The sequence below is a fragment of the Stigmatopora argus genome, chromosome 17 (genome assembly GCF_051989625.1).
Source record: "Stigmatopora argus isolate UIUO_Sarg chromosome 17, RoL_Sarg_1.0, whole genome shotgun sequence".
NCBI lineage: Eukaryota > Metazoa > Chordata > Actinopteri > Syngnathiformes > Syngnathidae > Stigmatopora > Stigmatopora argus.
This window is the reverse complement of record NC_135403.1, coordinates 2,015,013-2,075,960: the sequence shown is the minus strand read 5'-3', so window position 1 is coordinate 2,075,960 and position 60,948 is coordinate 2,015,013. Positions and strand designations below refer to the sequence as shown.

Here is a 60,948-nt window from a genome sequence, read left to right as displayed (position 1 = left end):
GCTGGCCACCAGTTCAGGGTGTTCCCCACCTCTGGCCCGGAGACAGCTGGGATTGGCTCCAGCACCCCCGCGACCCTAATGGGGATAAAGCGGTTCAGAAAATGAGATGAGATGAGAGATCTGACCAAGGAATTAATTTTGTAGTTGGACACATACATTGATGTGAATATGCGTAGCTGGTAAATAGTTTTAATTGAAACATTTTTTTCTAAAAACTGCTTTGACCAACACCAATTCAGGGTGTCCCTCGCCTTGAGCCCGAAGTCAGCTGCGATAGGCTCGGGCACCTCCCGTGACCCTAGTGAGAACAAAGCGGTTCAGAAAATGAATGAATGAATGAACGCAGAGGGGATTCACGTTAGGGTCCCTCAGCCTCGGTTTAAAACTTGTATGGTATATTCTTATGTTTTCGGGACTAATGACCAACGTCTCCCTTTGGGCACATTGACAACCAGAAAAATGACAAACTGGGAGGTGCGAAGATTTCCTATGTGCGGGGTAAGCAAGGACACACATACCCACTAATATAGAGATAATTAATGAGCTCTTTTTTTTCTATTCTACTAAGAGAGCTGGAGATAAGGCGTTCATGTAGAAGCGGAAAATACATTTTTAATGATGGTTGTTATCTTTTATCAGCCTACATAAAAGGGTTGGGAATTTAAAAGACTGGTGGAGCGCATAATTTAAATGTTCCATTAATATAAACAGTCAGTTCAATAAGTATTTGAACACCCTGCCATATCACAAGTTCTCCCACTTTGAAATAATGGAGGGGTCAGAAATTTTCATTGTAGGTGCTGATAGTGTTTTTATTTTGCTCTGAAGGACTTTGTGTGATAATTGAAAAAACATAGACAAGACATTATTGAAGCTTTAATGCTCCATTCTCTTTATTCGCAAGGGACAATATCAAGACAACCTCTCATGATCTGACCTCTCTAAAACGATCATGCTCAGCCAAATGGTTGTTTTCAGCACATGAAAAACACACTGTAGCAAGATTTACTCAAATTGTGCACTGCAATCAAAGAAAATATCGTAGACTGAAAGTTTTTGGTTATATAGTGACAGTGGCGGGCCATCAGGGCCTTCAAGGCCTTCTCTGCTGGCCCAAGAAATATCTGAATCATATATTATATTTTGTCCATCAATACTTAAATTACTTAACTAATTCCAAATTGTCTGTTAGCTTCCTTTCCCCCTGGTTTCACTGCTTCCAGATGTGTGTTTTCATATTGAAGCATTTAACCAATCACATTTCAGCCATTATTTGTTGCCAGGGTCAGAAATCTGCCTCAAAGCCTTCACAATCAGTTCTGCGGGCTCTGCCGCTTTAAACAAGCGTCGATAAGATTGTTGCTTTAACCAATCAGATTTCGAGTTGGCAACACCACAATGTATTGTCGCGGGCGTAGGGGTACGTCATTGCCTTGTCGCAGGCGGAGGGATACGTCATCGCTTTCACCAACTATGAGGCTAGTCATTAGCCAGAGCTACCAAACTGTATTTGGAGCGGGCTGCACAAGCAAATATATTGTTGTGTTGATTTAAAACCATTTTCAAGACGGACTACGCCAGAAAAACGACAGGACGGGCTCGACTTTCAGCATTAGCTTCGATGGCGATATAAAAGAAGGTAGAAAGAAAGGAGGGTGGATATTGTGGACAGTTAAAAAGGATTTTTGGTGAGTAAAATATGGTTATATTCCTAAATAATATTTCAAATGTGGGCCAAGTTCTGATATCTGAAAAGCTCCAGTGTTTGTATTTAATCACTAAATGCTGCTAGGAAGTGGATTTTACCCCATTTTAGTGCAATTTTTGCCGTTTCGCCATTGACGTCCATCGATGTCCTTTCCTGGGGAAATCACCTCCCTGGCCCGGTTGTAATGTCTGAAAAGCTCCAGTATTTGTATTTAATCAATAAATGCTGTTAGGAAGTGGATTTTACCCCATTTTAGTACAATTTTTGCCGTTTCGCCATTGACGTCCATCGCTGTCTTTTCCCGGGGAAATCACCTCGCTGGCCCGGTTGTAATGTTTGAAAAGCTCCAGTATTTGTATTTAATCAATTTTACCCCATTTTAGTGCAATTTTTGCCGTTTCGTGTATGGACGTATATGGACGTATCGACGTTCTTCGCTGTCTCTTTCCCGGGGAAATTATACTCCGGGCCCTGTTCTGATGTCTAAAAAGCTCCGGTATTTGTATTTAATCAATAAATGCTGTTTTCGGCTGGATTTTACCCCATTTTCGGGCAATGTTTGCTGGTACGCCATTGACGTTCATCGCTGTCTTTTCCCGGTAAAATCACCCCCCTGGTCTGGTTGTAATGTCTGAAAAGCTCCAGTATTTGTATTTAATCATTAAATACTGCTAGGAAGTGGATTTTACCCCATTTTTGTGCATTGATTTGTTGATTATTTTTTATGTGTCGCAGCTGTAGCTGCAGTAGAGGTTTTATAGCCATAAAATATTTTTTAAGGGTTGGATTTATTCTTTGAAGGCGCTATGAGAAAATGCACGGACCGCCACTGTATAGTGTAAATTCATTCCTTTCAAGTATTTTGATTAATTAGACTGATTCAACACAATAAATGGTACGTTTTGATTAAAATTACCATCCTCAGCCAAATCGTGCTTTTCAGCGCATGAAGAGCACAGTTTGGCCATAGTCACTTAAATTGTGCACTGCAAACAAACAGAATATCAGAGAGTGAAGTTTTCTATGTATACCCACCAAAAGCACGTCGAAGGCGGCGAAGGGACAGAAAACAGAAGCGTGGATGCCGGGCGGGCCTTGCTGCTAAGCTGAAACAACAACCACACCGAGCACCGCTTCCTAGTATCTTTTTGACCAACGCCCGATCCATCACCCACAAAATGGATGAGTTGGAACTTCGTATTGCTACCAACAGCTTTGTTAGAAACTGTAATATTATTATCATCACAGAAACGTGGCTACACCCGCATATCCCCGACGCTGCGGTATCGCTAGCTAGCCGAACGCTTTTTCGGAACGACCGTTCAAAAGTATTAACAGGCAAAAGCAAGAGAGGAGGACTGTGCATGTATATACATAATGAATGGTGTTGTGATAGTAGGATCATTGACACTCACTGTTTCCCGGATTTAGAGTTATTGGCAATACGGTGCAGGCCCTATTATCTACCGAGAGAGCTAACCGTCGTCATAGTAACGGCTATCTATATACCTCCGAATGCTAACGTTAACACAGCACTTAACCTCCTGCTAACGGCTGTAAACAAACAACAGCTTGACCACCCCGATGGCGTTTTTATTGTCGCTGGTGATTTCAACAAGGCGTGTTTAAAGACTGTTTTACCTAAGTTTATTCAATACGTAAATTGTAATACTAGAGGAGACAAAACTCTTGACCATGTCTATTCTAACATCAAACATGCTTATAAAGTCTGCCTATCTCTCACCCCCGCTTACACTCCACTCCGGAGGCAAACAACGCCACAAATAAAGATAATAAAAACTTGGCCCGACGACGCACTCTCTCAGCTGCAGGACTGTTTTTCCCGCACCAACTGGAAACTTTTTGTACACGACAACCTCCAGGACTACACGGACTCTGTACTTTCTTACATAAAAAACTGCATTGACAACGTCACTATAGATAAACGAATAAGGGTTTTTCCTAACCAAAAACCCTGGATGACCAATGAGACACAGGCACTCTATATTTTAGGGGACAAGATAAAATATAGAGCTGCCAGAGCTGAGCTGAAAAGAGGCATTACAAAGGCCAAGGCAGCATATACCAAAAAAATTGAGGAGCACTTCACAGAAAATAACCCAAAGAAGATGTGGCAAGGAATACGACATATTACCAACTACAATAACAATAATATGTCTGTTAATGCAGATGCCTCACTAGCGGAGAAATTGAACCGTTTCTTTGCCCGCTTTGAGACTGACAAATCAGACCCAGTCTCAACACCCCCACCACCACCCTGCAGCAATACACTGACGTTCCGGGAACAGGAAGTGAGACTGGTAATGCGGTCTGTGAACACCAGGAAGGCTGCTGGCCCAGACGGAGTACCTGGGAAGGTGCTCAAAGCCTGTGCTGACCAGCTGGCTGGAGTCTTCACAAACATTTTCAATTGTTCCCTGCAACAATCCATCATTCCATCTTGTCTGAAATCTGCCACCATCATCCCTGTCCCTAAAAAGCCAACCATTGGCAGCATGAATGATTATAGGCCTGTTGCCCTCACGCCTGTGATCATGAAGTGCTTTGAAAAGTTGGTAGCCCGCCATATCAGGAATACAATCTCTCCCTCAATTGACCCTCACCAGTTTGCTTATAGAGCAAACAGGTCCACTGATGATGCTATTTCCATTGCTCTTCATACAGCACTGAGCCACCTGGAACACCCTGGGAACTACGTGAGGATGTTCTTCATTGACTATAGCTCAGCCTTCAACACCATAAAACCGGACATTCTGACTGACAAACTCTCCCACCTTGGACTATCCTCTTCAATCTGCTGCTGGATAAAGAACTTCTTGACCAACCGACCACAGACTGTTAGACTTGGTCCCCACCTCTCTTCCTCCATTACACTAAGCACTGGCTCCCCTCAAGGCTGTGTACTGAGTCCTCTTCTTTACTCCCTCCCTGTACACATACGACTGTACACCCACCCACCAGTCTAACGCCATCATCAAATTCGCTGACGACACCACTGTGGTCGGACTCATCTCAGGAGGGGATGAGTCGGCTTACAGAGATGAGGTCAACAATTTGTCTTCGTGGTGCTCAGTGAACAATCTCACACTGAACACCACGAAAACTAAAGAAATAATCCTGGACTTTCGCAAACACGGCACAGATCTGGCCCCACTCCTCATAAATGGAGTATGTGTAGACAGGGTCCAGTCCTTTAAATTCCTGGGGGTCCACGTCATGGATAAGCTCTCATGGTCTATAAACATCACGGCAGTGGTGAAGAAGGCTCAGAAACGACTCCATTTCCTCAGGGTACTTAGGAAGAACAACTTGGGCACCAATCTTCTGATAACCTTCTATAGAACCACTGTAGAGAGCATCCTGGCGTACGACATCACAGTGTGGTACGCTGGAAGCACGGCGGCAGACAAAAAGGCCATGCAGAAAGTGATTAACACTGCCCAGAGGATTGTCGGCTGCTCTCTGCCCTCACTGGAAGACATTGCCAGCCCTCGTTATCTCAGCAGAGCCAAGAACATCATAGGGGACCTTTACCACCCTGGTCACAATCTGTTCCAGCTGCTGCCCTCTGGCAGACGCTATAGGTCCCACAAAGCACGGACAAATAGGCTTAAGGACAGTTTTTTCCCCACATCCATCAGAAATCTAAACTTGCGCTAACATAACACACATTCCCTTCTGCGGTAATATGAACAGATGTTTGGGTGGTGATCTGCCTCCTACTAGCTGACTGAAGTAAGGTAAGTGGAAGACAGTGAGAGGTAAGCGAGAGGTAAGCGACCTGTATCCAGAATGCCAAATTACAAGTCCGTAACTTACACTTATTTAGGTCTTTTGCCAATTTCGTCACACGCAGTTTCTGCAGGAAACAGTTGACATACTCAACTGACACTGATTTCATGACCGATTGTATCCAATTCGATCCTTTACGTATTTGCATTCATATTTTATTGTTCCATATATGTAATGTAATTAAAAATGATGTTTGATATTTGAGTTTCATAAATCAAGTGAACATCTGTCATAATGTCAAAACCGAAGTGTAAGTGCTGTGAATAACAATTGTTTAAAGATTTTTTATTCCCAAAATGATTTTCTCCATTTTTTTGTAATTGAGTCTATTGTTTTTTTGTCGCAATTTTTCCTACTTTGGAGAATATGCATTCGCAAGGCACAGAAGATGCTGGTGTGCATAGGAACTGGTTCGCTACTCATGGAGGTCCTCCATCTTTGACCGCAACATGCGCCAAGCAATGAATGCGTCAATAACTCGATACGAGTACTCGTTTTGCGCCTCCATCCTATTGATAGATGCGTTTCTTTATTAAAAACAACAACAACAAAAACAGTTTGGGACGCGACTGCTGGGTCAACAGTTCCGCCAATGGTCACGTGACTTCTTAAAGCGGTACGCGCACAGACACAAGGTTGGCCGTGTGAACTCGGTGACGCACCGGCGCATCTGCGTCGCTGGAACCATCACTACTCTCCAATAAAGTAGCTGGCGGTATTGCACTACACTTGAGATGTCATCTACCTTTAAAACCCGAAGAAGAACGACCAAAGTGTTTTGTTGACTTTCTTTTGCTGTCATGACTTTACAATTAGGATCCGTTTTTTTGATAATATTATTTATGTTCTTTATTATACGGTTACACGTAGTTCTCAGGAATGGACGTAACTATAAACCAGGAAAAAAAGGTCGCATTACTCTTCTTGTCGTCGCGGGATCAGGTAAACGTGATACAGAACTTATGGGAATTGTCGTGCTGTGTCGGGTATTTAGCGCTATGAGGAGGATTTATGCTTGAAATGTTCCATTTAGCTAGCAATAGATGGGGAGTTGAATTTTTTTTCACCCTTTCAGAGGCTTAGATTATTTTTTGTATTTGTGTGTTTCTTAATCGTGTCTCCTCGGAAAAGTTAAACATGATTTTTCCAACAAATAGTCTCAACAATCGCTTGAAATTTCTGGTTGCCAAGATTTACGTAGTCGTAGAGACTACGATTTCGTAAGATATGATTATAAAATGGATTTATAAAAATAACAATTTCACGCCAGTAGATCCACTTTAAAGCCCAATTTACCCAATGTTTTATTTTTATTTACTTAATTGGTTGGTTGTCAAGTATTTTGCCCTCTCCATCAAGAAAACAAGTCGATGTCCACACCACGTCATTTATTGGAAAATTTCTAGCCCCGCCAAGTGGGGTCTTATGCACATTTCACCAGCATGACTGACCTTTTACATTGTTTAACTTGTTATACTATCCCTTGACTTCCATGTAAAGCATCCTACCCCTTAGTTCAGGGGTCTGGAACCCATGGCTTGCGAGCCAAATATCGTATTTTCACACCTGTAGGACGCACTGCCTGAAAGGGCATTGTCTCAGTTGCGGGTGTATTTTCTGTTTTTTGTCAATAGAAAAGGCGCTTCGTTTCGAAGGAGGCCCTGCTATGGTTGTGCTAGCATGACATACACGTTAGCATGCATGCTAACGTATGTTTTTAAAATGGCAACAGGAAACTGAGTTTAAGTTTGCTTTATTGACGCAATGAGTATTCACGAGAATATAAGTCAAAGTATTCACACATCTACAAATCTGTCAGTCCTCATCTTCTGTATCTGACATAAAGAGTTTATCCAAGTTCCACCAACAATGCTGGGTTTCATCTAATTGTCAGAGTTGTTGCCGTGGGGTTTCGTCATATTGATTCCAGCTTTGATGAAAGCTTAAACTACAGTGCTCACCGGCACTTTGGCCCAGGCATCAACATTCATTCTCTGAACCGCTTTATCCTCATTAGGGTTGCCGGGGGTGCTGGAGCCTAGAGGCCAGAGGTGGGGGGACACCCTGAATCGGCGTCCAGCCGATCGCAGGGCACAAGGAGATGGACAACCATGCACACTCACACCCATACCTACACCTGTCAATGTAGAGTGTCCAATCAGCCTACCATGCATGTTTTTGGAATCTGGGAGGAAACAGGAGTACCCGGAGGAAACCCACGCAGGCCCGTGGAGAACATGCAAACTCCACACAGGTGGACCGACCTGGATTTGAAGCCAGGACCCCAGAGCTGTGAGGCCGACACGCTAACCATTCAGTCGCCAGGCCTCCAGGCATCAACAATCCATTCCAAATCGTCACGTAACTAATGCGACACTGCCTGCCTGTCTTTGTGTGGAGGGTTAAAAGCAGTAGGAGCGTACGGAAGTCAACTGCCTTGCCACCAGTCTGGGATGTTTTGAATGGATTTACCGAAATGCTTGGAATACGCGGGGAGACTATTTTTAGGTTGAACGTCCACTGGGTTGATCGCAAAAAGTTCTGTGTCCGCAAGAAATGACACCAGTTAGTCAAGCGGTCAGGGTCAAACAAAATTTTGAGTATAGTGCATAAACAAGGCGCACAGACTGAATGGGCGCCGCCCCGTCCATTTTAGAGAAAGTGGTACGGCTTATATGCGCATAAAAACACCTCAATTTCTTAATTGAGTGTGACTTACACAACGTTGGAAAAAGCAACAATCATGGAAAAAAGGGGCAAAATGTAGTCACTGTGGACATACATGAGCATGTAGAAAAGCGACCGCTGCGGTCTCTGCTCCACATCTTATGTGGCGCAAGGGGATTTGTAGGAGTTGGTGGCTATTTTTGTGTTACAGCTGTTGTTCGAGTGCTGATCACACTAGTTTCACAAGTGTGGCAGACGGTAGGAGCAAGAAATTCCCCACAGCCAAAATGTGTGTCCTCGAATGTGCTATTGTTACGTCCTCTTAGAGTTTCTACAAAACCGCCTAATCACCTGCATAGTAAACAGTCACATGTCTTTTTCTACAGTAGCATTTGCTAATGGTGTCGTAATATCTAAACGATACATGAAACTATTGTACTTGAGTCCCATTTTTTCCCCATAGGAACAAACCTAAATTATGTGCCAGTGGTGGAATTAAGTATCATAGTAGAGGTACCGTATTTTCATGACTATATGGCGCATCACATTTAAAGCCGCAGTGTCAGTAACGAGTGCTATTTCTGTATTTGACACGCACAAAAGACGCATCGCATTTTAAGGTGCACCCACTAGATGGTGATGCACTAAAGGGAATGCCAACAAAAGTCAGATCGTTCAGCCAAACTTTATTAATAGATTACAAATCAGCTTTCTGACAACTCCATTCACTCCAACATGAATAAACAACAGTTTTTTTTATTTTCTCCGAGGTTAAAGTATTAGTATTTTCGTGACACAGCAATAGCATAATAACTCATGTTGAACAGGTGTGCATCTCACCAAAGTCGTCATTAATCGAGTCAGTAATTTCTGCCTTCATGAAAGCTCGGACCACAGCTGAAACTTCCAGTGGGAATGACAACGAACATAGAATTAATGTGCTCGATCAACCAACATGCAACGCCGTTTTATATATCTCAGCATTCTCTGGCGCACCGGAAATAGAGTCTGGGGCTGCTTGCCGTAGTTGCCAGAGCTGTTGCGGTTCGATATTTATCCATATAATATATATATATATATATATATATATATATATATATATATATATATATATATATATATATATATATATGTATATATGTATGTATATGTGTATGTATGTATATGTATGTGTATGTATATGTATGTGTATGTATGTATGTGTATGTATGTATGTATGTATGTGTATGTATGTATGTATGTATGTGTATGTATGTGTATGTATGTATGTGTATGTATGTATGTGTATGTATGTATGTGTGTGTGTGTGTCTGTGTGTGTGTGTGTGTGTGTCTGTGTGTCTGTGTGTGTGTGTGTCTGTGTGTGTGTGTGTGTGTCTGTGTGTGTGTGTGTCTGTGTGTGTGTGTGTCTGTGTGTGTGTGTGTGTCTGTGTGTGTGTGTGTGTCTGTGTGTCTGTGTGTGTGTGTGTCTGTGTGTGTCTGTGTGTGTGTGTGTCTGTGTGTGTCTGTGTGTGTGTGTGTCTGTGTGTGTGCGTGTCTGTGTGTGTGCGTGTCTGTGTGTGTGCCTGTGTGTGTGTGTGTCTGTGTGTCTGTGTGTCTGTGTGTATATATATATATGCTCTGTTGACGCCAACATCTAGCGGCAGGATTTCTTTTGTAAATCCAGCCGGAATGACGGCGAGCACCAAATTAGTGTGGTCGCCGTCATACTGGGTGTATTGACAAAAGAACTATATATCCCAGCAGTCACTGCGCAGTACTTTTTCTACGGGGAAAATAGTAGAGTCGGGGGCTGCTTGCCGTAGTTGTGAGAGCTGTAGAGGATGGTGTACCCTATCGACTGATTTATTTTATCGTGATAACAATTTTAGTATTGGTCCATATATAAAGTGCACTGGATTATAAGGCGCCCTGTCTATATTGGAGAAAATGTAAGACTTTTAAGTGCGCCTTATAGTCGTGAAAATACGGTATGTATTTATTTTAGGGCACGAGCGGTCCCTGGCATGAACCAAAAGTAAATCACAGTCACCAAACATTGGGAAACATTCTATTTGTGTCGTTTTAGAAATTTTATTTAAGGCTGAAGTGATTGAAAGGACATTAATGTGTAGGTGATGTCCCGATAGTTTGCCTTCTATGATTGATTTGATATCTGGGAGAAAGCATATTAAACTGAATTAATATTTATTATCAAATAGAATGCTGTGTGAGACTATTATACTTCATCTAATGCACAAGGACAAACCAAATATATTGATTATTATTTTGCAGGATCTACATTTTTAATACCAAATAATTAGCATTGCAAACAAGCTCTTTCACTGTCTTCATCATAGCATAGACTCCTGCTATATTTTAAATAATATTGACAATTTACTTTTATGTTTTACTGGAACATAACTAAAGCAGAATCGGGTCATTTTACCACTCAATACCAAGTAGCAACACTAAACATGGGTGCAAATAACAGATTGTAATATTTTGTATTGTTTTGATTGTATTTTTTTTAACATTTATCATTGTTACTTGTATACTGTGGAAATTATTTTTCTTAGTTACTTGAACGAGCAATCTGAACTAAAACCACTTTTCAGTTTACAATTTGAATTATTTTATTTCATGTATGGTGCTCTGCTTAATTCTGTAAACGATCACGGATGTTTGTCAATGCTACACTATGTTAAGATGTTTGAAATAAAAATTTGCTCTGATATATTTTTCAGGTTAATGCTTGACATGACTAATCCTTTCTACAACTTTTTAGCAAATAGTTAAGGTCATCAGGTGTCATTGGTCTACATCAGGGGTCCCCAAACCGGTCCTCGAAGGCCGGTGTGGGTGCAGGTTTTTGTTCCAACCGTTCTAGCATAAACAGTTTGAACAATGAGATTTCAGCAGAAATCCACTGATTGCACTTGTAGGAGACCAGATTGGTGAAAAGGTGTCCTCTTTATGGGTTGGAATGAAAACCCGCACCCACTGCGGCCCTTTGTGGAATAGTTTGGAGGCCACTGGTCTACAAGATAACATGTTCAAAGTTTATTGGAACACAGGTAAGCATCTCCACATTTTGGTTAATGGCAGATGGGAAGCAAAAATCAGGTACACACTGCTACCTCCTGTACAAGAGTGCGTACCAACTACACTAATCCCTAGTTTTTCGCAGATAATGTACACCAGACATGGCCGCGATAATAAAAAAAACACGACGTAGGATCACCCCTATTATTGCTACATACCATACTACGTTTTCGCCCAATTACGAAAATACAAGTACCCAAGTATAATTATCAAGAAGTGTGTTTATTAAATATCACAGTTACAGGCATATGAAAAGACTCTAATGTATTGATAAATATAATCATTAGAGAAAACAAATTATTATGCCAGCTTCACGGCCGTATCTACGGCGTAAATCCTTCATAATGCTAGTTCATTTTTGTATTCTCTGAGTCGCAGGGTGTCTTTAGTCCACACGAGAATTTCCACATCGGAAGATGCAAGGTTTGGGCGGTGCACAATGGCACATGCATGCCACCATTTGGCCATTTGAAGCAACTGTTCTTTAAACTATTGCGCGTGATGCGAAAGATCCGTGACCTGGTCCATCATCTCCTGGTCAAGCAAAAGCGGCAACGTGCAGTACGACAATCTGGGCGGAGAGACCAGCCGGTACAATTTGGACCTCTTCACCTCATGAGAATTTATTTTTATTTATTCCTAGCATACAAATCGCCACAACACGTGTGCATCTCCAGAGGGGAAATGGGTTCACTTCCCGTGTCTCACTTTTAACCGCATGGCGGACCCTATTACCATTAACAAGTTTCCTATCAGTTGACGTATGTACAAAGGAACGCCATTTATGCCGCAATGGAGTGCTACGCCTTTACATATCAAGGAACAACAATATTTAGGAGGCATTTTCAACTGGGTTTTTCATCTGTCGTCTGGTTACGAGTTTCGGTGTAGATTAGGCATTTTTCTGATTTTTTTTTTTATAGCTCAGAAAAAAGTGCGATGTAGTGAAGCCGTGAAAGTTGTGTCACTACGTAAAGAATGATCACAGTATTCCTCCACCTTGGTTATCAAACTGTTGACAACAATCGCTCATCAAATTCCTTGGCAACATATTAAATTATTGATAGCCTTACTTGAGATGCTTGATCATTGTTGTTTTCTGTTGATATGATGGAAGAAGCCAAGTGCCTGAAACCTTGTTTGTTTTCAGGTGGTCACACTACCGAAATCCTAAGATTGATGAAGAGACTTTCATGTTCTTACACACCTCGACTCTATGTTATTGCGGATACAGACAGGATGAGTGAAGAGAGAATCAGAACATTTGAGAAATCCAAACTTCTGGACTCTGACCCACAGGTACATAGATTACATTAATTGAACTGTATTTTTATAAAACTAAAAATATTGCTTAGCATTCTTTTTTTTTTTCAAAGGAACATGCAGGTTCACCATAAATGACTAAAATTATTGCTGAAAGAATCTAACAATTTTCTTTAATGGGTTAGATTGTTGATAGGTTTATTAATAGGTATACTTAAATAAAAACAGAGAGACATCGTTGACATGTTCCAGCTACTAAACTTGCAAGTGAGAATGGTCCTGGCTCGTCCTCGCCTCTGGAATATTCTGAAGAAACGGCATCCTCCTCTGTCCATTTAGTCGCGCATAATCAAAACATCTAAGGCATGGGTCTCAAACCGGTCCTCAAAGGGCCGCAGTGGGTGCAGGTTTTCATTCCAACTCAACAAGAGGATACCTTTTGCAAGTGTAATCAGTTAATTAAAGTCAGGTGCTGCTTATTTTAGAAGACACCTGATTGGTTAAAATGTTAGCACTGGATCAGTTGGAACAAAGACCACCCACTGCGGCCCTCGCCGGAATCTGTTTGACACCCCTGATCTAAGGTAATCTGATTCAAACAATTGCATAAGCTAACCGAATAACACCATTAAGGTCAAAAAACAACTGCCACAACAATTTCGTATCAGGTCGGAAACCAATAACACCTGCGTAAGAATTTGCACAAGTACCGTATTTTCACGACTATAAGGCGCGCATAAAAGTAAAAAAAATTCTCCAAAATAGACAGGGCGCCGTATAATCCAGTGCGCTTTATATATGGACCAATACTAAAATTGTTATCACGATAAAACAAAATAAATCAGTCAATAGGACAACTACGGAAACCAGCCCCCGACTCTACTATTTTCCCGTAGATAAAGTACTGCACAGTGACTGCTGGGATATAGAGTTCTTAATACACCCAGTTCTTCAATACAGTTAGTATGATGGCAACCACACTAATTTGGTGCTGGCCGTCATTTCGGCTGTATTTACAAAAGAAATCCTGCCGCTAAATGTTGGCGTCAACAGAGCATTCAAAGCTAGACTGTGAACTATGTATATATATATTTATATATACAGACACTCCCCTACTTACGAACGAGTTAGGTTCCGAGCGATTGTTCATAAGTTGAATTTGTTTGTAAGTTGATTCAGTGCTATATTTTGTATTATAATTTATGTTTAAGGCCTATATAAGTATATTGAAGGTATATATAAGTGCATTTGTATGTTTAAGGCTTGTATAAGTAACACACATTGGTTTGTACTGAAAAAAACATTTAATAACATGGAGAGAATACATACAGTACTGTATACATACATTAGAGAGGGAGAGAGAGATTTACTAGAAACTGGCCGAAAGAAGCTATCTAATGACGATTGCAGTTTTCTTTTTTTCATCATAAATGATGCGGTAGCACTGTATGGCATCATTCAATTGATTTGCAAACTTTGTGCAACGTTCAATATTTGGGTCCTGCTGCTCGATCTTTCTGTTTATAAATGGTACTGACGGTCGAACGATTCAATGCCCGTGAAACGCTCACCACTCTCACGCGCATCAAGCTTCGTTGTTATTGCCACTCGTTTCAAATGAAATGGCTTGCCACTTCCTTGCAACTCCCTCAATAGAAGCCTTTAGCTTTTTACCAACCATATTCAATAATGGATGCATGAGATATTTAATGATACAAATGAAAAAGGTTCTTTGCACAATGGAGATACATTCACGCACTTCCGCATTGCAACGAAGAAGAAGGTAGATGCTGGGTGAGCTGAGCTCTCACAGCGCCAGGCGTCGGTATTATTGGCGGAAAGAAGTACTACTCTGAAAAAGTCGCGAAATACAAAATTGGACTTACGAACATTTTTGGACTTAAACGCAATTTGCAGACATGTTCGTATGTACCGTTGTTCGTAAGTTGAATGTTCGTAAGTAGGGGAGCGTCTGTATATATACAACTAACTACGCCAAGCAGCCCGACTCTACTATTTTCCCGTAGATAAAGTACTGCGCAGTGACTGCTGGGATATAGAGTTCTTAATACACCCAGTTCTTCAATACAGTTAGTATGATGGCGACCATACTAATTTGGTGCTGGCCGTCATTTCGGCTGTATTTACAAAAGAAATCCTGCCGCTAAATGTTGGTGTCAACAGAGCATTCAAAGCTAGACTGTGAACTATGTATATATATTATAAATAATAACTCGGAGCTTGCCATCATTCCCGGAGGCTTAAGAACTACAACCGCGGGACCCAGCGTTTTGGAAGACTCATTTGGGCAATTGTTTAATTCGGACACAGAAAATGAGGACTTTGATGGATTTGTGGGTGATGATGACGTGAGTAAGTTGTAAAATGTCTAAATAAAGTACAACCGAACTCAGTTTTGCTTCCGTTGCCTTTTTAAAGCGTGTTTTTAGCGTGTGGGTGTTGCACGCAAGAACTATATTTCCCAGCAGTCACTGCGCACCGGAACCCGGAAATAAGCTGCTTCCGGTAGCCAGCGCTATTGCGTTTCGATGTTCATCCATATATAATATATAATATATATGCGTCTAATGAAATGGTGCGTGCTTTTTGCGTCTAAAATACAGAAATAGCACTCGTTACTCACACTGCGGCGTAAAATACGATGCGCCAAATAGTCGTGAAAATACGGTAAGCATACAAGGTGACGGGAGCGGATGGGAAACCAAAACAACTGCATAAGAATTAGAACAAATAAGCATAATAATTCCATTTATGGTAAAACCCGAGCGACAGTATTTTTAAACTATGCGAGTATTTTCGGAAGTTGATTCGATTATCGCCATCTGCCGGAATCCAAGTCAAAGCAATTTAAGAGTCCCTCGTAGATCTTCATTGCGAACTCAGATCAACAGTCCTCGGCCTGGAACATGGTGTCCTGTCCGAGTCAATAGTCCTGAAAACAATTAAATGTCCTCGAAGCCAGCTGCCTCGAAGCATCTCAACCGCTATGCGATCCTGGAACGCCATCAGACTAGTGGCTGCCAGTTGTTCCTTTATTGCCACAAATCCCTTTTCAGTATAATTTCCAAGTTTTTGGACATTGTAATACAGGTAATTTATCCTATCCACATTTTTGTTTAGGGTAATTAAAAGAAAAATAGACTCCCAACCTGCTGCGACCTGATTAGCCAACTTATACTCATCTGGTACGCCCCGGGGGATGCCAATCGCATCAATGTATGTTGGAGCTCCCTCTCTCCATACCGATCGACGCCGTCGGGAGGTACCCGCCATCATACTGGTTTTCTGAGCAGCCAATTGTATCTCCTCCACTGTAGATGGAAAAACAGACACTGGTAAGAGCAGTGAGACCAAGGCACAAAGTCCTGCCGCGTTTCGGCAGGAGTCGTATAATTTATTTCCACCACACCACCACCATAGGTCAGAACGTGGTATCAAGGGTGCAGTCATTTTTAGGACGTGGGCACACCGCGTCTCATTTATCGCCTCCAGCTTCAGACCATGCCCTGTAAGGTTTAAGCAGGTAAAATGATCAAAGGCAACATGTGTTGAAAAGTTAGCTTTGTCCTTTGCTGCTCTTGGAACAGGGTATACATTATTCAATTTCTCACAATTTGGCTTACACCTTTTATCATTATCTCCTTTACACAATCAGGGGTAATTTGCGCGGGTACTACTCGTAAGAGAGGTGGGGGCCCCATACATGTTGTGCAGGTTTGATTTATAGTAGTAGCTGCATTTTCCATCAATAATAACCAATTATTTCCCGTTTGGGAAATCCCTGTTGCAGAAATGAATTCATCATCCCTGGTCATCTCAGATTTCAATTTTACTATGGTGGATCCGGGTGTTTCCGTCTCTGACGGTTTTCTCACAGCCTCCGTAGGCATGGTCATTGCTGTTGAGACACAAATGTAAAATTTGTAAAAAGGGTCTTCTCCACCCGACCATGGACTTAGGAAAAACATCAGACAAGGATCTTTCCCACAAGTTAATTTGTCAGTCTGAATAATGATTTGTGATCCTCCCCCCCGCCCCCCCCCCCCGTATGGGTTAATTTCATCAGAGGCCTGATGGCTTTTACGCACGAGTGTGTCATACAAGTTTACCAATATTGACCAGTTTCTGCAACAAGGCTTCCCCAATTTCCGATTAGGGCTGTTATGTACCACACATTCTCTATAACATCCACATGCATCCCAATCCCTTGTATCTCTCGCTGATCCCAGCTGTCCTGGAGAGCGACCTTGGCGTAAGCGTTTGTCTTCGTTGAAAGCGATCAACACATATATATATATATATATATATATATATATATATATTGTTTAATATAGTTACACATTTAGGATGAGCAAATATATTGATTAATATAGTAAGCATGTATATTATAAGGCTTTATATTCATTGCAAACACATTTATAATAATGATTATTCCATCATTTGGGGGCTCATCCGGGATATAAAGCCTTATAATATACATGCTTACTATATTAATCAATATATTTGCTCATCCTAAATGTGTAACTATATTAAACAATATATATATATATATATATATGTGTTGATCGCTTTCAACGAAGACAAACGCTTACGCCAAGGTCACTCTCCAGGACAGCTGGGATCAGCGAGAGATACAAGTACGCAAAGACATAAAACAATAAACTCAGTTCTTGCTCCGAGGACTGAGTACTGGAAGATACACCTCAACCTTTTCCCCAGAAATTATTATGCTTACTGGTGCAAATAATAATGCCGTTGTTTTGCTTATTGTGCAAATTCTTACGCAGGTGTTCCGATAAAAACAGATTGTTGTGACAGTGTTTTTATAACCTTCATGATGTTATTCGGTTGAGCTTATACAATTGTTCAAAACAGCAGAGACAGTTGTTTTTGCGTATGCAATTGTTTAAATCAGATTACCTTTGAATGTTTTGGTTATGTGCCGCTAAATGGACCGAAGAGTATTCCGCTCGTCAGAATGCACTGGGGACTAAGACGGCGTCACATTGCATCTCCTTCGAAGTTGTAAGCAGAATTTGTTGAAAGATGTTTTTCCTTTTTTAATTAAATATTACTAATAATGATTTAAAAGGTTTGAATCATTATTCCAACAGGGTCGTTCACCCATACATCAGTGACCCGTAAATTTTAACCACAGGTGTAAACCACCATCCCCAGTGGGGCTTCTTGGTAGTTCACCCAATTTTGCTGCCCGGTCAGCAATAATCATTCCAGAAGGAACTAGGTAATTAATGTACTAGATTCGCGTGCCACACATCTACAAATAGAAATTTGTTTTGGAAGTTGAATTGCCACCGCTCATTGCCCCAGTCAGTCAGCATGAGGACTGCCATGCGAGTGGCTGTGATTATCTATCTGTTCGCCAATAATGCAATAACGGAAAAGTTGTGACACATTGAAATACACACACACTCCTTAAGTATTTTAACCGTTTGTAAAAAAACTTTACCTCCATGTTTTGAATTAAGTTACACCCCCTTTCAATGCTATCAGTTTAGCCGTTTGTACGCAGAATTGAGGCGGCAATAGTTTCACCTCTAAAATTTGTTTTCTGTAGTCGTCAATGTATCTCGCATTCTGTTCGAATTTTGCCCATTCCATTTTATTCCTAGACAACCCATCTACTTAAAGCATTACTCAAAGGTTGATACTTCATAATTTGGAGATGCTATTTTTGAACATAAGAATTATTTCATCACTTGTTTCATACCATGAAAGGCCCCACCAGAATTTGGGCACCCAGTGCCAAATTCATGCGCCAACGCATTTTGTCTAAACCCAAAGCGACAAACAATCTGTTTCTTTAGCCAGATTTTGGAACTTGGAGAATTGTTCCTTTCCCCCTTATCTAAGCTTGTTATTGCCAATCGTTATCACTGTAATATTTAGGTGTATTAACCCCATAATTGCAATGCTGTAAGTTTTGGCTAAAGTTCTCTTAATTTGTATGCCCCTAAAGCAGGGGTCTCAAACTTGCGGCCCGCGGGCCAACTGCGGCCCTCGGGACGATAATTTGCGGCCCCCGTCTAAATATGAAAGATCGATTTTTTTTTTTTTTTTTGATTTTTTATTTTTTTTTTATTTTTTTTACCCCTTTCCCCATGATGGCGCCGTTTAAGTGGCAGCCAGTGGCAGTAGCTCTGTCCACTCATGTTTTTCTTGTTTTACAGCATGTTTTACATGAAAAATTAGAGGGAACATTGACATGCACCTGCTTGTGGCAGGTGTGATACTGGTGTGCCGATAGTGAGCAATGATGATGTCGTGACCGGATGATTCGCCTAAAGACGTTTCGCCGACGGACGTTTGACAGACGGACAGGTCGTACTAGTATTTGTTAGTTTAATGATTAAATACAAATACTAGTATTTGTATTTAATCATTAAACGCTATTTTCAGCTGGATTTGACCGAATTTGAGAGCATTTTGAGCCGTTTGGCGAATGGACGTCTATAGACGTTTTTTTGCCTCCATCGCGATATCATCCAGTATTTGTATTTAATCATTAAATGCTGTTTTAGGATGGATTTGACCCGATTGCTGTCATTTTACGGCTCGGTTCTGCTACATCTGCCTGCCCAAGAGTGCTTATTCCCGGACTGCCATTGATGGTAGACGAACATTGATTTTTACTATAATTTGGACAACACCGGCGGCAGGCCGGATTAAAAATCCTAACGGGCCGTATATGGCCCGCGGGCCGAGGTTGAAAAACTTGTACACACACGATCCGGCGGGGCGAGCGTTCGAATCCCGTTTCGGCGAAACCTCCGTTCGGCCGAATGAACGTTCGGTGGAACGTCCATTCGGCGACCTGCCCGTCTGTCAAACGTCCGTCGGCGAAACGTCTTTAGGCGAATCATCCGAGTACCGATGATGTCGCTCACACTGGTACTCAGTGCGCTCAGGGAGGTTGTCTTTCTGCTCAGACCAACAAAAAAATTGAGGGAACTTTGGTTCGGAGCTGAATGAACCAATCACGGTGAGGTATACGGCTCTGGAGGGCGGGACATCGGCCGGGCTGTCCAGTGCCTCGCTCACTCACTCATTCATTCCTCCAATCAGCTGGGCGGAGGAGAAGCCGTGAGGCCGATCACTCCGCTCGGCGCGCACACTCCTCCGCTGCTCTCAGCATAGAACTGAATGAGGCGCTATGATCCGTGATCCAGCCTGTGTCAGTGTCTGTAGCCATCTCCGCGATTGAAACGGAGAGCGAAAGTGCACATGCGCCACAAACCCGCGCGACTGAATGTGAAAGATCAACCCGAGACTCATTCCAAGTGGAAAAACATATTACAGAGCCCCAGAGATGTCTCTTTCAAAGCCTGCCGTGAAGAGAAAGGTCGGTGATGAGCACAGACAGTTTCAAGAAAAGTGGGGAGTGCAATATTTCTTTGTTGAACACAGGGGCACCCCGACGTGTCTCATTTACACTGAAAAAGTTGCGGTGCACAAGGAATACAATTTGAAACGTAATTGTACTACGAGACATGCTGAGGAGTACGAAAAATACCAGGGAGATGAGAGAGCCAACCAGGTTGCCAGTCTTAAAACACGTCTTCTGAGGCAACAGGATCTCTTCAAGAAGGCTACCAAAGACAGTAATGCAGCAGTCAAAGCTAGCTACGCCGTTTGTGAGTTGATTGATCCTGTGCTAAGTGATCCCAAATGGCTCATGGACTTGGCTTTTCTTGTTGATATCACACATGATCTTAATGTACTGAACAAGAAGCTACAAGGCCAGGGGCAACTTGTCAGTGCTGCCTATGACAACGTGAGAGCATTCTGCACTAAACTTGTGTTATGGAAAGCCCAGCTCTCTCAGACAAACCTTTGCCATTTCCCAGCATGCAAGGCTCTCGTGGATGCAGGCACACCATTCAGTGGTGAGAAGTATGCTGAGGCCATTTCGAAGCTACAGGAGGAATTTGATCACAGATTTGCAGACTTCAAGACACACAAAGCCACATTTCAAATTTTTGCGGACCCCTTCTCCTTTGATGTGCAAGATGCCCCTCCTGAGCTTCAAATGGAGCTCATTGACCTGCAGTGCAACTCTGCACTCAAAGCCAAGTTCAGGGAGGTGAGTGGAGAAGCAGACAAGCTTGGGCAATTTTTGAGAGAGTTGACCCCCAGCTTCCCTGAACTTTCCCGAAGGTTCAAGCGGACCATGTGCCTTTTTGGGAGCACATACTTGTGTGAGAAGCTCTTCTCCACCTTGAACTTCAATAAGTCCAAGTACAGGTCCAGACTTACTGATGAGCATCTTCAAGCTCTACTGAGGGTCTCCACTGCTTCCTCCCTCAAGCCAAATGTGACTATGTGAGAAGAAGCGCTGCCAGGTCTCTAGCAGCAAGGAGTAGGCAAGAGAAGCCGTGTTCAGAATATTTCATGTTCAATGTTCCATTCAAGTTCAGAAAGTTAAAGGTTAAAGAGCTGTTAATACAGACATTTGAAACGGAATAAAAATAATTCATTTTCTCTACTTAGCCAGCCAGTGTATATCTACTGTATGCTCATTAGTATTATTTGGTTTTGTATTACTGATTGATTTATTTTTTATTCATCTTTAAGTTAATTTATTTAATTCATTATTTTTTGTTAAAAAATAAAGATATTTGATAACGTTGGAATGTTTTATCAGTGCTTTTCTTGTGGAAATCCGGATGCGGCCCAGTCTCACCCAGACTCGGCCTCTAGCGGCCCCCAGGTAAATTGAGTTCAAGACCCCTGCCCTAAAGCAATAGACGGCAACGTCATTTGGTTGTATCAATTGATCAATGCTTATCCAATCCGTAATATCCTAATAGTCATCAATATGACCTATGCGCAAGCATATTTCCCCCGCTCAGGACAAGCAGGGAATGTCTTCCATGCACTTTAAAAACACTCCATGTTTCTTCAGTCCTAGGGAAACTATGCCTATCCTAAATCAATTATTTTATCTACCCAGGCCAGGTACAATTTACCTAGAAGTGTATTTATTAAATATTACAGTTACATGCATATGAAAAGACTATAATGTATTAAAATCTAAATATAATCTATAACTACAAAATGGAAATACTTTAAGTAGTGTTCTCACAGTGAAAATAGTTCCTCTGCGCTTTATTTAAATAATAAAAGACAGGTTATTGCAGATTTAGTCCAAGTCCTCTTAGGCAGATTCGAGAGGCATTTTTCTTTTACAAATATTGCTGTTGTTGTCCTGACACTGTCAAGACGATTGCCACATTCAATGGCAGCGACATCATCATTCTCCTTCCGAGTGTCTCCATGTAGTGTGTTGACGTTTTTTTCCCCCCTACAAGATCATCAGGCGGCAGCCGGTGGCAGTAGCTCTGTCCACTCGTATTTGTTTTTCGTGTTTTACAGCCTTTCTATCTTTTTTTTATGACATTTTAATATTTCTTAATAAATTCAATTTTACTTTACTTTGTATTTTATATTTTAATGTTTTTACAACTTTCTTTGTTCTGTTAGCCTGGCTTCTTTCTGCTACTTCTTTTTTGGAACCATTCAGCCATCCCTACGCTGTCATACACGTGATTAGCTGTGAACAATACGCAGCAGAAGGGGCAACACCTCGATGACACTGGAAATCCGGAGCTGGACAAAAGTGCCAGGAGAAGAAGCGACGCTTCAGACCAATCATTCCATCTATCATTATGGGGAAAGTGAGATCCCTCCCCGATAAGACGGAAGAGCTGTCGGTGTTTACCAGGCCGGAAACGGAGTTGAGGGGTTTTACCCTGTTACTGTTGATTCTTCAGCTCCAGACTACTGAGGGACTGTGCGTATAAGCTTGGAAGAGTGTCTCTGCATATTTTCAACCTCGGTCTCAGTCTGCAGAGGTTCCCCATCTTGTGGAAGACTTCCTGTGTGTGGTTCCAGTTTTTGATACTGCTACCAAGATGGCGCCGCTCCAGTGGCAGCCGGTAGCGGTAGCTCCGTCTGCTCTTGCTCGTTTTGTTTTTGCTGCATTTCTATCTTTTTAAATTTCTTAATGCTTTCCCATATACTTTGTTTTGCTTTGTACTTTGTGCCTTTTGCATTGTTCTTCGGCGACCTTTGCGACTCGACCCCACCCTCCAGACTACTGAGGGACTGCGGTAACCTCAGTCTCAGTCTGCAGAAGGTCCCCACCTTGTGGACGTCCTGTGTGTGACTCCAATATTTTTACCTTGTTCTACAATGTCTTATGTCTTGTCTGTCTTTCTCCTGCAACCAAGACATTTCCCTAACCTAGCCTATCATCATGCTGGCTTCACGTCCGAATCGATGGTGTAAATCCATCATAATGCTGGTTAATTCTTTTATTACTTGGAGTCTGTTTTTTTTTTCGTTCACTCGAGAATTTGCAGTTTCGCACCTCGGAAGATGCAAGCTTCGGCGGTGAACAACAGCACGTGCGTGCCGTGCCGTGCCGGTGGCCAAGGGAAGCGGCAGCGCTTCGGGTACAAAAATGGTGCAATGTTCAGCACGGCAACCCAGCCGCTGCAACTCTGACCTCTTCACCTCCCTTACGAGAATTGTTTTAAATTTATTTGCAGCATACAGATCACCAGAACACGCTTGCATCTCCAGAGCAGAAGTGCGTTCGCTTCCTGTGTCCATTTTAACAGCTCGGCGAAGCCCATTAACATTAAAATAGTCCCTACCTGTGATTTATCTACAAAAGAATGTAGATTCATTTATGCCTTAATTGTGTGCTACACATTTAGCATATCAAGGAACATCGGTGCTCGGATGATTCGCTGAAAGAAGTTTCGCCGACGGACGTTTGACAGAGGGACAGGTCGCCGAATGGACGTTCCACCGAACGGTCAATCGGCCAAACGGAGCTTCCGCAGAGCGGAAGTTTCGCCGGCGCGCTAGCCCCGCCCCCGGATCGTGTGTGTACAAGTTTTTCAACCTCGGCCCGCGGGGCATTCACGGCTGTTACAGATAACATTCATTTAGGAATAACAAGGACATGTATTGCCTGCCCCCCCGCAATAATAAGGGCATGTACTGCCCCCCACTGGGCATATTTCTAAATACAAGTACACGGCATATAATGACAGCACTCATGTTAATTTCATCCTAAAACGGCATTTAATGATCAAATACAAATACTGGAACTCTTTGGACATTAGAACCGAGCCCAGGGAAGTGAATTCCTTGGTAAAATGTCGCGATGACGTCGCGATAAGGCAAAAAAACGTATGTATATATATATATATATATACACACGACCATTCGCCAAACGGCTCAAAATGCGTTTAATGATTAAATACAAATACTATTATTTGTATATACAATACTAGTATTGTATTTTATACTAGTATTTTATTTAAAAGAAGACAAAGGAAATTCACATATTCTTCGTGTATACAGACTAGATGTCCAATGCGCGTTGTGAGACAACGGAGCTCGACGTCGTCGCTTGTCGGCCATTTTAAGAACAGAGCCATTCGCCAAACGGCTCAAAATGCTCTCAAATTCCGTCAAATCCAGCCGAAAACAGCGTTTAATGATTAAATACAAATACTAGTATTTGTAGTTAATCATTAAACGCATTTTGAGCCGTTTGGCGAAAGGTCGTATATAGACGTTTTTTCGGATACGCTCGGGGGGAAAAAAACCCGCCGATGTATGTGGTGCTCACACTTAGAAAAAAATATGGTGCTCAGGATTCCAGCAAAGCATGTGTCACCCCTGTCCGCCTACAGAGCACTGTGCTCGGTGAAAAACCCCCTCCAATGTGTGTGGGGCTCAAATTTGAAAAATTTCTGGAGCTCCAGAAATTCAGCGGGGCGTCGTCCAACCCAGTCCGCTCAGGGTGCACTATTCTTGGATAGGCTCGGGGGAACCCCCGCCGATTTTTAAAGTGCTCAAACTCGGGAAATATATGGAGCTCAATAATGAAACTCAGCATGTGTCATTAAAATCCGCCCACGAAGCACTGTTCCCGGGGAGAAACCCCTCCGATGACCATAGGGATATGATTTACATACTCGGCGGGCCGGATTAAAAATCCTAACGGGCCTAATATGGCCCGCGGGCCGAGGTTGCAAAACTTGTACACACACGATCCAGGGGCGGGGCGAGCGCGCCGGCGAAACCTCCGCTCGGTGGAAGCTCCGTTTGGCCGATTGACCGTTTGGTGGAACGTCCATTCGGCGACCTGTCCCTCTGTCAAACGTCCGTCGGCGAAACGTCTTTCAGCGAATCATCCGGCCACGGGGAACATCAATATTTAGGAAACATTTTCAATGGCGACTCAAAAAAAATTGGCAAAATTCACTCGCAACAAAAGAGGAAATGGCAAGACGCAATGCATTGCACTGTACATATGATATTTGGCGCACCCAAATTCCCTCTATTGTACATACCTTCAGCGCTGAGAGATGAAGCCGTGCCCTGTGACCTCCGCCATGTTTCAACGCCATTTTTCCTCTGTCTTCCGGTTGCGAGTTTCAGCGCAGATTTAGACATTTTTATGAACTTTTCTTTCTAATATCCCTCAGAAAAAAATCTGCGAGGTAGTTAAGCCACGAAAGTTGAAGCTGCATAGTGAGGAAGGATCACAGTACATGTTTTCACACCTATACAAATATACAAGTACACAATTATCAAGAATTGTATTTTTTAAATATCACAGTTACAGGTATATGAAAAGACTATAATGTATTAGTATCTCAGAGCTCCCAACCACCCCGGCCGGAATTTACGGGGTTTTCCTGGAAATTCAACGCAAAATCTGGGACCCCGGACAGCCTCCCTAAAGACCGGAAACCCCCAAAAATTGTCACTCCATTTAAAAAAAAAAAAAAAAAAATTAAGCAACCATTGCAGAAAAGTACCAAATTTCCAATTTCCATGCCTCGAAATTCACACAATCGCTACAACTTCCTCCATTTTAATTCAGCTGCACTGTAAACCGGAAGAATTCGGTAACATGAGTGCATTGTGAAACATCTGACTTTCAAGTTCTGACGAATGATTAGTCTCATAAGACTTCAGCGTGGCAATCGATTCAGAATTGATTGCATAGGTAGCCTCTTTCGCGTTAACATTTTCATTTTCTTCATAAAAGAAGTATTATTAAGGCTGACTAAACTACCAGTCTTCTGTTTTGAAACAAATCCGATTTTTTCCGGGGTTGTTCTAAAGGAAGTAGGTGTACACTGCACTGGTAAATCAATGATAATGAAGCTTTCAATTCAATTCAGTATACCTCCTCGGAATAAGTGCAAAATGTATTGCAATTTGGATGAAACTTTTAAGAAATCCAGACACTCGCAGAACTTTATTGCTTCTTATTTGACGAAATGTCCAATGTTGACGCCATCTCCAAAAGGAACGACATTTGCACACTGCGCAACACTCACGGCCACCTCGTGGTGTAGAGGTTCACTCGCCTGACTTTGGTGCAGGCAGGTGCGGGCTCAATTCATGCTGGTGGCGGTATCATTGTGAGTACATATGGTCGTTTTTCTCTCTGTGTGCCCTCACACATTGAAACAATACAGCAACTAAGAAGTAAAAACAAGGAGTAAAAGAAGCCATTAAAGAAACTACCAAATTTTTCAATTTTGCAAGATTGTTAAAAGCGATGCAAATTTTGTATAAATGAGTAATCAATAGTGCCTATGAAAGACTTCAACAGTATATGACATTCACATTTAAATAGACAGTATTTTAAAGCGCAACATCAATATGAGAAAAAATAAACCATGAAAAACAAACTCTTCAGCCAGATCCACAATCGGGCAAACTGCTTCTTATCAGACGCAAACATCTGCGAAAAAACACAAAGATCCTCCATCCCCTGGAGCCTTAAGAATAAAAGTAAACAAATAATTAAAAATGCAAAAAATGAAATCAAAACATACCTATCTCTGTTAACTGCATTCTAACAGTGTCATACCCTAATTTTATACCGTATTTTCACGACTATTCTGCGCATCGTATTTTAAGCTGCAATGTCAGTAACGAGTGCTATTTCTGTATTTAGACACACAAAGCACGCACCGTTTCATTAGACGCATATATATTATATATGGATGAACATCGAAACGCAATAGCGCTGGCTACCGGAAGCAGCCTATTTCCGGGTTCCGGTGCGCAGTGACTGCTGGGAAATATAGTTCTTGCACGCTACACCCACACGCTAAAAACACGTTTTAAAAAGGCAATGGAAGCAAAACTGAGTTCGGTTGTACTTTATTTAGACATTTTACAACTCACTCATGTCATCATCACCCACAAATCCCTCAAAGTCCTCATTTTCTGTGTCTGAATTAAACAATTGCCTAAACAAGCCTTCCAAAAAGCCGGGTCCCCTCTCTTCGTTCTCAGAGTCACCGTCATTTCCATGTGGCTCCTTAGAAATGATGCCGGCTTTGGCAAAAGCTCGAACAACCGTGCAAGCAGACACGTTCGCCCAGGCAGCCACAATTCATTCACAAATAGTAGCTAGCGTAACTAGTATTCCAAGGCTGTCTTCCATGTTTCGCAACTGTGTTGATGCCGATCGCCAGGCCACAATTCGTTCACAAATAGTAGCTAGCTAGTAGCTAAGGTAACTAGTATTCCAAGGCTGTCTTCCATGCTTCACAACTGTGTTGATGCCGATCGCCAGGCCACAATTCGTTCACAAATAGTAGCTAGCTAGTAGCTAGCCTAACTAGTATTCCAAGGCTGTCTTCCATGCTTCGCAACTGTGTTTATGCCGATCGGCAGGCCACAATTTGTTCACAAATAGTAGCTAGCTAGTAGCTAGCGTAACTAGTATTCCAAGGCTGTCTTCCATGCTTCGCAACTGTGTTGATGCCGATCGGCAGGCCACAATCCATTGGGTGTATTGACAAAAAAAAACTACATATCCCAGCAGTCACTGCGCAGTACTTTATCTACGGGAAAATAGTAGAGTCAGGGGCTGCCTGCCATAGTTGTCCTATCGACGGATGTATTTTATTTTATCGTGATAACAATTTTAGTATTGGTCCATCGATAAAGCGCACTGGATTATAAGGCGCCCTGTCTATTTTGGAGAAAATTTCAGACTTTTATGTGCGCCTTATAGTCGTGAAAATACGGTAGTTATTTTCCTACCCATTCAATTTAATTCTCAATAGATTTACCGTATTTTCACACCGCTTATAACCCTCAAAAACTCTCAATACACAAAGAAACAGCATATTAGAGCTACAGTGGGGCAAATAAATATTTAGTCAACCACCAAGTTATCCTCCTTGCAAAGATTAGAGAGGCCTGTAATTGTCAACGTGGGTAAACCTCAACCGAGAGAGACAGAATATGGAGAAAAAAACTAAAAATCACAGTTTGATTTTTAAAGAATTTATTTGCAAATCATGGTGGAAAATAAGTATTTGGTCAATACCAAAAGTTCATCTCAATATTTTATGTACCCTTTGTTGGCAATAACGCAGGCAAAACGTTTTCTGTAACTCTTCACAAGCTTTTCACACACTGTTGCTGGTATTTTGGCCCTTTCCTCCATACAGATCTCACAGATCTGGAGACTGACTAAGCCACTCCAGGACCTTCAAATGCTTCTTACGAAGTTTGGGATCATTATCATGCTGATAGACCCAGCCAAGTCTTATCTTCAATGTCCTTGCTGATGGAAGGAGAGTTTAACTCAAAATCTCTCAATGCATGGCCCCATTCATTCTTTCCTTTACACAGATATGTCGACCTTGTCGCTTTGCAGAAAACCAATCCTGTGATATTTCCACCCCCATGCTTCACAGTGGGTATGGTGTTCTTCGGATGCAATTTCAGTATTCTTTCTCTTCCAAACACGAGAACCTGTGTTTCTACCAAAAAGTTCTATTTTGGTTTCATCTGACCATAACAGATTCTCCCAGTCCTCTTCTGGATCATCCAAATGCTCTCTAGCAAACTGCAGACGGGCCTGGATATGTACTTGCTTCAGCAGCAGGACACAACTGGCAGTGCAGGATTTGAGTCCCTGGCGGCATATTGTGTTACTGATAGTAGCCTTTGTTACTGTGGTCCCAGTAATTCACTAGGACCCCTTGTGTGGTTTTGGGATTTTTGCTCACCGTTCTTGTTATCATTTTGACGCCACGGGGTGAGATCTTGCATGTAGCCCCAGATCGAGGGAGATTATCAGTGGTCTTGTATGTCTTCCATTTTCTAATAGTTGCTCCCACAGTTGATTTCTTTACACCAGGCGTTTTACCTATTGCAGATTCAGTCTTCCCAGCCTGGAGCAGGTCTACAATTTTGTCGCTGGTGTCCTTCGACAGCTCTTTGGTCTTGGCCATAGTGGAGTTTGGAGTGTGAGAGACTGAGGTTGTGGACAGGTGTCTTCTATACCGATAATAATAATAATAATCGGACATAGGCCCTATCGTCATCATCAACAACAAAAAGCCTACTTGTCATCACACCCAGAAACTGCGTATGACGAAATTGGTGGTGCTTCTCCATAAGCTGCGTTTACTCGGCAAAAGACTTAAATAAGTGATAGTTACGGACTTGTAATTTGGCATTCTGCTGTTATGAATACAGGTCACTTACCTCTCACTGTCTTTCACTTACCTTCAGTCAGCTAGTAGGAGGCAGATCACCACCCAAACATCTTTTCATATTACCTCAGAAGGGAATGTGTGTTGTGTTACCGCAAATTTAGAGTTCTGATGGATGTGGGGAAAAAACTGTCCTTAAGCCTATTTGTCCCTACTTTGTGGGACCTATAGCGTCTGCCAGAGGGCAGCAGCTGGAACAGATTGTGACCAGGGTGGTAAGGGTCCCCTATGATGTTCCTGGCTCTGCTGAGGTAACGAGGGCTGGCAATGTCTTCCAGTGAGGGCAGAGAGCAGCCGACAATCCTCTGGGCAGTGTTAATCACTTTCTGCATGGCCTTTTTGTCTGCCGCCGTGCTTCCAGCGTACCACACTGTGATGCAGTACGCCAGGATGCTCTCTACAGTGGTTCTATAGAAGGGTATCAGAAGCTTGGTGCCCAAGTTGTTCTTCCTAAGTACCCTGAGGAAATGGAGTCGTTTCTGAGCCTTCTTCACTACTGCCGTGATGTTTGTAGACCATGAGAGCTTATCCGTGATGTGGACCCCCAGGAATTTAAAGGACTGGACCCTGTCTACACATACTCCAGTTATGGGGAGTGGGGCCAGATCTGTGCCGTGTTTGTGAAAGTCCAGGATTATTTCTTTAGTTTTCGTGGTGTTCAGTGTGAGATTGTTCACCGAGCACCACGAAGACAGTTTGTTGACCTCATCTCTGTAGGCCGACTCATCCCCTCCTGAGATGAGTCCGACCACAGTGGTGTCATCAGCGAATTTGATGATGGCGTTAGACTGGTGGGTAGGTGTACAGTCGTATGTGTACAGGGAGTACAGAAGAGGACTCAGTACACAGCCTTGAGGGGAGCCAGTGCTCAGTGTAATGGAGGAAGAGAGGTGGGGACCAAGTCTAACAGTTTGTGGTCGGTTGGTCAAGAAGTTGTTTATCCAGCAGCAGATTGAAGAGGATAGTCCAAGGTGGGAGAGTTTGTCAGTCAGAATGTCCGGTTTTATGGTGTTGAAGGCTGAGCTATAGTCAATGAAAAGCATCCTCACATAGCTCAGTGCTCTGTGTAGAGCTACAGCGATGGCGTCCTCAGTGGACCTGTTTGCTCTATAAGCAAACTGGTGAGGGTCAACTGAGGGAGGGATCGTATCCCTGATGTAGCGGGCGACCAACTTTTCAAAGCACTTCATGATTACAGGCATAAGTGCAACAGGCCTGTAATCATTCAGGCTCTCAATGGTTGGCTTTTTGGGGACAGGGATAATGGTGGCAGATTTCAGACAGGATGGAATGATGGATTGTTGCAGGGAACAATTGAATTTTTTTGTGACTCCAGCCAGCTGGTCAGCACAGGCTTTGAGCACCTTCCCAGGTACTCCGTCTGGGCCAGCAGCCTTCCTGGTGTTCACAGACCGCATTACCAGTCTCACTTCCTGTTCCCGGAACTTCAGTGTATTGCTGCAGGGTGGTGGTGGGGGTGTTGAGACTGGGTCTGATTTGTCAGTCTCAAAGTGGGCAAAGAAACGGTTCAATTCCACCGCTAGTGAGGCATCTGTGTTAACAGACATATTATTGTTATTGTAGTTGGTAATATGTCGTCTTCCTTGCCACATCTTCTTTGGGTTATTTTCTGTGAAGTGCAAATGAGATAATGAGTTAATGAGATAATGATAATGAGTTAAAACAGATGCTTTTAATACAGGTAATGAGTGGAGACTTTGTTAGACCTCGTTAGAAGAAGTTAGACCTCTTTGACAGCCAGAAATCTTGCTTGTTTGTAGGTGACCAAATACTTATTTTTCACTCTAATTAGGAAATAAATTCTTTAAAAATCAAACAATGTTATTTTCTGGGGGGTTTCCACATTCTGTCTCTCATGGTTGAGGTTTTACCCATGTTGACAATTACAGGCCTCTAATCTTTTTAAGTAGGAGAACTTGCACAATTGGTGGTTGACTAAATACTTATTTGCCCCACTGTATACAGAGGCAATACGTGACGTGAATGACAACACAATGCGGGTGCGAACGCTTGGAAAATGGACTGAGGCCATGGATCGAACACAATTTAACAGCTTTGCTAATGGATGGCCAACATAGTAGTTCGGGCAGGCAGCGTCGCATGAGTTACGTGACGATTTGGAATGAATTGTCGATGCCGATATAACAGCGAGGAGAATCAAAGGCCTGGGAGTAATGCATGTCGCGAGTTACAATGGATTGTGGATGACTGGGCTCAAATGTCGGCCAGCACTGAGCTTCGCCAAAGCTGGAATCAAGTTGCCGGAAAAGACAACTCTGACTGACAGTGGAGCCCAGCATGTTGAACGCTGAACTCTTTATATCAGAGTGTACCTTTTACCTCAATAAAGCATTATCAAACTTAGTCTTTCTTTAAAAAATACGCTAGCGGATAGCATAACATATGCTAGCGGCTACCATAACATAGGTACGCTAGCGGCTATCATAACATACGCTAGCCTAGTGTCATGCTAGCGCCTTTTCTGAAGAAGCGCCCAATGTATTGACAAAAACAAAAATATACCCGCAAATGAGACTGCGACATATCAGACGGTGAGTTTTATAGGTGTGAAAATACTGTAGTTGTTATTATTACCATTGCTTGTTTAAGATCCTCAAGGCAGAATATTCTCCCTTTTTTGCTGTTGTCCAATGCTCTTACACAATTTTAAAAGGGATCTGATTGTGCTTTACTGAGACAAGGCTTGAGTTGTTTTCGTCTGCTGTAATGTCTATCGCCTCGCCAAACGGACTGCATGTTTAGGCCAGGTTTACGGCACGGCGGGAGTATAACTCTAACTGTTTCATCAGGAGTCGTAAATCCTCTACCGCCCGCGCCAGGGTGTGGGTTTGAACCCCCTCGGGGATGCGACAATCATAGCTTTTCATATTTCCATACTCCCACATTTTGCTCTCCCCCTCTATACACAATCTACAGTTGGTAATTGCTCGGTAGAAACCCGAGGGGGGAAAGTTTAAAGCACAATAAATTCATCTGAATTTAGTCAGCCAATTTCATCCTATTTAAGAGTTTAGCACCTGGAGATTCCCAAACAGCAGCTGTCTTCAAATTCTTATAACATGTAATGTAGCAAATCATTATTACACAGAAAAAACAGTAACATTTGACCATATTGATAACGCAATAACAAAGTACCTTCATTCATTCACAGATGTAGCAGAACACTAATTATCAGACCTGATTTCTGCACGATCTTCTGAACGAAGCATCCAGATTTCACATCCAAAAAATCAAAAGAAAAAAAAAGGCGAAGATCAAACACTTTTAAAAGTTAACCCAGTCCATAAATAAATAAAAACATTCCACATGGCATTTTACCCCCATTTAACTTCTAAAATGCCCCACACATGCGTACATGTGAACAAAAACATAAAAAACGACATAGGGCCCTACAGAGCTGCCAACTTCTCTGGAATTTCCGGAGTTTGACCGGACAAGTAACGCAAACTCCGGGTTGTCCGGAGTGAACAACCTCCCCTAACTCCGGAAATCAAAAAATAATTGTCACTCAAATTTTTTTTTAAGCAACCATATCGGAAAAGTACCAAATTTCCCATTTAAATGCCTCGAAATTCACACCATCGCAACGGCTTCCGCATCTTACTTCCGCATTTGATTCAACTGCACTGTAAACCGAGTTCATTGTAAATCATCCGAGTTACAAGTTCTGGCAAATGATTCTTCTTGTGCGACTTCAGCGTGCCAATCAATTTGTAATCGATTGCATAGGTAGCCTCTATCGCGTTAACATTTTCATTTTCATTTTTTTCATAAGGGAAGTATTTTTAAGGGTGACTTAACCACCAGTCTTTTGTTTTGAAACAAATCCTGTCATTTCCCAAGTTGTTCTAAACGAAGTAGACGTAGACAGCACTGTGAAGTCTTATTAATATGCCTGCTCGGATTAGGCGCAAAATGGATGGCAATTTGGATGAAAATTCTAATAAGAAACCCAGACACTCGCTGAAGTTTATTGGTTCGCATTCGACGAAATATCCCATGTTGAAGCCGTCTCCAAAAGGACCGACATTTGCACATTGCACAACATACATGTGCGACTTCAGCGTGACACATGGTGGAATTACTGTCTGTAAAAAGCATGTATAAGGACCCAAACACAAAGATAAACTTATTTTCATTGTGCTGTACTTTTACAATAGTTTGTAAAAACACAATATTTCAATTAATGTAAAAACATGATAATAAAAGTTTGATTTAAATTGCCGTACGTTGTTTTTTTTCTTATATTGATTTTACGTGAATCGCATTCTGGAAAATCTCCGGAAATTTGACAAGGGTACTCTTGAAATGGAGTCAACGGAGGTTGGGAGCTCTCAAAACCTTGACCTGCCTGAGCAAAACCAATGTGATTTCTGGATTCAGGACAACAGATTCACGCTAAATCAGCTGGAAAAAAACACAGACATCTAATTTGTTGTTGGATTGGATTGGATAACTTTATTCATCCCGTATTCGGGAAATTTCGTTGTTCCAGTGGCAAGAGGGTGAGGATGCAGGAATAGGAAAGGCATTTTAGACATAAATAGATAGGTAATAAGTAGGTCAAGAAATAAATACATGAATAAATATATAATTATATAAGCGTGTTGCTTAGCACATATATACATACATACATACACATAAATGTACATGCATGCATACGGTAGGTCTTAACACACAGCCATTTTTTTGTTAAAGAGCCTGACAGCTGATGGGAGGAAGGATCTGCGGAAGCGCTCCTTCCTGCAATGAGGGTGCCGCAGTCTATTGCTAAAGGAGCTTCGGAGGGACTCCAAAGACTCATGCAGGGGGTGGGAGGTGCTGTCCATGATGGAGATCATCCTGGTCAGCATCCTCCGCTCTCCCACTTCCTCCACAGAGTCTAAAGGACAGCCCAGAACAGAGCTGGCCCTCCTGACCAGCTTATTCAGCCTGTTCCTGTCCCTCTCCGTGCTCCCGCATCCCCAACAAAGCACTGCATAAAACACTGTAGATGCCACCACAGTGTCGTAGAAAGTCCTCAGCAGTGTCCTGCACACTCCAGAGGACCGTAGACTCCTCAGTAGGTAGAGGCGGCTCTGGCCCCTTTTGTACAGGGCATCTGTGTTTATGGACCAGTCTAGTTTGTTGTTGAGGTGAACACCCAGGTACTTAAAATTCTCCACGATTTCAATGTCTGTACCCTGGATGTTCACCTGAGTGGTCTGTTGAGGATTCCTCCGAAAATCGATGACCATTTCCTTTGTCTTACTGGTGTTGATGTAGAGGTGGTTTTGCCTACACCAGTCAACAAAGGCTGTGATGACTCCCCTGTACTCCAGGTCGTTCCCGTCCGTCACTCGTCCAACAATAGCGGTGTCGTCAGAGAACTTCTGGAGGTGGCAGGTGTCTGTATTATGTTTAAAGTCCGATGTGTAGAGGGAGAAGAGGAGTGGAGAGAGCACTGTGCCTTGTGGGGCCCCCGTGCTGCAAGCTACCACATCAGACGTACAGTCCTGGAGTCTCACATATTGTGGTCTGTCAGTGAGGAAGTCGATGATCCATGCTAGGTGGTTCCTTACTCCAGCCTCTTCCAGTTTCCCTCTCAGTAGAACCGGCTGAATGGTGTTGAACGCACTGGAGAGGTCAAAAAGCATCATTCTCAGCGTGCTTCCTGCGTTCTCCAGGTGTGAAAGAGACCTGTGCATCAGGTAGGTGGTAGCATCTTCCACACCAATGCCTGGACGATAGGCCAACTGCAGAGGGTCCAGCTCTGCATTCATCAGGGGGCTGAAGTGATTGAGGATGATTCTCTCCAATGTCTTGATCAGGTGAGAGGTTAATGCTACCGGCCTGAAGTGGTTTGGCTCCCTGGGGTACGCCATCTTAGGAACTGGGACCACGCAGGAAGTTTTCCACAAGGTGGGGACCTTCTGCAGACTGAGGCTGAGGTTGAAAATATGCAGAATCACTATACCAAGCTGATCCGCACACTCTCTCAGTAGTCTGGAGCTGAGGCCGTCTGGACCGGTAGCCTTCCTTGCCTCGATCTTCTTGAGCTGTTTTATCACCTGATCGACAGTAATGCAGAGACCGGTGGAAGAGGGGGAGGAAGAGGAGGAGGAGGAGAACGAGGGGGGAGCGTTGCTTCTGGTCTGGGGGGTCAGGGGAGTGGGGGCAGGACTGAATCTGTTAAAGAACTGATTCAGTTCATTGGCCCACTCCCTGCCGCCAGACTCCGGGTCTCTCTCGCTGTTGCCTCCATGGCCCGAAATAGTCCTCAAGCTCCTCCAGACCTCTTTGGTGTTGCCTCTCTGGAGTTGGTTCTCCAGCTTCCTCCTGTAGATGGTCTTACCCTTCCTTATCTCTCTCTTCAGCTCCTTCTGGACCATTTTCAGGCTCTCTTTCTCCCCAGACCTAAAAGCCCTCTTCTTGTTCAGGAGGGCCCTTAGATCCCTGGTGACCCACTGCTTATTGTTGGAGAAACAACAGACCTTCTTGGAGAGTACAATGTTCTCAACACAGAAGTTAATATAATCTGTGATGCAGTGGGTCAAGCTGTCAATGTCATTACCATGTGAATTGCACAGCACCTCCCAGTCAGTGGTCTCAAAACAGTCCCTCAGTACCATGCTGGTCTCCTCGGTCCATCTTTGTATGATCCTCGTGGTAGTTTTTATTTTCCTCACCATAGGGATGTAGGTGGGGATCAGATGGACCAGGTTGTGGTCTGAGCGGCCGAGTGGGGGGAGGGGGACTGAGCTGTATGCCTCCTTTGTGTTGGCATACATCAGGTCCAGAGTTTTTTGTTCCCTGGTGTGGCACTTCACAAACTGAGTGAAGGTGGGGAGAGTAGAAGCTAAGGGAGCATGGTTAAAATCACCAGAAATAAGAAGGAGAGACTGGGGGTGTGACGTTTGCAGCCGGGACACAGTGGCGTGAAGCAGCTCGCGGGCGACTGTCTCATCGGCCGAGGGACGTATATACGCAGTTATTATGATAACGTGTGAGAATTCCCGGGGGATGTAAAACGGCCTGATGCTAACAGCTACTAGCTCGATATCTCGAGTGCAGAGTCGCTCCTTCACAGTAATGTGCCCGGGGCTGCACCATCTACTATTAATAAAAACAGCTAGTCCCCCCCCTTTCTTCCTACCGCTCTCCTCAGCATCTCTGTCCGCCCTCACCAGCTGAAAACCGTCCAAGGAGACGAGAGAGTCCGGAATTAGTTCATTCAGCCAGGTCTCCGTGAAGCACATAATGCAGATATTCGGATATTGTCGTTGTTGTTTGGTCAGCGCCGTTAGCTCTTCCATCTTATTGGGGAGAGATCTTACGTTCCCCATAATAATAGATGGAATGCTGGGTCTGAAGCGTCGCTTTCTCTCCTGACATTTTCGTCCAGCTCTGCATCCTCTTCTCTTCCTCTTTCACTCCGCGGGGAGGTCCAGGTCCAGGGGAATCCAGGTTTTGCGTAGCGCTAACAGCGGATCCTTTGTGTAAGACAGCGGAGGCATGGCTGAGTGGGTCAAAATATAATGTCCAGAATTCCCGAAGATAAACTAAACTAATAGCTCAAAGACTGCCTCTCGCACAACTTGAGTCTCGGAGTAGAGTCTTGAAAGTAAAGTTTTAAAACATTAAAGTTTGGAATATAATATATAAAGCAAAGTAACAAGTAAAATCTTAAGAGACAATAAAATGTAAAAATAAAGGATAAAAAAGCTCTAAAAAAGCCCTAAAAACACAGAATACAAGTGAGGGTTTAGGGAGCCACTGCAACTAGCAGCCGCTTTGAACGGCGCCTATGATGATGAATCAAGTTAACCAGTGTTATCGATATCGACTGATCATTTTTCATTTTTTTTATTGGGATAACGATTTTTGTCCTATCGCCCAGGCCTACGCTTGATCAATTAATTGTTTCTCCTTGCATTTCAAACCACAATTCAAAATAGCACTTATTTTTTATTTTTTTGTTGGGGTTGTATTTTCCTTGTTAAAAAAATCATGATAACATGAAAATGTTACAAAACTATGTTTCTAGTTCACCATTCATCGGATCAAACGCAGCCGAGAAGTACATCAGTCATGGAGTTCTTCAGTTCTAAGCACCCTGAAAGCCCAGTTTCATGCTATACCCCTGATCTTTCGATGCAGGCCTGACATGGTGTGTAAGCATTATACATCTACTGTAATTTATTTCATTTTTTAGTTTCATGTGTAGTTTTCCTAAAATTATATCATTGTTTCAAGAAATTTACTCTACAATTATAATTAGTGGAAAAGAGGGAGCTGGAGAGGGGGATTGGGGGGGAGCGACAAGGTATAAATGTATACACGCTCTGGTGTCCTTCGACACCTCTTTGGTCTTGGCCATAGTGGAGTTTGGTGTGTGAGAGACTGAGGTTGTGGACAGGTGTCTTTTATACCGATAATGAGTTAAAACAGATGGTAATAAATTCTTTTAAAATCAAACAATGTGATTTTCTGTTATTTTTTTCCACATTCTGTTTCTCATGGTTGAGGTTTACCCATGTTGACAATTACAGACCTCTCTAATCTTTTCAAGTAGGAGAACTAGCACAATTGTTGGTTGACTAAATACTTCTTTGCCCCACTGTGTGGGTGTGTGTTTGGGGGGGTGCTTGGGTTGTGTGGGTGTCTATATTGGATTGGATAACTTTATTCATCCCGTATTCGGGGAAATTTCATTGTTACAGTAGAAAGAGGGTGAGAATGCAGATACAGGAACGGCATAGTTACAAGTTAGACAATACAGTCGCAAAGGCCACTGAACAACAAAGTACAAAGCAAAGCAAAGTATTAAGACAGAAAAGCAGCAAAAACACAAAACGAGCAAAAGCGGACGGAGCTACCGCTACCGACTGCCACTTGAGTGGCGCAATCTTGGTTGCAGTAGCAAAAACAGATGCAGACTCAAGAAAAAGACGTTGTGGAGATGGATAAAACTGGAACCACACACAGGAAGTCTTCCACAAGATGGGGAACTTCTGCAGACTGTGACCGAGGCTGAAAATATGCAGAGTCACTCTTCCAAGCTTATCCGCACAGTTCCTCAGTAGTCAGGAGCTGAAGAATCAACAGTAGCAGAGTAGAACCCCTCGACTCTGTTGTGTCGCCTGGTAAGTGCCGACAGCTCTTCCACCTTATCCCATAATGGAATGGTTGGTCTGAAGCGTCGCTTCTTCTCCTGGCACTTTTGTCCAGATCTGAATTTCCAGCGGCATTGAGGTGTTGCTCCTTCTGCTGCGTATTGTTCACAGCTAGTCCGATGTGTATGACAGCGTAGGCATGGCTGAATGGTTCCAAAAAAGAAGTAGCAGAAAGAAGCCAGGCTAACAGAACAAAGAACGTTGTAAAAACATTAAAGTATAAAGTACAAAGTAAAGTAAAAAGGAATGTATTAAGAAATATTCAAATGTATTTAAAAAAAAAGATAGAAAGGCTGTAAAACACGAAAAACAAGTAAGAGTGGACAGAGCTACTGCCACTGGCTGCCGCGTGACGGTGCCATCTTGAAAAAAAAAATGTATATGTACATGTATATATGTACAGTGGGGCAAATAAGATTTTAGTGAACCATCAATTGTGCAAGTTCTCCTTAGAGCAAAGATGATTGGCCAGACGCGAGTAGCCTTAATACATCTGTTCGTAGTGTTTACCATGTGAGCACTGCTCACGTGACTTCCTTTTCCCGCGTTATTTTTTTTCGAAAAAGTGACAACTATTGCAGTAATATGAACCATCGAAACGACGGAAGCGTGTCGTAAGTTTCGCGAACGAGGAAGCTGATCCTTGCCTGTGGGAACTTGCAAAGGTTGGACCAACTAAAGTCTCGGTTGACAACTCCTTCCCAGGTTGTCCAGCTTCCTGCGACACTGCCTTCATCTTATAGCGCTTTTCCCCCATCCTTGTCACCTCTGCCACTACCATATCTTTCCTCTCCTTATGGTTAGCCTTGGACAAGAATCGTGGTGCTTCTCCCCATCCTAGCCCTGCTCTCTCTACCTGAACTCTGCCCATGATCTCCTGATGATGCAGTCTATTTACAGCTTGGTCAACCTCAGCCTGGGCGTTCCCCCTCCAGCCAGTGGGAACCTTGATGTTGGCGTTCCTTACTGATTGTTCAGTGGACACTCTTAGCTCAAGAACTAGCCTAGACTAGGTGTTAAACAATATCAATTGGGAAGATTATCTCTACCATAACCATACTAATGACAGCTGCAATACTTTCATGACCATTATCCAAGACAGTGTCTTCATTCACAACAAAAATTAAAACAAAACCATCAAAATAGAATCACCCTCTTTTTTTGTCCAAGGAAAAACAATCAATGTAGTCCAAGAATTTAAATACCTAGGAATCACTCTTGACTCTCAACTTGTCTTTAAACGACAGATTAAACAAAAAGCACTCTGAATGAAATTAAATTCAATTTGTCCAATTTTAGGTTCATTAAAAACTATCTAACACCTGAGTCAGCAAAACTGTATTTTGAAACAATTATCATATCACAGATGATTTACTGCTGATCAAGTTTGTCATCGGCCTGCAAAATAACAATATTTTAGAAAGCTTTGAAAGTATTGGAAAGAAAACCAAAAACGCACCACCACTGTCAGATATTAAAAAAACACAACTGCCAGCCAGAACTGTTACAATACTGTAAAATATGCACTTGCCACCATAGTTTATAAAATCTTCCATCACAAAGCTCCTCCACTGCAAAAATCCAACACACCAACTAGGGCTGGCCCTAGAGGTGACTGTGTAGTGCTCTTCAAAAAGAGTGCATTCAGCTTTGGCTCGAGGGATTATTGTACTCACTTTTTAAACATGCATATCTGACTCTTTACAATTATTTGGATCTGAATTGTGGTGCTGACAGCCTTGGCTAACATAAACGACCTGTCACAGCTGCTTTTAAAATCATTTTTATAATGTTGAAAAGATAAAGATTTGCCGCATCTATGCTTCATTTTGGCGCACTTTGTTGTTCATGAGACATGTCTCAGCTGCCTTCCCTACGAACTCAGTGACGGCTTATGTTATGACGGTATTCAGTTATTAGTCAAGCATTGTTTAAAACCCAGGTATCTTAATTGTCAAAGCTGGTTTGCCTCGACAATCATCTTCATACAGAGGAAGCAGCAAACACGTGGTAGTTTTTAGCTCCCGGCCGAATGGAGGTTATCTGCACAGGAGGCCCCATCTCGATGGCTCTCAAAATGGTCGCCGCTCGGTCCGCTTCCTTTGTTCTTGGCTAGCCCCCACCCTTCCTAAGAAGGGGTCAGCGCTCGACAGAGCCAAGCGACCACCTCGAGGCCTCCCATCCAGATACGCCGTTCACTCGGTCGGGGAAGGTATTTAATAGAAGTTAGGCGGAGACAAACTTTAGGCGGGGACACAAAAGGGGTGGGTTATATACAAAGTGATGACAGGCCTTGACCTGTAGGTGTCAGTAAAAATTCTATTCTAGTGACTAAATTTCTAGAAGTGCAGAAGGGTGCAAGATTAAATATAAGAATACAGTTCATATTTCACATTTCCCCCCTGTTGTAACTTGAAAGAATTTTCATTAAACATATCAATTTGTATCCCTCCCCTCCAGGTTCTAGAATACAAATATCATTGACAGTTACTCAACAGGGTATGGAAAATAACAAAATCACATGTCAAAGCAGAGGCGAGAAATGATGTAATCAGTGGTAAAAATTCCTCTACGTCCCTCTTAATGAGCGAACCCAATATTTAAATCAAGACAAACACATTTGCATAGAGGACTCGTCACACTTCGAAAGAATGCGATAATCTCCAGTATGGTCTGTCATGCGGTGATACTGTGTCACTATAACCTACTAGCATGTGCTGGATTGTGTTTTGAATCATAACTTTCATACAGGGGATTACACACATAAAAAATACAGAACAGTAGCAAAAACCGCAAGGTTGCAATTTTTAAACAGAATTGAGAATCATGACCCGGTTATTAACCATGACCACAATGATACACCTACGGCTGAATGATCCTGGGCCATGGTGTTGACTAGGGCCTTTATTTCAGCTACGGCACGAGTAATGTACTGGTTTCATCTGGGATGAAGGTGCAGCAGTGTTCTCCCATCATGGCACACACATCTCCATCTTTGGCTGTTATCAGATCCAGGACTATCGGTCCTGCAACTTCCCTAAGGGCTTTTAAATCATCTGCTATACCCTGTAGGGCCTTGACAGTTTGGTTAATGAACACTCATATAACAGCTCAATGTCTTTACACATGATTTTCTGGGGGGGTGTGGACCACAACCTTTGGTCAACAGGAACATCATCGCCCCAGATTGAATCACGTGGTTTGAATTGCACTGATTTTGCACTGATTTTGATATCTTACTGTTATGTTCACTCTCCTTAAAAGGAATGCATCTTAGACCATCTGCACGACTGCAGATTTAAATGTGACGCCTCGACCCAGTGAATTCAGGATGTCAGAATCTGTGGAAATGGGTATACGGCTACACACATAACAACTTTCATTCGCAACAATCAGTTTTTTCTGGAACACCATGAAATTATACCACACGTCTTCTTCATAGTAGTTCTCCAGATTGTTCTTTCATCTTGCTGTTGAGGGATCGAAGACCCTCCAGGGCCTTGGTTAAACTCCCGTCAGCTGCTGTATTGTTCGGGATGCAGCATTGGTCGCCAAAGATGGAGCACACGCCACCTTTCTCTGCCAGGAGCATGTCAACAGCAATTCTGTTCTGGAAGGCCATCAGCTCTGTTCATGGATGGCTGCAAACACTTCCTCCGTCCTGTTCTGGAGTCGTGCAATTTGGTCAGCGAGTTTATACTCATCTGATATGCTGCGGGGAACCCCGATGTTGATGTAGGTTGGGTCCCCATCCAAGAGCGGACCGCTTGGCTCTGCCTTTCCAGTGATGAGGCAGGACGTTTCCTGCACTTGTTTTCCAACTCGAGTCTCTGTGGGCGGGGCGTTCAGACACGCCCAGGCTGTCACTGACAGTGCAGTCACTGACAGTCCAGTCACTGTGATGTGGGTGGCAACAGCTTTCACTGTGGCTTCTGTATAGAGGTGCAAAGTCTATGGGAGGTCAGAGTTAAGTGAGGGGTGCTCGTGGCTGGTGAGTAGACGTCAGATGAGTTTCTTCACGGACAAGGGTTTTGACACCGTCCGACTTGGTCCACTCAGAGTCACCTGTCTCGAACGACCTTGAACCGACCTTGGTGAATCGACTTTGACTTTTCAGTGATCTTTGCTGCTGTGGAGGTTGGTGAGTTGGGCCACGAATGGGTCTTTCCATCGTGGAGAGAACCAGGACTTCCTTTTATGACTCGGATCAGGATCCAGTCACCTGGCTTCACCACCTCCTGCAAGATAGACAAAAAGATCACGGCAGCTTACATGTTCTTTGGATAAGTTTCTCTCCTTCCTTAGTCTCTCGTCATGGTTACTCTTCCCATAGAGGAAGTTAGAATGGTCTTCCATGAACTATCTCAAAAAGGTGTTAATCCCGAGCTAGTTGGTACTATCTTCATATACGTTTTGGCCAGTGTTAGGCGTTCTGGCCATTGCTTATTTATCTCCCCCATGGTTTCTCAAGCCTTGGTTTTATCGTACCATTTGTTCGCTCTACTTAGGTGTTTTGCCATGTTTTGCACTATGCTGTTTGCAAAATGAGCTCCATTGTTACTCCAGCTGATTCTGGAGATCCCATGTTCTTTACAGATCAATAAAATAACAAATTAAACAGTTCCTTCAAAAATTTTAAAAGTAGGTATTTCGATGTCCATCATATCTTCCTCCCTTTTGAGGCATTTATGGCTCAATTTTGGAATAATTTTTGGTAGGCACGGTAGGCCTTTAGCTTTGTACAGTTCGTCTGCTGACTGTTCTTGAGATCGGCTCAGTTTTGTTGTTGTGTATGCTGTGCAGTAAGTGTTTGCGCTGCTGCTTTAGCTGCTGTGTTCTGTCGTTGTCTTCAACACGTGCTTAAAATTTGCTTACGGCTATTTGGTTCGGCTTAATACCTCAATGAACAAAAATCGCAACAATCTTACTTATTCCATCACTATAGTTTGTGAAAATTTAAATGCCTTATCAGTCAAAATCAAAAATGCTAGCTGGTATTCTATTATGATCACTGCTTCCTTGTTAAGATCAAGAACCATATTTGTTTTTCCCTTTCCTCTAATTACACAAATTAACTGATCATACTTAAAACTAGGAAAAACACAAAAAGCAAACCAGGGTGCTTTCTCCCCAGGAAAACAGCTTTCCCGTTCTCTGTAACAGTTAAATTCACATCAATTAATATTCCAGAAACAAAATGCACACATTTATAATTCTGAATATAATTGAACCCACTAAATTGTAATCACCCCTTGTTTGTCAAGGTTAATATTTTAGCATAATTGTATCCTTTAAAGCAATTAAAACTCATTACTTATAAAATGCATACTAATCAAGTCCCAATTCATTTAAGAATGTGTATTGCGTTGCATATTAAACTCAGTTGTTTGAAATTCAAAGTATCCCAATCTAGTAATCTTTTTATCAAATGTAACATCCCATTGTCTTTGGAGTTTGTCAATCATCTCCTATAAAACTTTCTTAATCAATATTTTTCAATAGTCAGGCATAAAATTAAAATCTAGTAACATTTCTATCCATTGTAGTTTATTTTCTCTCTAATTGTTTACTTTAAAAATCTGTAAGAAGATTTGTCTCAATTGTTTACTTTAAAAATCTGTAAGAAAATCTAATCTCAATTGTTTACTTTAACTATCTATAAGAAGGTTTAGTCTCAATTGAAACGCTTTCACTTTTTTTATGGAGACAATAAAACCAATATAAAAAGTTCCTCATGGCTTACAGCATCGCTCCCCGAGCAATAATCTCTCCAATCAATATTTGAGTGCTTGCCATTTCGTCTGATTACGTCAAAAAGTTTATCTTACCTGTCTCCTATAAACGTTTCAACTGAGAGAACCTTCTTATAGTGCACAAAATGGATCCCGCTTTTTTTTTTTCATGTTTGCTGGTTGGTCAGGAACACGTGTGTTGAGCACCCAGGCTCCCGGGACCGCCGTTGGTCCAGTCTGTTTTCTGTTAGGAACCACAGTCTCCTCCTGCTAACCCAAATTCAGTGTGTTCCTTTAAAGTTTTTTCTTTTATGCAGATAGCCAGATTAGCCTCATCCTCTAGTTCCAATCGTGTAGTGAATAATGGCGTTTGGTATGGTCTACTTAATAGGATGTCCATATTTTGTTGTCCGGTTGACCTCGTTATGTAGGCGCAATGACTTCATAACGAAATATGGAACCTTTTTTCAATTCAGTCAATTATTCTGTTAACACAATTTGGATGCCATTATCACAATAAATCAATAGTACTTTGGAATTTCGTATCAAGCACTGTCTGTTTTTTCCCAGTGCTCCCAAATTTTGCATAGCAGATTTGTTTCTCCACTTCAAATTTCACATTTGGAGTACTGCTGCTTTTTCATTAAAAATTTCCTTGGACGAAATATTTTTCCATAATTTGGCGTTGCCATCCGTGAAACGGCTTATTGGCAAATTCCGAAATCGATTCCAATTTGCTAAATCATTTTCCACCTTGATACCTAATTGATTGATCATATCTCGGTGGTCGGCCAATCAAAAACACAAAAAGGACAAACAACCATTCACGCTCACTCATTTTCAGACATCCGTGGTCTGCAATTTTTTTATCACTGGTGAAGAGCGCCATCCCCAGTCCTGGGGCTTCTTGGCAGCTAACCACCTTTCGCTGTGTCATGGCAAGTCATTCTAAAAGGAAATAGGTCAATGTTGTTTGGTTGGCATCAATTGTTCGATTCTAATGCAATTAATATTCTAATAGTCATTAATATGAACCACGCTAAAGCATATTCCACCTGTTGATGGGCAAAACAATGAATTGCCATCCGTGCACTGATCACAAGTCATGATGTTTATTGCATCTCAGCGAAATTATGCCTATCCTAAATTAATTATTTTATCTAAACTTGCCAGCTACAATTTACCTAATAATTTGGATCAATGCCATTTCTGCATTGTCTTCATGTTTGATATCATTAATAATTTGGATGATTCCTAATCCTTAAGTCTAAATCGCAAATCCCTCTCTATTTGCTAAGATAGCTAAATTGCACTTGTTGAATTGCTGTTCTGCTCCAAGCACTATGCTTATTTAATATAAGAGCCATTTTTTGTAGCTCACTCTTACCACAATTAAAATTTAGAGAAACTAACCTTCTACTTAGCAATTTCTTAATCATTTCCTAATGATAAATTTCAGTGTTTATTAGAGGACCCATAATTTGTCACTAATATGTTATATTGTCAATTTTCTGTCTTATTTTCTTTCTATTACTCTCTCTGCTCATGTCTCTTCATCACTGCTCCTCCTTGCTCATCGTGTGGAATGTGAGATGTAACCTGAGATTTCTTGCATTCCAGTCCCCCAATCCCCCCCCCTCGTGCTCCTAGCCCCTGCGAGTGGAACCTGGCACGAGGAGTGGGCTGAGCAAGGGGGGCACTGTTTCTGAACAGGCCTAATATATATATATCTTCCTGGGTTAGTAGAACGTGGGCTGGAGAAGAAAGGCAGTTTTAACTTCAGTTGGCTCGCCGCCATTTTTTCTCTTTGTCTGTGGGCTCGGCCATTTTTCCTCTCACATGTGGTCTGCTTTTCAACCCCCCCCACCATCCTGTTCCAATTCACCCTCTCTTAAATACTTATTTTTATCCGTCTAAATATTCTTTTTCGCCGATTAAACTCCTATTTTTCGCGGCAATCATACTTATATCGTTTATGAACGCGTCATAGCGTACTTATATATATCTATATATCTATTCATATGAAGATTACTTGCATGCGTTTATAGTTTTATTCTATTTCTTTTTTTTCTTTATATCGAGCTCTTTCATTATCTTGGCACTGTATGACAATATATTTCTTCTATATTTTTAACACAACCCTCGAAGTCCCTTCGCGGGGAGGCGCTACCTCCCATTTTGTCTGCTTTCCAGGCAGAGGCCGACACACAGCCTTTTATCGTGCTGTATACTATTAAAACATAATTCCGACACACAGAAAAATGTCTTTCCGACACACAGAAAGAAGAATCTCCGACACACAGAGAAGAGTATACGCAACTTTTCTTTTTAAGCATCTCCCATCCTCGAAGGGAAACGGGGACTTGGTGGGTTAGATTCTACAAATTAATTTTAAAAAGTGCCTTACCATTTTTTGGTGCCTCCTCTGTACGAAAGGATAATTCGTAATCTGTTCCCGGGCCAGCAGGCCAGATCGCCCTCTCTCAAGGCTGGAGTAGCCGACGTCAAGCCATCCATCCTTCTGTCGATCTGCCGTGGCCGGAAAGCAGAGAAGAATCTCGGGTTTCAGGCACCAAAATGTCAAAGCTGGTTTGCCTCGACAATCATCTTCATACAGAGGAAGCAGCAAACACGTGGTAGTTTTTAGCTCCCGGCCGAATGGAGGTTATCTGCACAGGAGGCCCCATCTCGATGGCTCTCAAAATGGTCGCCGCTCGGTCCGCTTCCTTTGTTCTTGGCTAGCCCCCTTGGCTAGCCCCCACCCTTCCTAAGAAGGGGTCAGCGCTCGACAGAGCCAAGCGACCACCTCGAGGCCTCCCATCCAGATACGCCGTTCACTCGGTCGGGGAAGGTATTTAATAGAAGTTAGGCGGAGACAAACTTTAGGCGGGGACACAAAAGGGGTGGGTTATATACAAAGTGATGACAGGCCTTGACCTGTAGGTGTCAGTAAAAATTCTATTCTAGTGACTAAATTTCTAGAAGTGCAGAAGGGTGCAAGATTAAATATAAGAATACAGTTCATATTTCACATTAATATTGTTAAAATGTAATAATTGAGATGTTGATTAACATATTTCTCTACAAAGTGGTTCCACAATGTGTACAATAGACACACACAATCTTGGTTGGATTTGGATTTAACCAAAAATATCAGCTACATCAGTTTCGATATTTACTTCGATAAGTGAATATTTAAAACAAATTAAGGGTTTGTTATTATTTTGAGAGGACGTAAGTTATACATACACAAATTGTAACTAAATTTGGTCCTACTATATTCAAATATTTTTTCAGCAATGGCTGTTGTGTGAAAAAAATACAAAATAAAAAGTTTATCGATAGAACATATATTCTAATCTTGTATTTGTGCTCATCCCACCTCCATGTATTTTTTGTTGTTTTAGGTGCTGTGTAATGGCCCGGGGACCTGTGTTCCCCTTTGTGTAGCTGGACTTCTGCTTGGAATTCTGGGAATTAAGAAAGTCTTGATTGTTTTCACTGAAAGCATATGCCGGGTTGAGTCACTGTCGGTCACGGGAAGAATCCTTTACTACTTTTCAGACTATTTTTTTGTGCAGTGGTCCAGTCTGAGGGACAGCTATCCAAAGTCTATTTTTCTGGGCCCACTAGTGTAAATGTTATTCTTAAATGAAGAAAGAGAAAGTATACATTAAAAAAAACGTTTTTGTTTTTTGTGGGTTTTTTGGAAAAATTTTACTTTTGCTTTTTTTCCCCACAATTTAATGAAACTTTGTGTGACTGCCTGTTGTACCTAGTTCATATGCTCAGTTTTACCCGAAGTTTAAGCCAAACCATAAAGGGGTCAATTTGTAAAAATCAATTTACCCCACTGTAACATATGTACATAACAATCAGTGGTGTGCCGTCAGGGCCTTCTCTGCTGGCCTAAGAAATATCTGAATCACAGACTGATGTTAATTATATTTTGCCAATGAATACTTATTAAATAATTCCAAATTGTCTGTCAGCTTCCTTTCATTGCTTTCCCCCTGGTTGCACTGCTTCCAGATGTGTGTTTTCATATTGAAGCATTTAACCAATCACATTTCAGCCATTATTTGATGCCAGGTCAGAAATCTGCCTCAAGGCCTTCACAATCAGTTCTGCAGGCTCTGCTGCATTAAACAAGCGTCGATAAGACTGTTGCTTTAACCAATCAGAATTCGATTTGGTGACACCAAGGCCTTCTTGCAGGCTTAGGGATACGTCATTGCCTTATCGCAGGCGTAGGGATACGTCATCACTTTCACCAACTATGATTGGCTAGTGATAGAGTAGGCAGGCCAAAGCCAGAGTGAGCGGGCCAGAGCTCGCAAACTCCACCCACAATGGCCAATGGAGGAAAATAAATGGATTTGGTTGCAGATTTGCTGACTGCCATTTTCCAGACGGACTTTTCTAGAAAAAATGGACATCATTAAGAAAGGGCGGTCAACTCCGAAGCTAGCAAGTCTGTTACAACCGGGAAAAGGGTTTGTCCGCCACTTTCAGTTCGCTAACTGCGAGCGCTAACCCTGGCTCACGGGCTCCGAGGAACACTGCAAATTGTATTGCTGGGAGTGCTTGGTATTTGCCACCGATCGACATGGTGTTTGGACCAACATTGGATTTGCAAATTTGACTTGTTTAACTAAAGCAGCAACGAGACACCAAAGCACTGCCGGACACTTACAAGCAACGGTGCTCTCCAAAACTTTTGGGGAAAGCCGAGTGGAGTTTCAGTTCGGCAAGCAAGTACACAGGGAAACGGAGCGTCACAACGAAAAGGTATAGAAAAATAGGGAAATCTTAAAATGTTTGATAGACTGTCATTTTTTGGGTCAAGCAGGAACTTTCATTTCGGGGACACAATGAAAGCGCTGCATCCCCAAACAAACAAATATATGTGGAACTTCTTTCTCTCATTGCTGAGAGAAACACCGATTTACATTACCACCTGTCCACTAATTAAGTGTTTAGTGGCACGTCGGGCAAAATACAAAACAACCTGATCACTGCTATTGCTGAAGTGACTGAGGAAGAGATCAGAAGGGAAATAAAAAAAAAGTACTGTTTGTCTCTGTAATGGTGGATGAGACGACAGACGCGAGTAATGCAGCACAGCTCGCACTGGTTCTGCGTTATGTCACAGGCAAAGGTGTCAAGGAGTGGTTCGTCAGATTTGGAAATGTTACCAGTGGGAAGTGAGCCGATGACATTGCAGGTCTTATCATTCAATTAATGGTGGAAAATGAATGTCTGGGTAAAGTGAGCAGAGTTAGCTTTATTCATACACTGCTATGTACATCGCCTCAATTTAGTACTGACTCAGGGGGCCTCAAAGCTTAAAGAATGCAAGATATTTTGCTCAGTGTAATGGCTTTGCTGCATTTTTTCGCGATCACCTCGACGCACACAGCTGCTGGATGAAATCTGCCAGCGGCGTCTGCCTCGTGTGGCACCAACGTGGCAGTACACATCCAGAGTGATCAATACAGCATTTGAGAAGAGAGCTGCTCTAAAAAGGAACTGTTTCGTCACATCCTGGAGCATCATGACGAGTAGTCTTGGTGTGCTGATGGATTTAAAGCACATCTGGATGATTTTGAATTTTGTTTTTGCTTCACACATTTAATGGCATTTTTGAGCATTCAGACGTGCTTTTTTCAATACTACAGAACAACAAACTGGATGTACAGTTTTGTCTTGCAAGAGTAAAGGAGTTTTGTGACACAGTTGAACGCGAGAGGAGCCGATATGAAGAAATCTACGAGGCCACAGAATGCAGTGTGTGTGCTCCAAGCGCACGAAAAGGTCAAGCGCAAGATTCTCGCATGCAAAACCACAAACTCCATAACAGGATTCAGGACAATAGTATTTGCCAGACGCGGACCAGATTTCAAGACCACGAAAGACTGATGTTTCTCTCCCTCCTCGACCCGCAGAAGTTTCGGGAATACCAGAAAAAATTACCATATGTAGCCTTCTCCAGCTTAACGCAGAGCCACTGGGCACTTTTCGATCTGCCTCGGCTAAGAACGGAACTGATTGTAATGAATGCCATGGATGATTTTGCAGGAAAATCTCCCACTGATCTACTTGACTTCCTTCAGCAGAAAAATCTGAGTGAGAGCATGGGGCGGCTGTACACACTAGTGTGTTCGGCAGTGACCATCCCCGTGTCCAATGCTTCTGTCGATCGGACATTTTCAGCCCTAAATAGAATAAAAACTTATGCTAGAAATACAACAGGACAGACTCAACGTGCAGCATTAGCTTTGATGGTGATAGAAAAGAACTTCTTGATGGACCTGAAACGCAAGGGGTAATCTGTACGACAGAGTAATTGAAATCTTCTTGAGTAAAGAAAGGAGGATGGATTTTGTGCATAAATAAAATAATTTTTGGTGAGTAAAATGTGTCTATTTTCCTAAATAATATTTCAATTTTTGAGGTTATTATTGATTCTTTTTTATGTGTCGCAGCTGTAGCTGCAGTAAAGGTTTTATAGCTGTAAAATACTTATAATAATAATTGGATTGATTCACACGTAGCACTACTGAAGGCCTAGGTGTGAAATGCACGGCCCGCCACTGATAACAATATTATTTTTTTCCATGCCTGGACTTTTGGTCGCCGGACTTTTGGTCGCCCGGACCCAAACGTGCAGCGACCAAACGTCCGGCGACCAAAAGTCCGGCGACCAAACAAGTTGAAACAACACGGTCTACGCATCAATCAAAGCCAACAATGGCCCTGAGCAGTTTCACTGAGCGGACGTGTGAGTGTATAAGAGTGTGTATGTACATGGGTTGTCCCCTTAGGAAGGGATGTCAGTCAGGGTCTTAACAAGTTGTCCAACGAAACACAAAAGTATGGGAAATTTTGAGCTTTTCTTTAGTCTAATAATTAATAGGGCATTAAGTATGACAAAATAATAATTTGCAGTTTGTATTTAGGGAATTTGAGCAACAATTTTAAATGGTAATTATCCATAACCTTCCGGGCGACCAAAAGTCCGGCGACCAAACGTCCGAGTACCTATATTTTTAACCTGTTTGAAGATTTGCCAATCAATTGCAATTGCATTTGAAGGTTAGAATTCTCTGCAAATAATCAGATTTGAATTATGTGAATTTTGCTTGCCACACACTTAATCATTTTAGTAAGCTTAGTGGGTGATATTGCAGTACTCCGTTGCTTTCATAAGCAATGCTGCTTTTACATATAATTGTGTCACACATGGGTCAACATTTCATTGCAGGTTATTTTTTCATTTACTGAGTCAGAGCCAATCCCATTTCTTATCCTTGAAGGAATTGTCCAGTCAAAAGTAATAAATTGTTTGATTGGGCAAAAGTAAAGCATTGTTAACAAAACTGGCAAATCTGAATGTATTTAAAAAGTACAGCGGCACCTATACTTAAAAATGCTTCTAGATATGAAATTTTAGGTTAGAAAACACTTTGATATGCAAATTGCTGTTCAATATAGATGAAAACAAGGTCCAAAGTTATGAAATCCTCCAAGACGTGAATACATTTCCTGTATCCGTTATTTTATTTTGGGGAGCGTGGTGTCCTGCTTGACAATCTCATTTCAATCCACTGGCATCCCATTGGATGTCTCACTAAAACAACTCTTGTTTTTTTTCCTCTTTATTTAAAATTACTGGTACGAATGGGCCCTGTGATCCATCCATGACTGATACAATCACTTCAATAAGTATTTGAACACTGGAGAAAACCATTGTAAATATTTGGTACAGGAGCCTTTGTTTGCAATTACAGAGGTTAAATGTTTCCGGTAGTTTTTCACCAAGTTGTACACTGCAGGATGGGTTTTGGCCCACTCGTCCACATAGATCAGTCAGGTTACTGGGCTGTTGCTGAGAAACAGAGTTTGAGCTCCCTCCAAAGATTTTCTTTGTTTAGGTCTGGAGACTGGCTTGGCCATGCCAGAATCTTAATATGCTTCTTACAGGGCCACTCCTTGGTTTTCCTAGCTGTGTTCTTTGGGTCTTTGTCATGTTAAATGTCATGGGAAAAAAGTTAAAAAGTTAAAAAGTCACGACCTATCTTCAATGAGCTGATTGAGGGAATGTGGTTGTTCCCCAAAATCTCACAATACATGGCCCCGGCCATCCTCTCTTTAATACAATGCAGTCGTCCCGTCCCATGTGCAGAAAAGCATCCCCAAAGCATGTTGCTACCAACCCCATGCTTAAAAATAGGGATTGACTCATCATTCTTCTTCCTCCAAACACTTTCTCACATGACTCCTCTGTATCATCCAAATGGTCATTGGCAAACTTAAGATGGACCTTGACATTGGCTGGTTTAAGCAGGGGAACTGTCAGGTTTGCCATTTTACTCTCTTGGAATTTTATTTATAAGGAGGACGACCATTGAGGGCAGCTCTCCAACTCCGTTCCGACCTTACACTTATTTTCTGTTCCTATATTATATTTGGTGGCCCTAATTACATGGGCATCTCAATTCTAAAGAGATTACACAATGTGTGCATGCATGTGAGTTGAATCTTTAGCCAAGTACATGTGTAATGAAGACTATGGCATATTTTAATCATATATTTTATTACCGATGAATCATTGCAATAAAACATAAGGCTTTTTTTATATATTACTACTGTATGATTAAACACGTTTTCAGGTTGATGACGCACGCGAACAGAATGTTCCCTTATATTAATGCTTGCACAATGAATAAAGGAAGCTTTCAGTACGAGATATTCTTTTGAGGTTGATTACAGATGGCTTCACCCAAGGCCAACTGATACGGAGAAGAGTGGAAAATCCCAAGAGAGGATGGAACCCTGGAGACAGTCGTGGACCAGTCAACATCATACCTTTAATCAGCTAATGCATTATTCATATTTGTGCTATGAAAACTGGGCAACTCGGTTTGGGTGTTGGTCACGAAGACGCACAGCTGTTTGTGTTAGGGACCCGAGACCCAGAGCTCTGTATTAGATCTATTTGTCAGGAATAAATTATCTGTGGAGTAACCCGTCGAATCCTGGTCGTCTCTCCCGATGCTGAACATCCACTATTGTTTGGTCAATAAGTCTTAGTTTCAGATAGACAAACGCCGTTGGAGTCAGATGCCAAAAACGTTTCATCTAACAGTACCAAAACACATTCATAAAAGTCAAAACTGATGAGGACTGAAGTGTTAGGAAGCCTCTTGGACCGTCCAAATGACGAGGTAGGAGTGCTCACTGCAAGCCCTTGAGTCACACTTGATTCGGCTGCAAGCACTCCGAGGTGCCTTAGCACCTCAGGAGAAAAGCATTGCAGGCAAGTATGATAATGTAAATGTGCGCAAAACTAAAGATGAGCAAACCATTCTTTAATAGCAAGGCCAAAGCTTATACTGCATGCAAATTTATAATACACTGAAATAAAAATCCTGACGGGAACCTTTTGTGCCATCCATGATTTCAAAGCATCATGTATTACTAACAGTCATATCGGAAACATTAACCAAGTCCTCTTGTGTGGTTCTTGAGTGATTCGTCACCTTTCTTGGGGTCACTGAGACGCCATGAGGTGATATCTTGCAATGATATTGACTGTCATGTTTAGCTTCTTGCATTTTCGAATGTTTTCTCCAACAGTGGACCTTTTTTCACCAAGTTGAATGTCAATTTCTCTGTGGCCCTTTGGAGCCTTGTGGAGGTGTACAATTTTGCCATTGGTGTCTTTGGACAGCTGTTTGGTCTTGGCTAGGTTACAAGTTTGAGTCTTAATGATTGTATGGGGTGGGCAGGTGTCTTGATGCAGACCTCAAACCGGTGCATCTGATTCAGCATAATGCATGGAGTGGAGGCTGACTCTTAAAGAGGGTCTAATAGGTCTTTAGGGGTCAGAATTCTATCTGATAGACAGGTTTTCAAATACTAATTTGCAGAGACTATATTTCAAAGCAATACAGTGTAAGCCATGGAACATCGCAATGATATTGAAGCAGCAGAAAGCATTAAAAGTGGCGACTCATTGACATGGTCTCTGTACTGAACGGTGAGATGGACAGACTGTTACTCCATTCGGTTAGAGGAGAAAGAAATTGCAGGACATACAGTGACAGTCAATTATGTTTGAAAAAGCAACTATTAATGCTAAGTTGTTTTGAAGTTGTTGAAATGTATGTGCATGTGTTCATTTTAGAATAGTTTTCTCTAATATTTTGTGTATCTCACATCGTTCATACAAAATTGGGACACTTTGATCACTTTTAAAGTGTTTAGTTGTTGTTGTTTTTTTAGGTGCGTGGAATTTATTTGAGAATTTTCAAATAAAATCCCACTCTATTTACAAAAAATCCAAGTTACGAAAAAAGTTCTGGAACCAATTACAGTAAAACCTCGATTATCGCGGTTAATTAGGGGTCGGACCCCCGGGAGAAAAGTGAATATCTGCGAAGTAGGGTCACCCCTATTTAAAAAAAAACAACTTTTTTTTTATTCTTCAGTGCTGAGTCCTAGTAGAAAAAGTGGCTTCTGGTTACGAGTTTCTGCATGGATTTTCACATTTTTGTGAACTTTAAAAAAATATATATACCGTATTTTCACGACTATATGGCACACCACATTTAAAGGCGCAGTCTCAGTAACAAGTGCTATATCTGTATTTGACACACACACAAGGCGCACCGCACTAAAACACGCAGCCAGGCATGGCAAAACATACACCAGCTTAAACATACACCAGCTTAAACATACGGACACACTCACTAAAAAGACGTTTTTAAAAAGGCAATGGAAGCAAAACCGAGTTCGGTTGTACTTTATTTAGCCATTTTACAATGTACTCAAGTTTTTTGATCAATCATCACCCGCAAATCCATCAAAGTCCTCATTTTCTGTGTCCGAATTGAACAATTGTCCAAATGATTCTTCAAAAACGCTGGCTTCCCTCTCTTCGTTGCCGGAGTCACTCACATTGCCACGTGGCTACACAGAAATGATGCCGGCTTTGGCAAAAGCTCGAACAATAGTGCAAGCAGACATGTTAGTCCAAGTGGCCACAATCCAGTCGAAAATAATGGTGTAACTAGCCCGGCGCTGCCTCCTACTCTTCATAAAGCCGTGTCGGCTTTGGCAAAAGCTCGAACAATAGTGCAAGCAGACATGTTAGTCCAAGTGGCCACAATCCATTCGAAAATAGTGGCGTAACTAGCCTGGCGCTGCCTCCTACTCTTCGTGTGTTTGTCACCTATGATCCATTGTTCCCATGCCGCTCGCAACTTTGCTTTGAACGCCCGGTTGATGCCGATGTCCAGCGGTTGGAGTTCTTTAGTTAAGCCTCCGGGAATGACGGCAAGCTCAGAGTTCATTTTCGTGACTTGGTTTTTCACCGCTGCTATGAGTCGCAAATCAAAAGTGACGGCGAGCCATCCGGTCTCTTGACATACACCTCACGTAGCAATCTCTCATTTTCTCCTCGTCCATCCAGCCCTTTTGGTTTGCCTTCACAATTGCGCTGGCTGGAAACTTTTCTTTCGGCATCGTCTTTCGCTTAAAAATTACCTGGTGGTAGATCCTGTCCATTAGCATGGCAACCAAGAACGACATTAAAAGTGTCTTCTTAAACACACGCCCTCCGCATGCCTGACCCCACACACGTCCGCCTTTTCTCTACATAAGAAGCGTGTCGGCCGGAAGTGCTCTCAGTCAGGCTTTGGAGCGAGCTTGGAGCATACACACGACGATCCGCATTATAAGGCGCCCTTTCTATTTTGGAGAAAATTTAAGACTTTTTATTAAGCCTTATAGACATGAAAATACGGTAAACGTATATATTTCTTCAGTGCTGAGTCCTAGTAGCAAGCGGAATACAGGGGAGTTGCTTCCGCTTGTGAGTTTCAGCGTGGATTTTCACATTTTTATGAACTTTAAAAAAAATAAGGTGCCTGGTGGTGTAGAGGTTCACTCGTCTAACTTTGTTGCGGGCAGAGGCGAGCCCGATTCCCGCAGGCGGTGGTATGATTGGGAGTGCGGATGGTCGTTTGTCTCTCTGTGTGCCCTATGACAGACTTTATAGTCTGCCTTTTGCCCGAAGACAGCTGGGTTAGGCTCCAGCAACCCCTGCAACCCTTTTGAGGATGGGCGGTATGGAAGAAGAATGAATGAATAAAAAAATAAAAAAATAAAAATTCCCCAGGAAAAAAAATCTGCTATGTAGTATACCCCCCTTGCTCAAATCTCGAAACTTTTAAATTGAACGCCTCTACAGAAAAACTCTTCTGTCACTTCATAAGGAAATATACAACAACCATCTCATTCACCATAACTCAAATTCTGTTTTAACTCCTTAGTAATATTACTAAGCGGCCTGATTTGCTTTCCTGTCTCACCTTCTCCTCCAGTTTCTGCGACACAATCCTGACATTATTTACTTCCTGTCAGGTTCACCAGTTAAGTATCCACAAAAGCATGCAGAAATGAAGAATCCAGACATCTTTTTGGATTTTCACTTGTCTCAATCAATGGCGTTCGGCCTTATCTTTTCTTGGGTACATTTTATTACATCCAGAGGCCCTGATTACATGGACATATTTTTTTCCATTTTGTTCCGACCAGTGCTTATCAATTATTTTTTATGGCGCCACTCCAATCAAAAAAAAAATATTTTTCTAGAAATATTTTATTTTTCTAGAAATATTTTAAGTCCACCTCTGCATTTTAGAGTTTTGATTTTATCCTTCCTTGTTAAAATTAAAGAAAACCAATAGAGACTAACCTTAGATAATATATTTAACATTTTTGTCTGAAACAAAATAAGATTTATTTATTTTAGCATGCCACTTTATATGTGCTAATGGTGCTCGCTGGTTTACTGTAGTAGCTCTCACAAAGAGTGCTGATAGTTTTATTGCAATCTCAAGCAGCTTCTCAGCTTGATTTCGGTGTAATGTCTTTAAATGACGTACTAATTTTTTGCGATTCATTTTTGCCACTGAAAACATAGCGGTTTTTCCTTTTCTTCCACCCAATTAGAGTGAAACCAAGCGGCTTTCAGGTTTGACTCACTATCTGCGTTGTATCTTTTTTTTTTGCTTCTTTGGTGCCATACTCCCCGTGACCGGACATTTGGTCGCCCGGACCCAAACGTCCGGCGACCAAACGTCCGAGTACCAAACAAGGTAAAACAACACGGTCTATGCATCAATCAAAGCCAACAATGGCCCTGAGCAGTTTCACTGAGCGGACGTGTGAGTGTATGAGTGTGTATGTACATGAGTTGTCCCCTTAGGAAGGGACGTCAGTCAGGGTGTTAACAAGTTCTCCAACAAAACAATAAAAGTACGGGAAATTTTGAGCTTTTCTTTGGCCTAATATTTAATAGGGCATTAAGTATGACAAAATAATAATTCGCAGTTTGTATTTAGGAAATTTGAGCAACATTTTTAAATGTTAATTATCAATAACCTTCCGGGCGACCAAACGTCCGGCGACCAAACGTCCGGCGACCAAACGTCCGAGTACCCATACTCCTTGAGCGAACTCTGACAGTGAGCGCGCAACTGCTATCCACCGAGTGAATGTGCAATGTCACTTTATTCTACTTCGTATAAGGAAAAGTACCGTAATTACTCGAATATAACGCGCACTCGAAAATAACACGCAGGTAATTTTGGGCCAAAAAAATCTGGAAAAACGCAGTACTCGAATATAGTGCGCACCTAAAATTTCCCGCTGACGAAAATCAGAAATCTTACCTTTTTTTCTTCGTTTCACGATTGTTTTGTTCAAAACCGGATAGAGAAATCTTCAGGTACGAGCGTGTCGAGTGTCGTGCATTTGGTGGAGTTATGCGTTTGAATTTTAGGGCAATAGATGATACACAGAGTGGACAAACATATCATGTAGACATGTTATGTTGCAATACCTTTTAGACTTCCTTGAACATTGACTACATTTCAATTGACAATACCATGTTTTAATTCAAATATCTATTGTCATTCTCAAACAAGAAACATACAAATTGAATAAATAAATGATTTGAAGATATGCACAATGGAAAAGACTATCACATGTAACAAGGGAATGTACTGCCCCCCGCTGGACATATTTCTAAATACAAGTACGTACTACACTACAATGTAGTATTCTACTTTCCAGCTTATTAATGCAGGATTGTGATGTTTGTGAGGCTTGACGATCTTTAATATGCGTGTATTTTGAATTCAAAGTTGGAAATTGCACAATGTCCGTGCGTCAAAGTGAGTTTGACAATGCTTTTTTCGATCGAAAATTTGTAATTTATTTTAGTTATTGATTATAACACGCACCCCCAACTATTGGAATTAATTATATAGCAAAAATATGCGTGTTATATTCGAGTAATTACGGGGTGTTTCTTAAGTCACAAGCTCCCAGGTACCCCAGTAGGGGGGGCCCACCCTACTATTTGAGAAGCACCGGTTTAGACTAATGATAAACAAAACGTCTTTTATCAGTAGCAAGAAATGAAATGATGGTGTGACTCTGTCTAAAGCAAGAATGCATTCAATTTCTTGCAAAGCTTATACTAAATGTAGCCAATGTATAATAGATGATAACAATGGTGTCATAACTCCTACTTTCCCTCATTTATCATTTATTTTATATTTTCTGCATATCCTTAATACATATTGCGGCTTTATTTTTAAAGGATACGTTTTAGTAAATTGGTATTGGTTGGGGCAATTGCTGTAGTTATAAGTTTGCTCAGAAGACTCACAGCCATGGTATGCAAACACACCTGCACAATGTCAGTTTAGGTGTGAAAATATCTATAGAGATAATAATAGAGAATGTTGAATCCTTATACTTTCCAAAGGTCTTATTCCATCACTCTGACCATGCTGACGGTTCCACCCCAGAGTGCTTTTTCATGTCTGAGTTTTTGGGTCTGCAGACCTTCAATGTCGCATGTGAGTGGCCCATCAGGTGACCTGCTGTTGGCTATCAAGGTGCATTATTCCAAACATTGCACACTCAGCATCTCTCTCCGCCAGAAACATATCGACCTCTTAATGGGTCAGACAAGCCATCAAAGATGTGGACACCAACTGATTGCCACAAAGCCTCGATCATTAAAATTTCCAAGTTTTTGGATATAGTTATGAATGTAATTTTTTCGGTCAGCATCTTCATTTGGAGGCATTTAAAAAAATGTTTTCGAACCAGATGCAATTTGGTTAGCCAATTTATACTCATCTGGACCACCTCTGGGTATCCCAATTGCATCAACCTATGTTGGATCAACATCTTCTGTGGCAGGTTCGACAAAGTCAAAGTCTTTTTTCCGACTTCACTCTTTATGACGACAAATGTTGAAGGAAAACAACAGAGGACATGGACATGTCAGGAGATTTATTTTGGATGCTTGAACTTTGCTTGTGTCAAAAATTAAATGGTGTAAAGCAATAAACACATGAACCATATCACGGAAAACTTAGGAACATTATGAGTTGTCCGATTTCTTTGGTAGGAAGATCTAGAGCAGGGGTGGCCAACCAGTCAGAGACTAAGAGCCACTTTTTTTACTGTGTTACTGCAAAGAACCACATCATACATGGGCACACACAGACCTCTGCTCAGCCAGATTTATTGAAAATGACCCACAGCAAGATAATGACAGTTATTTTTTTCAACAGTTAACATTGTGTGCACTGTCACACACACACACATAAACTCTCAGTTAAAGCAAGTCCACAAACAAAAATATAACAGCCAAGCATTTTTTAAGCTTGTCATGTGAAAGCCCCTGAAGCCCCGACGAGTGGATCCCCGAGTGCAGGTAACAGGCTAAACTAGCAGCTGTTTGACGGCTCGGACTACGTGCTGGGACCCTGTGTGTACTATTGATGAAGTTTGGTGCAATTCTGAGCATTATTTGTGGCTAATAGTGGCGTTTGCGGTCGGACAGTGGCTCCGTACAGCGCCGTATGTGGCGATAGTGCGGTATTTGCTGAAGTTGGTGGATCTCGTGAATCTAGCGGTCGGGTAAATTAATCTCTTGAATGGGGTTGTTACGGTGTGTTTGACCATGGTTTACACTTACGCCTTACGCCAGAATATCGCTTAAAGAGCCGCATGAAATCAGACAAAGAGCCGCATGCGGCTCTAGAGCCGCGGGTTGGCCACCCCTGATCTAGAGTTTACAATAGCCAATATCCTTGATAGGAAGTTTTTTTATCAGAAACTGGACTCCACGTGGCCGTAGTAGTGTGTAATATTTGCCTTTTACAACCACTTAACGAAAGCAGGTCTCTCAATTTTTACTGCAAATGAAAATAATCATATTGCAATATTGTCACTGTTCACCATTTTTAACCTGGTTTCAGCAATGTGTAATACTTCACTCACAACCTGTACACATTTCATAATATATAATTCAATATTTAAATCACATATTTCCATAGATGTTTTGTTTGTGTATGCATATATAGTTTGTAACTTTGTATTGTAGACCGTGGCCGGATGATTCGCCTAAAGACGTTTCGCCGACGGACGTTTGACAGACGGACAGGTCGCCGAATGGACGTTCCACCGAACGGTCAATCGGCCGAACGGAGCTTCGGCCGAGCGGAGGTTTCGCCGGCGCGCTCGCCCCGCCCCGGATCGTGTGTGTACATGTTTTGCAACCTCGGCCCGCGGGCCATATATGGCCCGTTAGGATTTTTAATCCGGCCCGCCGAGTAGGTAAATCATATCCCTACGGTCATCGGAGGGGTTTCTCCCCGGGAACAGTGCTTTGTGGGCGGATTTTAATGACACATGCTGAGTTTCATTATCGAGCTCCATATATTTCCCGAGTTTGAGCACTTTAAAAATCGGCGGCGTTCCCCCCGAGCATATCCG

The 60,948-nt window shown here is 42.1% G+C and overlaps 2 protein-coding genes across 2 annotated transcripts; both read left to right on the top strand.

Annotated features, from left to right (window-relative positions):
* Positions 1-6,173: 6,173 nt before the first annotated feature.
* Positions 6,174-48,059, top strand: alg14 (ALG14 UDP-N-acetylglucosaminyltransferase subunit). The gene is made up of 4 exons (XM_077624097.1): positions 6,174-6,463; positions 12,422-12,570; positions 37,213-37,335; positions 47,481-48,059. The coding sequence occupies exons 1-4, from the start codon at positions 6,322-6,324 to the stop codon at positions 47,709-47,711; spliced, it is 645 nt and encodes a 214-aa protein (XP_077480223.1). The 5' UTR covers positions 6,174-6,321; the 3' UTR covers positions 47,712-48,059.
* On the top strand, positions 19,513-23,792 carry LOC144091854 (general transcription factor II-I repeat domain-containing protein 2A-like). Its single transcript, XM_077624514.1, has 2 exons — positions 19,513-23,033; positions 23,130-23,792. The coding sequence occupies exon 1, from the start codon at positions 19,886-19,888 to the stop codon at positions 20,900-20,902; it is 1,017 nt and encodes a 338-aa protein (XP_077480640.1). The 5' UTR covers positions 19,513-19,885; the 3' UTR covers positions 20,903-23,033; positions 23,130-23,792.
* Positions 48,060-60,948: the final 12,889 nt, after the last annotated feature.

What these genes read in the sequence shown, in the direction of transcription:
- LOC144091854 (XM_077624514.1), top strand. Translation starts at nt 19,886, where the DNA reads ATGTCTCTTTCAAAGCCTGCCGTGAAGAGAAAGGTCGGTGATGAGCAC.
- alg14 (XM_077624097.1), top strand. Translation starts at nt 6,322, where the DNA reads ATGACTTTACAATTAGGATCCGTTTTTTTGATAATATTATTTATGTTC. An exon ending in TCTTGTCGTCGCGGGATCAG is followed by an intron (nt 6,464 to 12,421) that starts GTAAACGTGATA and finishes GTTTGTTTTCAG; the next exon opens with GTGGTCACACTACCGAAATC. An exon ending in TTCTGGACTCTGACCCACAG is followed by an intron (nt 12,571 to 37,212) that starts GTACATAGATTA and finishes CTATGTTTCTAG; the next exon opens with TTCACCATTCATCGGATCAA.